At 38.3% G+C, this 60,948-nt stretch overlaps 1 protein-coding gene across 1 annotated transcript; it reads left to right on the top strand.

The window, feature by feature from the left end:
* Positions 1-12,100: 12,100 nt before the first annotated feature.
* On the top strand, positions 12,101-34,578 carry LOC140241390 (solute carrier family 49 member A3-like). The gene is made up of 9 exons (XM_072321120.1): positions 12,101-12,286; positions 20,515-20,673; positions 21,429-21,719; positions 27,935-28,075; positions 28,576-28,692; positions 29,769-29,921; positions 31,753-31,910; positions 33,251-33,434; positions 34,369-34,578. Exons 1-9 carry the CDS (start codon positions 12,101-12,103, stop codon positions 34,576-34,578), a joined length of 1,599 nt encoding a protein of 532 aa, XP_072177221.1.
* Positions 34,579-60,948: the final 26,370 nt, after the last annotated feature.

Genomic DNA, 60,948 nt, shown 5'->3' with positions numbered 1-60,948 from the left:
ATAATAAAGTTATCGATCAACTAGTATGTTACCTTCAACACTTATAGGGAGGTGACTCTTTCCGGCACCTCCCTGGTATATAGCCTAAAGAGTGAAAGATAAATCTTGTGCCCATCAGATCAAACTATATTTTATCAGCAGAGATATCCATCCAAATTTTAGCCAGTTAGAAAGTTTATAGCAAACCCACTCAGAGCGTAAGAGGTGAAGCGATGTTTTTGTTTTTGTTTTTGTTTTTGTTTTTTTTTTTGGGGGGGGGGGGTTTCAGTCAAACAGGAATTACATCACAATAGGGATTAAGGGGATTAGGTAATCTCTGTTTCATCGACGATTAGTTTCCAGGTACCTGTCAATCAGCGAGGGAAGCACACCGGCCTGTGTTGACGATCTGAACTGACGGGTCGAGAAGAAGGTGTCTGAATTAAAAGCCTAGACTAGGTTGACATCAAACCTGTGAGAAATTCAAGCCATCCCCAACCAAAATAATTTCGTCACTCGACGCACCATTACGAAGACACAAGCCACCACCACAGCACCACCACCGTCACTTTAGCCATACCGTACCAAATCCCCTGTCAAATTGGGGCTGATCTTTGATTACGTAACTAAACAGCAGAAAAAACAACTTGGGCAGTAGTGCCCATACGATCCCTCCGCTCCAACCACCGACCGGATGCGTAGTCTGAACTTTTCAAGACACATTTTGCTGTAAAACCCGCTTGCTAACCGGTTTGTTGACCCGTGTGAAGCTCCTTGACAGTACACCATCCTTTGGCCAGGGAGGTGGAAGAGAGATTATCTCCCTGCTTTGGCGAAGATCGTGTTCTGTTTACCAGGAGACTGCAACAAATTTATTGGCAAGCATATTGTACTATTGTAGACTTCAACTGACACACAAAAAAAACAAACAAACTTTGCTTTGCGTCTTGAGAGCCGATTAGTGCATGCATGGAGGTGAATCGTCTCTCCTCCCTGGTATATGGCCTACATTAATAACATCCATGTATCAAGAAAAACCCTTACAATTGGCGTTTAATATGTCGGCTCCTTATACTTCTATCTTGATAAAGCAAAGATCGTTGTCGCGTCATACACAACTTGGGACCCTGTGGCACCACCTGCCTGCACCGACTATGCTCTCTCTATTGGGATGATGAATAAGAATGTTTTCAAAATTCAGCACAAATCACAATGAACGGGGATGATGAGGCCCAAAACACTGAAATACACTGTATTTAATAAACAGGGAGGTTAGAGTCCCACCCCTGGTATAAGACTATGAATGGCTGGTAGGTCGCAGTGCAAGTTCAAGGTGACGGCTTAAGCGCCAGATATACAAGATTATTCCCTTTACCATTTACGTAGTTTCCAGTTGTTGTTGTTTTTGTTTGTTTGTTTTGTTTTGGGTTTTTTTTTTTTAAAGTAGGGAGATAGAGAATTGACCTTCATTTATTTCACTGACGACATGTTAACCGTCACGTCTATTTTCATAGACTACCGGACACAATATTATACCTAGCCAGTTATCACCAGTCAAGTAGAGAAGTGAAAGGTCGTGACCCCTGAATTGTTTTTATCACTCGAGAGCTAGATTGGCTAGAGCGGGTTGAAGAAAGAACTGAACGAAAGTACATGTATACGAATCTAAACACCAATAGTAAATGATACCGTATGATAAAGTATCCTCAAAACGCTCTGTACCGGTGTTGTTTTGCCTCGGGAGTTCACAATTAATGACGACGGGTTACGAAATGCAACCAGAGAAAAGCGTTGTATTGGGTCGATAAAAACAAAACAAAACCGTAATAACCGTTTGGCGTTTTTAAACAAGGTGATGCTGCTCAGTGATTTCGAGAAGATGATACGACATGTACTTTTATTGAAGGTCTACCGTTTGTTGCTTCATACCATTATGCTCTTTTGCGATTTTGTTGAACGTCGGACTTCCCTTCATTCAGATGAGAACACCATGGCTTATACATTTTTACAAATTCATAGATTTTAAATGCATTGTTCCAATGCAATGCATATAAAACTTATTGCTAATCTGACTGACGATGGTGAGGTATTGCCTGAGCCCATAATTTGTGAGAACCATATAGAGGCGTAAAGTTGACCTATGATTATATTTTTGCCGCCAGGAACTGCTATTTCAGTAAGAAGAGATTCAGTCGAATCAGTGTGAACTATTCATAATCATATTAGTTTGTGAAATATGAAAGGCAACGGCCCCGCCCACCCCAAGATCATAGCGAATGGAAGACTTGAATCATGGGAAAGCCAGGTTTCGGTTAGACCTATACTGCTATAACGTAAAATAATGCCGAGAATTTTTGCAGTTCTTAAAATGTTTATCAATGCTCCTAATATTAAAGTGTATAAGAGAAAAAGAGGTAATAATATCATATTCGACGGAAGCAGCAAATATGTAGGCTATAGTTGATAATATACATGTATATATATATATATATATATATATATATATATATATATATATATATATATATATATATATATATATTCTATATGTACACGTACATTTTAGGGCAAATTGAGAGCAAAAAAAAAAAAAACCCAAAAACCCCAAAACCCCCCCGAAAAACAAACAAACCGTACACACGCAATATCACATCATTGGGTGATCCGAGTATCCTCTCGGATCACCTTCTGTTTTTGTACGGATTCTTTCTTCTTCTTCTTCTTTTTGTTATTTCTCCTCAAAAGTTGTGTAGAGGTTAGCTCAGAAAGTCTTCTGCCTATCGATTTCAAACTTATACCATATACATATATGTATCATGTCCCAGAGACGACAGATCTAGTTTTTTCTTGTTGTTGTCCAACAATGTTGCTTACATGAAATCTTGTATTTCATGATTACGTAATATCCCGTTATATAGTATTAAAAAAAAATGTGCATGACTTTCATTTAGGTTTATTAGTCACTTCTCAGTTATGTAAGCATAATTTTCTACGTTGTTGATTTAAAATATGTGTGTATATGTGGTTATATGTAAACATATACAACTGTGAATGTATGTATGTATGTATGTATATACATTGTATATATATACATATACTTAAACATATAACTGTATAGGCCTATATTTATTTATATATATATATAATAATTAAACATACAACTGTATAGGCCTATATATATATATATATATATATATATATATATATATATACGTATACATAAGTGTATACACACATACACACACACACACACACACACACACACACACACACACACACACACACAGGCGCGCGTCATTAAACATTACTTCATTTTACTACCTAAACGATGTATCCATTGTTGTGTACATGTAGTCGTGTGTTTTGGTTTCTTTTGTGGGTTTTTTTTTTCCTCTGGTTGCTTACCTATAGCACAATGTCACGTTGGCTGTTCATGTCTGCTATAGTATGAGCATATGGAGCATTACTGGCATAATATTAAGTAGATAAAGCTTTTGATTTACTCCCGTGAAACTCTCCTCAAATTCCGACATCTGAATATTAATTTGTGGGCAACAACAAAAATGATTGGTTTTCACTATTCATATTGACTTAACTTGATCATCACATTCAAAATGCAACCAGGATCATCTTCGTCATCAACAACGTTTTCGTTGTCATCTCACCATCATTATTATTACAATCATCATCATCACTATCACCATTATTACAATCATCATCATCATCACCATGATCACTTTAACGACATGGCATAACCAATTAGGTAGAAAGAACTAAGTCAGTGGTGAATGAGTAATGACATATCATGTAATACATTGTACAGTATATTCTCTGTCCAAGAGTGTAAAACGTTAAAAAAAGAAAACATCCGCACACATACCCAACAACATAAGTTTGTTTCCCAGGACAATCTTAATTTCGTCAAAAACCAAATAAACAAACAAAAATCCCAAAAGCACACACACACACACACACACACACACACACAATCAAACAACACACAAACACATGAATTGCAACAATTGAAACAACAATTTCAATAGTGGGTTTGTTAGGTAAATACAGTACCATTTATTAAATACAAAATCTTATAAAGCATAAATAGGCCTTCATGATCATATCATGGGTGTGCTCTCTACGAAAAAGTATGAACTTTTTTTTTTTCAATCAAAATTGTCATGGCTACAGTATAAGAAATTATAACTCTAGAGGTAAAAATCACACCCATACTTCTATGTACAATGCCTTCTCCCGAACATACCCCCTTAAAAATAAGAACGACATGACGTGACCATGGTTTATAGACCAAAAGCTAATACGAGAACATGTACTATGAACAGCAATGTGAGAGAAAAAACCCGCAAGAAATCCATTCATTAATAAGAATGCTATATACATTTGTACAACAATTAGGTCATGATATACCTTAGCGCCATACCACAACTGGAACAATTACGTGGCAAGAGGCAATATCAATCCAAACTTTTTGGGGGGCCTTTGCGAAATATTCAACGTTCAACTTGAACTTGAAACATTGTGAGTACATTTCCAGGAATTTAGTGCGTTCCTGCATGGCAAAAAAATGCGACTCCTCGGGCGGGCTCCCATGACGGAGCTCGGAGTTACAGGGCAAGAAATGATTTAAAGGGATGAGTTTAATAGTTTTGGTTGAGATGGGGATTCAGGTTTTAATTTTTTGAGAGATTCTTATACAGGAATATTTTAATAATATATTAAATGACATACAATTCTAAGAGGAATTAGAAGCATTGATGAAAATCGGTTTTGAAATGGTGGAGATATTTTTCCCCCTGAAACCAATTCATTGTGATCGACAAAATTCCAGTTTTGTGGAAGTTTACTCAGTCGATTTCAAAGTTCATACTAACTTTCACTTTTCTGCTGTATTGTAATTAAGTCAACGTGAACATGCATGCGTGGACTGTATAACACGGAATGAAAAGAGGGCGAATAGACAACATAGTACTACGAATACCACGTTTCCCGCAGCGTTCTATGTACATGCAGAGCGGCAAACAAAACTACTAAAACACAAGTCTATCAGATACTCCCATTATTCCTTACAAGAGCAAGAATAGGCCTATCGCAAGAGATGAAGTCAAACATGTATGTTAAAGGGGATGGCTAGTAACTGATCAGTGGGAATCAGTGGGAATGCTGGGGGATGATTGTTTCAATCCTTGTGGGATTCATTTAAGAGTACATTATATATCTATTGTTGTGTGAAAATTATTTGCTTCAGAATGGTCTCATATTCAAGTAATGTGCAGTTTCCCGTTAACGATCACCCCATCACTGTAGGCATACTAACCTGGGAACATTACACATTACTTGAATATGAGACCATTCAGAAGCAAACAATTTTCACACAACAATAGATATATAATGTACTCTTAAATGAATCCAACAAGGATTGGAACAATCCCCCAGCATTCCCACTGATTCCCACTGATCAGTTACTAGCCATCCCCATCAAATTATTGCACCGCTTTCTCTAACTGTATAAAATAAGCATACTCTGATGCAGAAAACTTTCATCAGTTTGGGAAGGGAGGTGGAGATTCAGGCTGACTGATTCCGGACACAGTTTATCACCAATCTTCGCGAATGATTTAGATAGAAACAAGTAGGCAGTGCTAGACTGCTAGAGGTGAAACCACTTGGCCTGAAGATGTCCACAGGAGTGGATGAAAGCTAGCCAGCGAATTTGGGGGGCTTGATGGTAGAAACCTGAATCCCCTCCCGTATCAGCATACCTTGCAATACCAGACAGCCATGCAGAGAGCTAGTCTGATGCACCAACTATATTTACTGGAAACTTGATTTCAAAAATTCGAATAATATGAAAAAAAAGGTAAAATTGTAGATCGCTTTGTTGATATCAAAACCACCGATCACTCAAAACCATCGATCACATAAAAAAGAAAACTGTTTTATAAATTGTCAATTCAGTGCATGAAATAAAAAAAAAAATACATTGATATTCCAATCAATGGTGTCGTTAGCAAATCAGCCTAAACATGCTATGACCAGGGAGGTGAGACTCACCTCCCTGCTATGACTGAAGATTTAACATTCTCCTCTGTTAAGGATCAATATCAAATGTTTTGACACATTTTATCAAAATGTTTTCCCCTCCGTACTTTTACTTTACTTCTACCAAAGTGTTAAGTGTATAATCAATATGGGGCGAATTCGAATAACAATGACTTATAAAACTGCTACAACCTGAAATAGGCATTCATTGCAAATCTATGAATGAGCTTTTTCAACATTTTGCCAATCGAAAGTGTGAATAATACGATATGAGGATTACAAATAAAAATGTATGCAAAATCTATTCATACAGGCTACGCCCTGCGCCGGTTTTCCGGCATTCAGATAAACACAGTTTTATGACAAATTTAGATATCGAGTGTCGATTATCATAATCATAAAATACATCAGCCCTATGCATCCAGTGGCAGTGGTTCATTCATGCCACTCCCCTACCCCCCTCCCCCTTCCCAACACAAACATACCTACCCTACCCTGCATGATGCGTACCCGTGCGTGACACAACCGACAACTCTGAAACCAGGGAGCACAAAATAAGGCTACTAAGTATTATCTTGGCAACGTGGCACTATAGCTCCATGGATGAACAAAATTTGATGAAAGTATACCAACTTGTATCCTTGAATTTAAAAACGAAATTTATATTTTTCTTTGGTTCACACAGTGTAATCATGACATAAATTTGACCGAAAGAACGGTCTGTATCTGGTCGTCGGGGAAAATGTTCCGCGGAGCAGACTGCGATAACGTCAAAAAAATAAAAGACTCCTCCGGACAGACGGATCTTTCTGTCTAGACATAAAATATGACAATTTTTGTGCCCCGAAATTGAATCATTTCGTTAATACAAACTCTTGGCGTCGAAAATGATTATCTTTTACACAACGTTAACAGTTCTCAGTAACGACTTTTTAAAACCATGGACCTACTACGTTGTAGGTCCATGTTAAAACCAAACAAGGTAAAAAGTGTGTGAGGCAAATCACTCGAACAGATTTAATGCTAAAATTTGAATACTTGTAGTATCATATTGGGAGGTAAAACCTATTTATCCCCCTAGGCCCTATATCATACACAACAAACAAAACTAATAAACAAAAAATCCTCTCTTCCCTACATACTTTGTGCCCAAACACACACATAATTTCCTGGATTGTATCAAGGAGATGTGTGATTCCACCTCCTTGATTGAATCAATCGACACGACGCCTTCTCAAGCATCCACTCGTCCCCAGCGACCGGCGGTCGTGATCACGTTGGAGAGTATAGGCAGGCACACGGCGGCCGCGGCGTGGCATGGCGTGGCGTGGTGGCGGCTGAATTTGGGTTGAGGTAAAGTGGTATTATTTTGTCTGTCGGTCAACTGTCGGCAGTCTGGTCGGGTGCCGTTCTGTATCCACAGTGGGAGTAGGGAATGTGAAGACGTCACAATGCAGTCGCCTGTAGATTTAGAACAAACATAACAGTCAATTTGCAAATTGCAACCAACCATATTAAACTGAAAAGCGCAGGAAGTCTGCTTACAAGTAAGTGAACATAATCATGATAATGGTGAAAGTCAAATTTAAAGGGATGGTACAGTATTGGTGGAGATGAGAATTGGGCTTTTAACTTTTTGCGAGATACCCAAGAAAACACTAATGATATAGTACAGAGCATACCATTTTAAGAGGAATTCAAAGTTTATTTGATGAAAATCGGGTTTGGAATTACTGAAATATCCAAAAGCAAAGCAAAACAAAGTGATCGTAATGAAGTGTGGGTCGGGTCCCACACTTCATTAGAATTGCTCTTTTGTGGATATCTCAGCCATTTCAAAACCAATTTTCATCAAATAAACATTGAATTCCTCATAGAATTACATGCTCTTTCATATTTCGTAAGAGGTTTCTCATTATCTCACCAAAAAATGTTAGAAACCTGAAATTAGGTTTCAACCAAAACTATACGACCCCTTTAACTGCATGTTCTATATAGTAGTTCAACACTCGCAGTTCATTACGGATGTAATAAGAATCAGGAGAATATTAGTATTAAACCCAATGAAAAACAAAAGTGGCATCATTCCGGTGGTCAGGTGGTACGATATTCTCCATAACTCGCACATTTTCTGAAGAGAAATTCTTTTCTGATATTCATATGAATCATATCATTATTATACTGCCGCGCTTCGTATAAAATCGCAAAAATCTGAGCAGACAAGCAAAATTATGAGGAAATCACGCACACAAAAAATTCTCAAAGTCCACGTTTTAGCAGAGCATATTACACAATTGGCGATTGTATATTTTGGTGGGCAGAAAAATCCGTCTGTCCGTAGGAGTCTTTTCTTTTAATTTTATTTTTTACTTTATCGGCTACGACCAGGGAGGTGGTCACGTCTCACCTCCCTAACTGGGGCATACTAGGACCCTCTATCCCCGACAATATCCATACCGATCTTTCGGTCAAGTCGGGGATATGTTCCGCGGAGATTGCGCTGCGTCTGGTACATCACTGATTCCCCTCCGGAGGAGAGCCGTAAATATATATAAAAAAAGATAAAAAAAAAAACAACTCCTCTGAACCAACGGATTTTTCTGTCTATTGTTTCCATTCCTTTTTTCCCCTCTCTTTAAGAAGAAGCACTTTTTTTCTTCTCAGAATGAACCCGTTTTATGAGAGAGTTGCCATATGCCAGTCGACTTTGTACTATGTTCTTCTCATTCATGACACTAAGCCACTAGCACGTGACTAGGCTATAAGTTATTAAATTAAAACGTATTCATCACGTAATTGAATTGGGCGTCCGTAATTGTTTTGTACACAATTCGATTCAAATCAATTTCATTCAGTTCAATTGTTCATTTTTTTTTCCATCACCAAAGGGAAATACATAATCAACGATAGTACAAGGTGTTACATTTATCAATTCAACTTTTATACAATTTAGGAAGTACAAATCATTGAATATAATGCAAAATATTATATGCGAATAGCGACACACGGCATCCAACAATAAAGAACAATGCACACTTTGTCATTGTGACAGAAAAATCAATAAATATGACGATGGAAACGAGTGTCCCACTAAATATTACCGATTTAACATTGAAATGACACGGAGACATAGCATGAGCAATCTAGAGTATCTATTTTCTGCACAAACATTCGTCACATGGCGCAGATATCAAACTCAAAGTTTGCAATTTGCATACAGCGAGAACGAGAGATGGAGAAATTATACGCACCGCCTGCCGTTAGAATTGCCCTTGGGGCAATATTTGATCGTGTGGCTGTTGTCACCCTGAGCCCCACAAATAGGGCACTTGTAAGCCCTAAGCACTGGGCACGTCACTCGCCCGTCCTCATCCTTAAGAACGTGGGAGCTGTAGAAGCTCAAAGTCTCCTTATTATTCTTACAGAACACACAGTATGTGTTCAAATATTTCTTCTTGTTGCTCGCCGAGGTGGTGGGCATCTCGGTACTCTTTGGACGCTGACTGGTTGTTGCTGCTGCCGAACAGCCAAAGGGACAGACGGTATCGCTGGCAGGTCGGCCGAACGGCGTCGTCATAAAGAACGGTGTATAGATCTCATCAATAAGATGCAGGGACGTGTCCCACATGTCCCACGTTGGTTGGCTTGCTTGGTTGTCTTGCATTCTTTTAGCAATAAGAGGTCCACTCACATCGATAAGCGAGAGAGATAATGCGGTTGACGATGGTTGGAAGTAGTAGACACTTTGGAAGGACTTTCTACGTTACGCAATCGACAGCGCTTTGAGACGGGCACCGTACGTACACACCCCCGTCCCCCTAGCCCTCCCGACCGACGGAAAAAAAAGGAGGAAAAAAAAAAAACAAAGAAAGAAAGAGGAGAAACAAGACCCTCAACTCGCTGCTGCTAACCTCAAAACAAAAACAGATAGAAAGGTCAGTCGTCGACGAGCCTCTCGCAACTGAGCGCGATCGAATTACCCGCAGGCCATCAACAAGAAAGTGTTCACGCATGGAGCTACCAAAAGTTGGTAGCTCCATGGTTCACGTTCGGGTTTTCGAAGAATATCATGATTATGGAAGCAAAATTGCATATTGCACAAAAGGCGACCTGTCTGATAGTTGATGACCACATCATTTTTTTTTTCTCATACCGCCACAAGTGGCAATGCGCAATGTCGTGTTTTTCTTATTTCATCGCCTTACTCGTTCACATCACTGATTTCTATGTATCAGCAGATCAGCGGTTCATAAATATTTGGGAGAGATGTGCGCATGTCATGATTCGTAGAAAAGGACACACAGCGCAACAGCAAAAATGTGAATGGAAAATAATTGTATAAAGGATGGTATCACTGGAGATAAGAAACAAAGAGATAGAACCAAAAAAAAAAAAAAAAAAAAAAAAACCCACAGAGGCTCGAGAGGAGAGGGAGAGAGAGATGACAATAATCGGAAAACAAAAAGCTCTATAGAGGGCGTACTTCCTCAGTAGTTTTAGGGCCTTCTGTGATTCAGTGAAAATGGGGGAATTGCTTGCCATCAATGCTATCCGCGTACACACTGCATGTATGTCTGTCGTGATGTTTGCATTAATATACATGCAAACATATTATGTATCGAGTGAATGTGTGAGTACATGTGTGTGTGTGCGTGTATGTGTATGTTTGATGTATGTACGTACGTATGTGTGTATGAATGACTGTGCATGCAATCAAGAAAAATCAATGTAATGCTAGATGCATCGTCATTTTTTAAAGTATGAATATACAAACACAAACTAAACAAGTAAGATACCTTGTTTTCGTGTGAAATGAATGTTTGATGAATGCATCAAAGTCTGTTCAGCGCATGATTTCGATGTTTCTAAACAGAAATTCAAATTCATAATCCTCTTGACAGTCAACTACAGAGGCATCATATTAAGCTTAGTCTTTCTAGTGCGGTTTTAGCTCGTGGTTTTAATTTCTATATTATAGCAATAATTGCATAATGTGATTTATTGAGTGTCCTTTCAATTCATAAGGTAGGGGACTCGTAATTTTTATTACAATAAAATATTTTAAATATTTTCTTAAGCAAGGCAATACTGATCGAAAAAAGTACTTTTCACTGCAACAGTTGTCGATCTTCAGCAATTGATTATTTGGCCTCTTATACATGATATTATCATGGTTGATATGGGCAAACATCAGATCTCATAAAACTTGCCCCAGATTATTCAATATCAATCTTCGTCTAATTAGTTCATTTGAAAAGCAAACATTTCAAGATTTTAGGGGAATAATGACGGGGATCGGTCCCCGACGTTTTACATTTCCCTTGAAAGATTTCTACGAAAAAAAAAAGAAGAAAGATATAGGTTGCGTTTCAAAAACCATAGGCCTATATCGAAAATGATTATAAGACAATTAATTTATATTTGGGTAGTTAGCGTGTTAATGGGATTGTGCTTGAGGCGGCCTAAAATTGCCACAAATTATTATCAAATCATAATTATCAACCAAATGTGCTACCAAGTAAAAAAAAAATGGTACTCTTTTTTGCTTTGTTTTGTTTGTTTTTTGTTACGAACCTTATCATGCCTAGCATAATGTTACAATACCCATGCTGAAGCGGCAAAAATTATACCAAAAAGCATAACCATGCCAAAATTATGGCAACCTTGGATACCATGTTGACTCGATTGCTTGTCTATCCACAACCAAACTTGAGATGGCGCCATTGCAAAATTTTTTCACGTTGAGATCATTGACAGATTGGAGCCCCCGCACTTTAGGCCACACAGGCATCATATGACTCGCCGGATAGTAGTTCGGTACATGTACGTTCGTTTGTTTGCATGCTGCATCTCATCCCCCCGCGGCCGCGGCCCGTACGGACACGTACGTGCTATGATACAACACCGCTACCCTTCGTTTTTATGCACCGCGCTGGGCCAGAAAGCTGAGGACTGTCCACTCGTTTGTGACTTTACTATTAGTACAACACATGCCGTGAAAAACAATCATCTTTTGTAATCTGGTTTTTAACGTTTTTATCACCGATTGGATCGACGGAATATAATGCCACACTACAGACAGATTTATAATCAAAGTAGTGACGATGAGTACAGGCACTCCTCTCTACCTGGTGCGCGTTCCCACACTCCGCCAGCGCTCTCCCGGGATGGCACGGGAGAACGTACTGTTTACAAGCGGCGATGGCTCGTCATAGCCGTATTGGCTCTGGTGAACATATCTTCAGCGTTGGTAAATATTTGTTTAGACCGCCACTTAATACTTATATAATATTGACTGGCCCTGAGGGAGGTACCAGAAAATATTGCCCAAACTGAAAGCATATTGCCCGAGTCGAAGACGAGGGCAATATGTTTTCAGTGAGGGCAATATTTATCTGGTACCTCCCGAAAGAAAGGCCAGTCAATATCATAATTATTACCTATCCCCCTAGGTAAATTAAGAAAATATGTAAATACGGCTATACACTATATATGATACAGATCAAGCCACATTTGACTACCTGTAGACCATCAACATGTTGAATAATTGCAAAATTGTTCATCAATGTATATCATTCAACTCCAACTTCAAAGATACATGTAGGCAACCTAGTTGTAACAGGCAAACTTCAAACTTCTGAACGTTCTTACACTTTATTTTTACTTCTCTGTTAAAAGTTTGAGAGTTGTAAAACTGATGGTCACTGTGCAATTACTGATCACAAATGGACTAGTCATTGCCTAGTGCTGCTGTAAGTAGTCGACCTTGTATGAGTTGATTTATCAGCGTTCTTCTGCGGTGCGTGTAACTGACACCCTGGACGTCCTGGAATGTTTTCTTTTCGTGGTCGATCGGTGGGGAGAGAGATTCCACTCTTTCTCTTCCCACCTCCCCAAACCGGAAGATTGCACTGTTTGCACATACTGTTACTGTTACGCAGTGACGTGGCAAAAAGCATATTGACCGCTGACCTTTAACCCTGCAAAATAACAACCGGAATTGCCTCGCAAAACTCCCTCGTATAGGTAATAATGTTTAATAGTACAATGTAGTATAATAATGCAAGATAGCTGTACCTGTGCAGAATTAAATCTTCCACACTCTGTTGTTATTGTGGCAGTGTTGTCGAGCTGGTTGTGCCAAAACGAAAGGTCACACAAGACAAAGCAAGCCAAGTGAAGACCCACGTCACACCTCTGAACTTCAAGGACAAGTTCACCATATTTACACAGATACATCGTGAATTGAGTGAACGCAGCAGCAATATCAGACAGTAGTTAGACTGATGGTATCTGTCTCTTTTCGCTGGGTTTCTTATCCAATGAGTAATGGTAAAAATTTAATGCCTCTGGCCCCCACCTACAATGTACCTCTGGCCCACTGAATAGATGGGCTGACCTACTGTCACTGAGTACTGTACTGCAACAACAGCGACCCCAAGACGTACTAGTTTCAGCGCCCCGCAACAGCAGGGTTTCTGTTTATAGGGCTGACCATGGTTGTTATACTAGTACATGTAGAGTCTACAGATCACTGCAGATTGTACTTGTAGTTGTACACAGTTGTACCAACATTAGATAAGAAAGCCCCAACGAGAAGAGATGCATACGATCATGCATCAGTTTATATCAGTATGAAGGGATTTCGTAGTGGGATATTTATAGAGCGTAGAAAATATATCCTTGTATTCACCATTCGTTGTTTTGATACACACAATATCTCCCGCGTTTCCGAGCTGCGCTTGGAGTCGATGCTGTTGCAGGAAATGGTCCTCCAATTGAGAGTTCAGTTATTGCACTTTCCCGTTTATACACAAGAACATAACGCGACACAAAGTATAATTCCAGTAAATAAGGTGAAGTAGCACAATGTTGAATGCTCCACGAGACGGCGAAGTTAGAGATGGAAAATAGAGATAGATTGAGATAGACAGTGTAGAAAGGGGAATTAGTGATTGAAAGCCCAGGAAATTTTAGTTGAAATGTTTCTGTTGTGGGCCTAATTTTCGATAAAAATCTGATCATAAAAGTGTCATTGAATTTTCAGTAGACATATCATGTAGTGATAAAACGTTAAAATGTTGGTCTGTATGATCTAGATTGCAGTAACTTGGGAGAGGACTACACAAAAATGTAACACTCTTTGATGGCAAGTGCTGTTGTGTGTGCAGCTAATGTTAAAGAGCCACAAGTGCTGTGATGATAGACACAGCGTGTCAAGTTCATACACAGCACAGGCTTTTTTGAGTTAGAGTACGATTGATAGAGCATGTTTGCAAGTGTACTGTATACAGGTCAACACAATATGTACAATGTCACTTGCGCATGCTCGTAATTCCTAACAGAAGTGCATATTAACTCATTATCTAAGCAATATGTTTACATTTTCCTGTATGAAGAGTGATGTTGATAAGTCTATGTACACTGTATGTATTTCGCTACAACAACTGTGACACAAAAGTAGATAACAGTAAAGGGGCGTGGAGACAAACTACAGTAGTTTTAGTAGCATACAATGTGAGTACCGTACTGATACTCACACACCCACACATGTGTCCATTTTGTTTTTGAGTTGTTCAAATTTTGTTCAGTGTACTGTACATTACAAGGAAAAGGCCGAGACCCACAGCCAAACACACACTTTTACATTATATACACACACTGCTAGTACATGTATCGCTCTCGCACCGTTTATGCATGTAATTATACACGTACACATGGACATTAAAGGACAAGTTCACCTTCATAAACATAAGGATTGAGAGAATGCAACAATATTAGTAGAACACATCAGTGAAAGTTTGAGGAAAATTGGACAATCGATGCAAAAGTTATGAATTTTTAATATTTTTGTGTTGGAACCGCTGGATGAGGAGACTACTACAGCTTGTGAGTCATATGCGTACAACAGTATAAAGAAAATGTAAAGAAAATTCAACATATTTTCACTTTTTTCGCATAATAAAAGAGCACTTGACTTGCCTCTTTCTAAAGGCAGGGGGAATAATATTATCCATAACATTTGTCGGTAACGAGTCGGGGGAAATGTGCACTTTTTTCAAAAGATGAAATTTTGTGAAATTCTCTTTACATTTTCCTTATATTGTTGTACGCATGTGTCATCTAAGTTATTCACACACTGCAATAGTCTTCTCATCCAGCGGTTACTGCACAAAAACTTCAAAAATTCATAACTTTTGAACGGATGGTCCGATTTTCCTCAAACTTTCAATGATGTGTTCTACTAATATTGCTACATTCTCTCAATCCTTATGTTTATGAAGGTGAACTTGTCCTTTAATACCATACAAGTGTGTACGGATGCATACAGAGCACATTTCATATTAATGTTTGTTAAATTGTATCATTGCATCTCAACAGCATTGAACACTTCTTCCACAGTGCCCAAACTGTGAATGGGATTTTCACGACTTGATTGAGTGAAATCTGACAACATTTGTGTCTTTTTAACCCTGTAATTACCATAGACAAACTGTAAATGCACATGTGCTATTAAATATGAGTAACTGAACCGCCCAAAATTGCCTGCATCTTATTATTCCCTATTACCGTAAAAGCCTCGGTTACACCGGAACCGATTCAGAGCTTTGCAAATGTTCTCCTTTCCCCGAATGGCCGAAAATTTGGGAGGGATTCGGCTTGTTTTGAAATGTTCAAAACCAGCCGAATACCCTCCAAAATACTCCCGAATGTGGCTCCGACAAATTTCATTCAGGCCACATTCGGGATGTATTCGGATGGAATCCGGTTGGATTGGGGGAGGCATTCAGGGCATTCTGGGCAGATTTGAGCCTATTCGTATCATTAGGGGAGTAACAGCCCGAATCATTTAGCCAAATAGACCCAAATATCATGAATAGAGCTGAATCTGCCTAGCATGCCCCGAATACCTCCCTGAATCCATCCGAATCGTTACCTGAATACAGAGCAGAATACAGGGGAGTGAGCCGAATAGGCTAGAATATGGCCGAAGAGCTGCCGAATAGGTCGAATGACCTGTATCTGTAGCCCAATTGGCTATACACATGCAGGGAGGCCTTGTATTCGGCGCATCTGGCCATATTCGTCCCTATTCGGGTCGACATTCGGGTCGACATTCGGGTCCCTATTCCCGTCCCTATTCGGGTCGGGTCATCATTCGGCTCTATTCGGCTGTAATCAGGGCATTCAGGCCACATTCAGCTCGATTCTGGCCACTATTTGGCTTTATTCAGGATGCTCAAAATTGATTTGGGTCAATTCGTGGTGATTCTGCTATGATTCGGGACCTATTCGGAACCTACTCGTCTCTTATTTGGGAGCACCCCGAATCAGAGACGATGGAGGTTCCGAATCCACCAAATCTATCCGATTCAGGCCATATTCAGGCAGAATCGGTCCAAATTTATTTGGGAGAATTCGGTTCTGGTGTAACCCTTGCTTGCTTTACCATCTTTATTATTTTTGCATAGAATGTAATACAAATAATTATGTAATTTGAAAGCGGTCAAAGGTGGACAAGAGTACAATGTATGTCAGAATTACTTCTGACACACAAGTCTCTAGGTAAAGGTCAATAGCACAATCAGGGTACATACATGTACAAATGCGTAACAGGGGAAAAATGAGAAAACTTGGCAAAAATGTGTTTTTTGCAGTTTGTTGTAGCTGAGTGTTCAAATTTGCATTTCATGTAAAGAAGGAGTCAAAATTTTGCATTAAACTGCATAAATTAGCATTTTAATTAGGGGTGTCAAATTACATAAAAATAACTAATACAGTGTATGTTGGAAAAATTTATATAAAAAAAAGGAGAATGTTTTTTTTTTTTTCATCTGAAATTGCTTTTAGATGTTCCTGATTAATACCCCTTTCATTCATTACTAGCACATAGCCATGACATATCACGAAATATGAATTGATGTCATATTTTCACTACTCAAAATAGATTTTTCAATTTCATAGGCATTACTTTGAATTCATATAAAACCACTTTTATATATTTCATAATATTTCACTTTTGCCAAAGAGTGAAGAGGTTAAACTTTCAGGAATAAGTAACAGACATATATAATGTACTGACCATTATTACAAAGTTTTATGAAATCAGGGCTGGTATTTTGGAAGATATGATATTTTTCATCAAAAAATTATCTGTACAGTTTGACCTTGAATGTGCGCATAGTGTTTGGATCCATTCTCATATTTGTAAACACAGATAGAAGAATGAATATGAGATTTATGAGGACTTGAGTTGATATCCAAGCTGTGACACTCAAACAATGACATATTAAGCCAAAATACTTTGTTTTTGGTTATGATATTTTTAAAAATTAAAAAAAGCATTGAAATAAGAACACTGAACACTTATCATATGACCTTCATGCAGTAGAAGATGGGCATGGATCAGTCTTATTTTTCCTCAGCAATTTGTAAAATTATAAGAAAACCAGTTCTTATTGCTCAAATTTGCTCAAATTTTCACAGAATAGATTACTACATATGTACAATTTATGGCTAAAAAACCAAGGATATTCAATAAGGGGAAAAGATTCTTTTAAGTAGTCAAATTAGGATATACCTCACTGAAAATACTAAAAAAACGGCTGCACTTATTTTCCTCAGCATTTGAAAATGGCTTCAAAACTCAAAACTGGCTGAACATTCATTGGCAAACAGCACACCATATTGTAGTGTATCTTCAGTACTTAAAAGGAAAAGCAGAAAAATAAGCTGTTTCTCCATGTATAGCTGTACAACATGGGTTAAAAGGTCACAATGTCACATAAATAAGCCAGCATTACACTCCTACCACGATGTGACTTTAGACCTCATACCTTTCTCCAGCAGAGAGGACCACTGTTTTTTTATTGCACGCAAGCAATGCCAGGAAAAAATCCATTAATTTGATACCAAACACATAGGGGTAGACCTCAAATCTTGATTTTATGTAAGTTGTAAAACGCTTTTTTTGATGTATTACATGGGTTTTGGGGGACTTTTTGGTAATTAATCTTTAATAATTAACAGTAAATGAGAAGAAATTAGCTATTGTATTACCACATGTGATTATTGATGTCTCAGCATGCTGCATGTGAATTTTGAATTCAGTTGGTGCATTCTTTTAGAAGTTACAATTTTTTAAAGTGAGAAAATCATGATTGCATACCCTGATTGTGCTTATCACCTTAAGTCTTTATAGGCTTTCAAATTAACATAACTTATAATAGACTAAGATGAACATGTTATGGCTGAGCTACTTTGCACAATTTTAAAGGGGTGTATTGTATTGGTTGAGATGAGAATTCAGCTTTTAACTGTAGCTGTTGTGAGATACTGAAAAACCACTTTATAAGATGTTAAAGAGCTTACCATTAGAATAGGAATTCATATCAGTTTCTTTGATGAAAATCGAGTTTGGAATGGCTGAGATATCCAAAAAACAAAGTACATGTAAAACAAAGTGATCCTAATAAAAGGTGGGTCCCACATTTTATTAGTGTCAATTTGTTTGTATTTAAGGTACATGTATATCTCTGCCATTTCACAACCAATTTTCATCATATAAACTTTTAATTCCTCTTAGAATGATACAATGTAGGCTCTTTCATATTTCATAGGAGGTTTCTTTCTATCTCACACCCACAAAAAAGTTGGAAACCTGAAATCCCATCTCAACTGAAACTTTACCATCCCTGTAGTTGCCAAAATGAAAGTGATATTGCTGTCTACCTTCTGATCAGGGAACAATAGGCCATTATGTAGGGAATCTTCACTTGCTGAAATGGTGATGCTGAAAAGGGTGTATCACCACTCAAAGAAACATGCCACCATGCATTGTGCTGGTTTAATTCAATGTCCCATGAAAGAATACATCATACAGTATACTGCACTTGTACAGTGTAGTGATGGCAGACTTAGACTCTGACCTTCTGCTATTGTTTTTCAGTTTCTGGGAGCATCCATGACATGATAATCTTCCTGTACATGTGCAAGTGATTCTATTTTTAGTGCTTTGTTTACCTGTACTGAGCATTTCCTGTGTTTGTTACAGAATGTGAGCTTGAATATTCATTTAATACACGTGGAATACATATTTTGTGTGTACATGTACATGTAAATCTGCAATATGACTTACACAAACAGATTATAGTTTGGTGTCATGTGAGTGCCTAAGCTGTTCACGATGCTCTTTTTATTTGTGGCAAATTGTCTTGGCTGAGAACACTGTACAGGGAATATGCAGTATGTGAGCGTGCATCACAAAACCAACGAAAAGTCACACACTCTGATTTTGTGTCAGGACTCAAAATAGGAAATAATCAAGATGGGTCAACCTATTCAATCTTGAGTTTTTTCATATTTTCTGAAAGAGCAAAACTTCATCTACATTATGGTAAAGTTTAGGATCATAAAACAAATAGGAAATTGTGTTTTTAGCAGTTTTTCTAGAACACTTTTGTTGTTGTTGAGAATAGTGTGATTAGATGTATTGTAGAGTCCCCTTTTCATTCCTTAGAAATGCTTTACACACTCTTCACTTTCAACTGTAATCACTTGATGTCACTGCTCTGAAAGTTGGTATTAGAGATTAGTTGAATGTAAGTGTCAATAGAGCATGATCAATTTCAGTTTAATATGATGATTCCTTCATTGTTTATGCTGTGTGTGGTTTCACATCCTGTTTTTTTGTCTCATTAATTGCACAGCTAGCACAGCTTGGTAAGAGTAAGTGCTTGAATATAACCTATACTTTAGAAATTAGAGCCTCTTTTCTCAGTAAACTTTTTCCAGAGTATGTATTTTCTTTTCCTTTATAAGATAAGTTAGGAAAGTCCACTTGAATTGAGTTATAAAATACGTTATTTTAAAGCTTAAAATATGCTCTTTCAGAGTCTGTTCTATTCATGCCTGGTCACTTTTGTTGGCTTTGTGGTGCAGGATCACATATGTTGCAGTTAAATCTATTGTAGCATGTCTTTCTTTGGAAAAATAGCCTGCACGATACTGTTAAACAAGTAATGTTTGTGTGCATTTCAATTTTACAATTTTGCGAGAGCTGAGATTCGCAAAATTAAAATGCACACGAAAGTTCTTGTCTACTGCATTGAATGCTGGAATAATTCGTGAAAATTTCATGCTGCAAGAGAAGGCAGTCAGCTCCACTCTGCGACAATTTCATGCCACAAAAATATCATGCTTTACAGTAAGCAGTGCCAGTGGAGGGTCATCAGACCATGTGTACCAATACAGCATACAGGATCTCATTCACCCTATTGACAATCAAAGTGTGAAGAACTTGGCAGAATGGACACACACATTATGTCAACTCGTGACACAGCTGGCAAAAATCAGCACCTTTTTCGTCATGACATTCTACTCAATTGTGCCACCTTCTCTTCGATCTTCCTCGAGGTGACTTGACTCTACTGATGCACTTGAAATACTAATGAGTGTTGACGATGTTGACTTTTGCAGGCATGGATAAGCTTTGCACCCATCGCCAACTACGCAGCGACGTACATGAACACCACCGACGCGAACATCAACTGGCTGTCCACCGTGTACATGGTCACCACCATCCCGTTTGGGTTCGTAGCAGTTGGAATCCTAGACACCTGGGGTCTGGCGCCCGTGGTAAGTGAGCGACCGTTCAGTGCAGCATATCAATGTAAGATTCCCCTTTGAGAAATTACAATTTTCAGTGGGTTCATCTGCCAAAATGATGTGTCCTTAAGCCTCTATCTCCTTGAGTACTGTACACTGTATTTGCTGATATGTCAACTGCATCCAAAGTTCTGGCCAATGTGATTAAACTGAAAGAAAGGAACAGCTCTGTACCTGTGCCACCTATGGTGGTACAATTACACAATTACATACAGATGTATCACCCAAAGGAATGTCTACCTGTGCTACATTTACCAACAGTTACACCCCAAAGAATGTCTAGTTTTCAAGCGTGTTTACTGTTATGTCACCCCGTATAGGAGCCTACTGCTTGGAAGCTCAGCGGGAAGTGGAAAATTGACTTTTCTTTTATAAGTCTGTAGAACTTCAAGATATTTTATATGGACAGTTATGCTTAACATTTTCAAGAATACTAGATTATGCATGTCTAATCCCAAAACGTCATTTCCTGTACATATAAACAGTCCCTGTTTATACAGTATTAGAGCATGATTGTTACTGTACACATATAAACTGCATCATCATTTTATGGTCTCCCTGTAACAAAAAAAAAAAAAAAAATAAAATGAATAGATAAATAAATAAAAGATTAATAAATAAACATACTTGATATAAATCTATGGGCACCTCACCAGTATATCACCAGTAAATTTATCATCAAGTACAATGTACCAGTTGTTCTTTGTATCCATTCCGTTTGGCAGATCATTCTCGGAGCCTGCTGCAACATGCTGGGCCTGGTGATACGCTACCTGGCAGTCTTCAAGTTCTTCCAGGACTACCGGTACGTGGTGGTGCTGGTGGGCCAGGGCGTGGCCTCCCTGGCCCAGCCGTGCTTCCTCTTCACGCCCACCAAGGTGGCGGCCACGTGGTTCCCGGAGAGCCAGCGGGCCACTGCGAACACCCTGGGGTCCACCTCCAACCCCTTGGGGATCCTTCTTGGCATGCTCCTTTCTTCCATGCTGGTCACAGATGCCGATGGTGTAGAGTTTCTGGTATGTACTTGTGAACAAGCATACCTCAAAGATATCCCTACATACCACATTGTATATATTGAAATGTATGTATACAGAAATGGATACAAACACATGGATACACTGGAATTATAATCAGTCCCTCTCTATTTTATTTTCCTGATGTACATGTATGATAAGCTGTCCATTTCTTGCTAAAAACTTAGAAACTTAAAACTTAGAACTTCCAAATGCAATGTTGAAATGGCATACTGTATACGCCATATCTTTCGCGAGCCTAAATTTTCGTGAATCAGGACTTTCCAACAATGTCGCGAGTGGTTAAATTTGCGTCGTGGAGTCCTTGTACTGAACGGAGAAATGTACATGCGTACATCTTAGTCATATCGGCATTAGAGTCAATATTTTTGCGTGTTTTTAATTTCGCGAATAGCAGCTGACTTGCGAAATTCGCGAAAATAAAAACCTCGCAAAATATTCGGCGTATACAGTACTTTCTTTAAAACTAGATTTGCCTATTGGACCAAGGCTGTTGTGTTGAAACATGTTTGATTCTTTGTAAATCTTATTTACATTTCAGAATCTCAAGGAGATTGGGTTTATACTGGTCATGTGTGACCGTGCTTCACAAATCCAACAAAAAGTCACACCCCTTGATTTTACATGAGGACTCAAAAAATGTGAAATGGGTTCACTAGGTATATTTTGAGTTTTTCACATTTTCTGAAAGAGCTATTCTTCTACATTATTTCTGTAGTTTGGGATCATAAAATGAATGAGAAAGTGTGTTTTGAGCAGGGTTTCTGCAACTTTTTTTTTTTTGTAGATTAGTGTGATGTATGTGTTAGAGGCCCCTTTTCATTTCTTGAAAAATCCTTTTTACATTCTTCACCTTTGGCTCTAATAACTTTTGAAAGGATAATGCTACTGCTTCGAAAGGTGGCATTAGTCATGGACAGAATGTAGTAATAGACCTTGCTTATTTTCAGCTTGATCTGATAATCCCTTAAGCTGGTATCTCACTGAAGCGGCGAACGCTTGCGAACGTAGCGAATTTGAGATTCGCCAACTTTTCTGACGAATGTTTGCGAAAAATCAAGGTTCGCTTCTGCGATTAGCGACAGTTAGCGACTTTTAGCGATGTTTAGCGACAATTAGCAACACTTGAGTGGATGTTTGCAAAAGTGATTGCGAAACACAGGTGGCCACTATTAGCAACTGTGAGCAAATGTTAGCGACAGTTTTGCAAATATTAGCAACTGTTTGCAAATCCCTTGCGACAATTTGTGAATGTTTTGGGACCTGGAAAAGTACCAGGCGATTTTGTATAGTCAGACCCATAAAACGAACGTACAACCTTCCATTGCATTCAGATCTCTTGTGACCACCGTTCAAGATGGATTTCCAGAATATGGAAGTGAATTTTTGCAAAGAAGAGGCTCAACGTGCTGCTAGCCTTGAAGAGCTGCTTTTTCTGGCTACTGCTATACAGCTATAGTGCAGAAGAAGATGAAGAAAAACAAGAAAGGAAGAAGAAAAGAAAGACTGTTTGGGTCAGAGAGTGGTTGTTGCAGAGGACAGACTTTGGTAAATAGGGAGCTTTAGATTTTGACGTGCGGACGTTTGAGCCGACGCTTGCGCTGGACGTTCTCCTCTCTCTGCGTCGTGTGGAAAAGTAGCTTTAGATTACGCTGGGACGCAACGTATAAAAAATAAAATCGCGCCCCCATATGATCAGTGCATGAAGAAGCTCTCTACGTCGCAAACTGTGTGGACGTGAAAATAGCCCAGTACGCGTAGTGAAAAACTCAGGCGACGCAAGGTAAAAATAGATTGACTTTACACGCTCAGAACATGTTTTTTTCCTTTGAACGTCCGCGCGTCTAAAATCTAAAGCTCCCTAATATGAAAAGCTTTTGCAGCAATTACATGATGAAGATGTCAAGAGCTTCAAGAACTTTCTTAGAGTGGAACCTTGCCTGTTGCAGGAGCTTTTATATAGGAACCATATGGTTACTTGTTCGCTAGCAGTGGCAAATCAAATAAAAATGTTAGTGACACTGTATAACGACCGTTTGCGAATTCTTAGAGTGTTTTGCGAATGTTTGCAACTGTTAGCGAAAATACAAATTCGCAAAGAAATTTTGAACATGTTCAAAATTTCCTTGCGACAAGAAAAACTGCTTGCGACAATAAAAACCGTTTCCGAACTTTCTTGCAATCGTTAACGAACCTTTTGCAACCCTTTACGAACCCTGGCGAAATCCCAAATTCGCTGTGTTCGCAAACGTTCGTCGCTCAGTGAGATACCCCCTTAAATTGTTGTTGCTCTGATTGTTTACATCTTGTGTTTTGTCCCTCTCATCACACAGCCAGCACGGTTTGGTAAAGATTAAGCACTTGAATAGACCCTGTACCTCAGATCCTCTTTTCTCAGTTCACACTTATCCAGAGTGTGTGCTTTCTTTCCAATATTTAGATAGGTTAGGAGAGTCCATTTGAATTGAGTTATACATCATTTAAAGCTTTAATAGAGCTTTCAGAATGTGCCATGACTGGCGACTTTTTGTTGTTTTTGTGATGCAGGGTCCCATACATACTTCTCACTGAAAGTGCAAAATATGATATCTACTGTATTGCAGTATAGTATGACTGATTTTCCTTCTGCTTATTCCTGATGTTATAGTTTTGCTTTTTTTCCTGATTTTTCTACATAGATACAGAGTTGAGAATAACTTGATAACCTGATAATTGTTTTATTGTGTCAATCACTTCATTGGGGTGATATTTTTCTACAACATGGGCATTTCATTTTATGCTGGGCATAAAAGATCCTATTCTTTACGAGCTAGTTTTTATCCATTTATTTTTATGCCTCCGCCACGAAGTGTTTCCGGAGGCATTATGTTTTCGGGTTGTCCGTCCTTCCGTCCGTCCGTCCGTCCTTCCGTCCGTCCGTAATGAATTTTGTGGAGAGCGTAACTAAAAAACCTTTTGAGGTATACTAATGAAACTTGGCATGTACAGTATGTGTATTAGGGGGTGAAGTTGTGTCTGTCAACTTTTTGGTGCACATGCTCAAGGTCAAAGGTCAAAAGGTCAAGGTCAAATACGCAAAATTTTTACTATTTCCACGATATCTATGCAATGCCTGAAGATATTTTCTTGAAACTTAGTGTATACATGTATTACCCAATTAAGATTCGCTGGTGAAAGTTTGGGGTCATGAGGTCAAAGGTCAAAAGGTCAAGTAAAAATATTAAAACTTCACTTTTTTCTCCGTACCTTGGAAATTGTTCAAGGTATCTTCATGGAACATAGTATATATCCATGTACTGACTGGCAGTGATTATCTAGAGAATTTAGGGTTCATGGGGTCAAAGGACAGGGGTCAAAGGTCAAGGGCAACACTTCAAAATTTTACTATTTCCCTCATGTTTATGCAATTCCAGCAGGATTATTTGTATCCCCCGAACAGAGTTCGGAGGATACTATGGATTTGGCCTCGTTGTGCCGCGTCCGCCGCTGCTGCCGCAGAGATTTCCTTGTGAGCACTCTACCAGCTGCGTTTCTGTTCCGATCATCTTCAAATTTGGCATGAAGGTGTATTATGGTTAGACGAAGACGCCTATTGTTTTTGGTGATGGCGCCCTCGCTTGTTTTGTCTTTATACATGAAAAGGTAAATCCAATAGGGTCTGCTTGTGAGCGCTCTACTGGCTGCAGTCCTTCTTTGATCATCTTCAAATTTGGCATGAAAGTGTATTATGGTAAGATGAAGAGGCCTATTGTTTTTGGTGATGGCGCCCTCGCTTGTTCCGTCTTTATACATGAAAAGGTAAATCCAATAGGGTCTGCTTGTTGGCGCTCTACTGGATGCAGGTCTTCTTCGATCATCTTCAAATTTGGCATGAAGGTGTATTATGGTAAGACGAAGACGCATAATTGTTTTTGGTGTGGGCGGAGACATCGTTGCCATGGCAACAAGAATTTTTGTGGAAATAGCAGAGATTTCCTTGTGAGCACTCTTCCGGCTGCGTTTTTTCTCCAATCATCTTCAAATTTGGCATGAAGGTCCATTATGGTAAAGACACCTATTGTTTTTGGTGATGGCGCCCTCGCTTGTTCCGTCTTTATACATGAAAAGGTAAATTCAATAGGGTCTGCTTGTGAGCGCTCTACTGGCTGCAGTTCTTCTTTGATCATCTTCAAATTTGGCATGAAGGTGTATTATGGTAAGATGAAGAGGCCTATTGTTTTTGGTGATGGCGCCCTCGCTTGTTCCGTCTTTATACATGAAAAGGTAAATTCAATAGGGTCTGCTTGTGAGCGCTCTACTGGCTGCAGTTCTTCTTTGATCATCTTCAAATTTGGCATGAAGGTGTATTATGGTAAGATGAAGAGGCCTATTGTTTTTGGTGATGGCGCCCTCGCTTGTTCCGTCTTTATACATGAAAAGGTAAATTCAATAGGGTCTGCTTGTGAGCGCTCTACTGGCTGCAGTCCTTCTTAGATCATCTTCAAATTTGGCATGAAGGTGTATTATGGTAAGACGAAGACGCATAACGTTTTTGGTGTGGGCGGAGACATCGTTGCCATGGTAACAAGAATTTTTGTGGAAATAGCAGAGATTTCCTTGTGAGCGCTCTACCGGCTTCGTTTCTTCTCCATGGGTATGATTGGGTGTTAGGTTCAAGGCAGACTAAAGATTTGGATTAGGGTAAGCGTTAAGCTTTATGTGCGCTTCAACACTATGACTCCTTGCCGGAGCATTTGTCATCACAGCATTTGTCATGGAACCCGCTTTGTCAGTTAACAAAATGATAAAATATCAGAAGTGGAAACAAAACCCCCCCCAAAAAGCAATTGTCTGCATTGATACCTGTTGTCACCTATTGCCATATTATACATTTTTATCCCAAATTCATCCAAATCACAGACTGGAAGAGGGTTAGGTTTACAGTGCATCCAGATTACTCTATCATTGTATTCCCTCACAGGTACTACCAGAGGATACTTTAGATTCTGCAGAGTTACACCGCTGCATCATATTATTGTCATCAAATTTGGTACCCAGAGGCAAAATGTGGACAGGATCATTGTTGCCATGATAACTGTATTTATTTATGGGATTTCTGTGTGAGCTCTATATATTGCGATGATGTATGATGCTGTGGGTTCGGGGGATACATGTGCTCGGCTGCGCGACCCGCCTAGCACCAATCTCTATTTTTTTTTTTACACTCGGCGTATGCATGTATAACCTAATAGAGATTCTCAGGAAAGTTTTTTTTTTCTTTTTTTTTGCCTCAAAGGTTAAAAGGTCAAAGATCAAGTGGAAGTGCTGAACTAACTTTTTCCTCCATATCTTGGAAGTGGCTCAAGTTATCTTGAAACTTTCTACATATTTATGCATGTTCTGCCTGACAGTGATTATCTTATGAATTTTAGGGTCAAAGGCCAGAGGAAAATGGTAACAATTTACTGTTCAATACAGAAATTGCACTTTTTCCTCCATACCTTGAATATTACTCAATGCATAAACTAATGAATGGGTCAAAGTCAAGTTAAAGTCCTTAACCCGTTGAGGACGAGTCCCGAGTATACTCGGGCAGGTGTCTATGGGAAATGAGTGTTGCAGCAAAATCAGTCCGTCCTCAACGGGTTAAATCCCCAAAGACATGCTCTCCTATTCATCCCATTAAACCTAGGTCAAGGAAGGTGAACATTCAACACATTTGTGACAAACTTGTCATTTTAATATTTTGCCAATTTTGTGAAAATGTAAGCACACATTGTTCACATGTACTATAGACCGATTAGGAGAATCATGCATTATGGCGGAGGCATACTAGTCGCCATAGCGACATTTCTAGTTGTCTTTTAGTTTCCTTGCATGAAAATTCACTGCATGATAATTCATGGCATTTTTTGGCAGTTCAAAATCAAATAAGTATTGTTTATGTGTCTTTCTTAATTTCTAAATTAATCATGATCATTATGGAGTAATAAATCAGATCAGATTGGATCAAATTCTGCTCAAGTTGCCTGAAATGATGAGTTAGAAAACTCCCCCCCCCCCCCCACCTGTAGCAACAATTTAAGATCATTCTCTGGACAATGGTCGAAAAAAAAGGGGGGGGAAAAAAAGAAGAAGAAAAAGAAGGTAGACAGGCAAAGAGTGAGTGAATGAGGCTTCATCTGTGCCCTTTTTCTTCAACTTTATTCCCTATACAGCTGCTCCTGTACATGATACCTGGTGTGGTGAGCGGGATACTCGCTGTTGTGGTCATGTGCTACTGCAAGAACGCCCCACCTAGACCGCCTAGTGCCAGTGCAGCTTTCCACCACGAGTCCTTCATTGCCGGCCTCAAGAAGGTTTGTGTCTCTGCTGTGATATTGCTTTTGTGTTTTTTGATGAACAGTCAAATACATTTTTATGAACCACAAATAGATCAAACAAAAGCTAAAGAACGACAACCATAAACAAAACAAAACATAAAAATATTTGCTTGTGGTAACTGTGGAGAAATTATTCATGTGTAGTGCTGCTTATGCATTCTTTCATAGGATTCCATATGAAATGTTGATACGTATGATTTTAGGAGCTTCTAAATCCAGTGAAATGCTAGTGTGTACGTTTGGCTAGCCCCCCGGACAAGCTTAAATATTGTCACCAAGAATCTTCAATGCAGAAATACACTGTAGGCATGAGATCTAAATGCAAAATGAAAGAGGTCTATGGCTGTAATACCAATAAAACAGTTTAGCAGGTTACAGGATTGTTCAAGGGTACATGAGGGGTCAAAAATGTCAGTCTTGTTATTCATGTATTATTATTACTATTTTTTGGTGATGTCTCGCATCGCGTGGACCAGCTCATCACCATCAGAGCCTTCTGGGTCTTGTTCCTCGTGTTCGGCGCTGGACTCGCTGTCTTCAACGCCATCACCTCCATCATGGAAGAAGTGCTCTGCCCGCAAGGCTACAGTGATGTGAGTTCTTGTCTCCCCCCCCCCCCTTTTTTTTCTCAATCCTCCAAGGGGACGTTTCACATTGGATTTAAGATGATCATAAAGTTAAAATCAACTGCCATGTTATGAAATATACTTAGTTTTCTTCTTGAGTTGTAATGAATATTTTTAGGATAGACTTCCAGTGCTCTCTTCAGGAGAGAGAGAAAAAAAACAAAAACAGGAAAATTTTTCGGCAATAATTCAATCATGTTGGAAGTACCTGTACATGTAAGACTTGCATTCTGGTGTGATTTAAGAGGCAAGTCATGCAAAAAAGAAAAAGAAAAACGAACTTGTGAATGCATGCAGCAGACTACATCTGTGAATGATACTGACATGAGCATACAGAGTGTGGGACAAAATGATTGACTTGAGGAATGGTATTCACATTTTATAACGAGAAAGATGCTGGAAAATATCTGTCTGTACGTTGTGTGTGTGTGTGTGTTTGTAATTTGCTGTGACTATTTTAGGTGGTAGATTATGTAAATAGTTGTGATCTTCCTATCCCAGTAATTGCCACAGTAGGCCTTACTGCTTGCAGCTTTTGAGAATTTCTCCACTTTGGAAAAAAAAATTTAGCTGCTGATATCACTATTCTGAGAGGAAAATCTAAATACTCTGTGACTCATTGGTAGATCTTAGCTTTTTATCTTTTTTGTCTCAGCGAGTTGTCTATGTCTATTGTATTAGAATTGAAACGAGTTGGTGAAGGCAGTGTACTGTGAGTTATTTCTTCAGGAGTAATATCTGTCTTGATTCATACAACGTATGTCAGTAGCTTTATTATGGATCTGACACATTTTTGTTTCATCTTGGACAATCTATGATAGAAATCAAGGGGTCTAGCAAGAAAGGATGATTACTTTCAGCAAGTAAGACAGTTATTTGGCTACACCAGATGTACAAAGAGAACTTCAGTGCGATATTTTCTTTCCCTGCTCTGTGTTTGCAAGATCTACAATGTGTGGGTTTGTTTATTCAGGAATACACTGAGCAACCACATTCGTCCTCCCTTTTTTTATCTGCCCCCCCCCCCCCCCCCATCCATGCAGAACTTTTCTGGCATCTGCGGGGCCGTAATGATTGGCAGCGGCATCGTTGGGGCGTTTTTGTCCGGACTCTACGTGGACAGGACGAAGAAGTTTGGCCTGGTGGCCAAGGTGGCTTTTGCGCTGTCTGCTGTGTGTGCTGTTGCCTTGTCCATTGTAAGTTTCTTTGCTCAATTCCTTTCTACCAAAAAAAAAAAAAAAAAAAAAAAATGAAAGAAAAAGAAAACAATTAAAAAGGATACCCCTGGTATATTGTTGCTCAGTCCCATGACAGGAAGGAGTGTTGTTTAGATGACTGGCCATAATTACCTTTTTACTGACATGTGCCAAACACAAAGAAAAAAACAACATATTAAATCCATACAAATTGGTCCTTGATATATGAATACTTATTATTATATGTCTTTTTTTCAATGTGATATGTGATGTGGAAAGTATTGCAATATGAACTCTTTTTTTTTCTTATTTCATTGGTGAAGATGAGAAGGGTGAGATAGAATGCAGTATATTTCTTTCAGAAATTATTTTTTATTTTCTTTTGGCATAGTTTCTAGGCAGATTTGTGATATATCATGCACATGACACATTATACAGTTTTACTGCTTCACTGTAATATGTGTTATGCCAATTTGTACCAATACTCCAGTGAATATATGCTGTGGTGTGTATGTGCATTTTTTTCCCCTCAAGAATTGAGAAAAAAACTATCAAAACAAAAAAGAAAAACAATTGCAAGGACTTTCCCTTTGGTCATGTGACATGTGACACTGAGCAGGAAACATTCCCATTGTAGTGTTGGTAATGCATTCGTCCAACATAGCTCATTCTCACATGAGGCAAAAAGAAAAAAATAACCAGAAATGAAATGATACATGTAATATTGCAAATGAAGGTTGAACATTACAACACATGCTAGAAATCTACACCAAATGATAGTGAAAGAGTGATGAAAAAAAAAATAAGTGAAAAGCGCACAGTCCAGTATGAAAATGATAAAAGCACACAAAATCTGTTGAACGAAATTTGAAGGTTTCCTTAAACGGAGATGCTTAAAATGTACAAATATTATAACGATATCCATGAATGAATGAATGAATGAATGAATGAATGAATGAATGAGTGAATGAAAGTATGTATGAATGAATCTACACATAGTGTCCAATGCAGTAGTAATCATTGTTCATGTTTAAGTTACATTCACTAACATAGGAAAGCAAGGAAGGATATTAGGAACCAGAAAATAATGTGAATGAGAGTCAATTCTGACCCCTCGCAATTTAGGCAGTTTCTTAATTTGTTACTGTTCATTAATGTATTACTGGTTAAGTAGTGACAGTGCACTCCCATTATAACGAATACGGTTATAACGAAATTCCAGTTACAATGAAGTAAGAATTTCAGGCCGCAACACTATCCACTTTATGTATTTTATTGTTCATTTGTTTGGCTATAACGAAATTTCAGTGAAACGAAAGAAAACTGCGGTCCCAAGGACTTTGCTATAATGGGAGTCCACTGTATCAGTAAGATATTCTAATGCTGAAAAAGAACACATACACACACACAAAAATGATTAAATGAACAATTCAGCATAATGTCTACGTACAAATGTACAACAAAAACAAAAAGTATCTACATTTATAAAGGACAGTACCGAAGGTCACAGTGGTCATTTTAGGAACATTAATTTGTCTATTGTTTTCATTCATAAAAATGTCTGTAAGTAGGTGTATGCTCGAAGCTCATCATGGTGATCTTTTTTTTTGTTCTTTTTGCAAGCAAACAGCATCTTTCATAAAATGATCCATGCTAAAACATCAAAAACAGAAGTCACTAGTGTGGGTTTCATGTCCAGTAGAGCTTCTTAGCTTATGTTTGCAAGTTAGCGGTGGAAAGACATAATAGTGGAATGACTTGTAAAGCATTGCCCCAAAAACGTTGACGCAAGAAAGCGTTCAGGATCAAGATCCCATTTCTCTTTACACAGCTGTCCAGGTATCCTCATATGCCCGCCGCCATCGTTGGCACCTGCGCTGCTGTTGGTTTCTTCGGCTTTGCCCAGTTCCCCGTCTCGCTGGAGCTTGGCGTCGAAGCCACGTACCCGGTGTCTGAAGGGACAAGTGCTGGTTTCCTGATTATGTCTGGGTAAGACTCTTCCTATATTTCTTTTTTCTTTTTCTTTTTTTTCATCCTAATGGAGCTGTCACACTGGGCATGCATAGAGTTGCATAGTGTTGCGTACCGACTATGCCGAGCTTACGCTACCTCATGCTGTGCCTATGCTGGCGTGCGTAACAATACATTGAGCGATATAATGAGTACATGGGGTACATCAAAAAAGATTAAACATGTTTGATTTTTTTTTTTTTTGCACATACTTTTGGCATAGATGCAAAAATAGGCAGTTCACGTGCAAGTTGACACAACACTACACTACTGTATGCCAGTGCCTAAGCAATAGCACGCTACCATACCCCAGTCCAAAGAAAAATCCCTTGAGGCTGGATCCACGGGTTAACCCAAATACTTTTCTCATACTTGCAATTGCTTGCTTCCGTAGAAAATTGTTCATGAGTGTGCGGCGTATTTTGGCTTTACACTACACAACTCTATACAGGTCCGATGTGAAAGCCCCTTAATCATTAATGATTCAAGTTAATCTGATGTAAAGTGATTCAATTCTTTATGTTGGGGCGAGAGGATGAGGGGGAGGTTTTATGTTAAATTACCAAAATCTTTAAAGTTATACCCACTCTCCACGAAGGTTAGATGGTTAACAAGCAACTAAATGTCCACAGAAAAAAGAAAAAAGAAAAAGGAAGCTGTGTTGTTCACCATTCCTGCTACGTGCTAGAAGTGCAGTATGTATGGTTGTGCAGACAAGCACACTTGAGGGTATTTTACAATTGTGAAACATGCATGAGGTGAAGCCGAGTGCATGTTTTGACCTTTATGGGTCAATGCCAGTCAGCTACAAACATGTAGAACTTGCTCAAATGTCAATATGTCTGAAGAGGTTCGTTCCAAACATTTACGAACTCGGAAATCCAGCCAGCACACATCACAGTATGTGCGTACAAGATGCACAAAAAAAAAAAAGGCAGGCAGGCGGCCCAAATTGGGAGTTGTTTACAGGATTGAGAGCGCATACAATAGTAGCTGCCATGCATGTTAGTAAGAAAATCATGAGCTCACCGTGACTCATTTCAGCGCTTCTAATTGGCTACATTCTTGAAGGTCCAATTTTATAAGTGGTCCTACATCACAAACATATATGCATCCACTGCAAGTTTCAGTGTTTGGAAGGCAAACACTGATGAAGCAGTCACAGTTGGTTGGTTGTTGACAAGGCTCTTCTCACAGTAGCCGAGGTATTGTGGCTTGCCACTGATGCAAAGTGTTGTAGAAAATGGGATATGCCTGAGCTGTTTACTCTGGGCTTTATAATATTGTCCCCTACTACCCCTCCTCCTCTTCATCTGCAGGCAAATACAAGGGATCCTACTCATGCTCGCGGCCCAGTGGCTATCCAAGCCGCTCTCTCCAACTCAGCAAGCCAGCAGTACCTGTCAAGTCACCTCGGCCACGATACCCGGGAACGCATCCTCCCACCACCTCTCCTGGTGGGGGGATGAGCATGAGGAGATTGGGTTCAACAGCAGCAGTGGCGTTTCAAACGACATGTCATGTGAGCTGAAAAAACAAACAAACAAACAAACAGACAGAAGAAGGAAGCAAACAAAAAGCAATAATGAGTCAGTCAATGATGTTTTGTGGTAGAATTGTGGCAATTGCTGTTGTTAGCGTTAACGATGTGTAAACTTTTCTGTTGTTTCTGTCACTTAGCTTCTGTCAGTATCCTTCTCAAGTTTGTGCTGGTGTCATAGTTTTACTGCCAACAGAGCAGCGCAGAACTTTTTAACTAAATTTTTCATGTACCAAAAAGCAGCAAAAAGTGTATATGATTGATATGTAGATGCAACTTGCATACTAGATTTCAGTTATATTGAATTCACCCCTGACTCAAAAAAAAAGAAAAGAAAAAGAAAAAGCAGTGCAGGTATACATTCTTCTGAAGCCTTATTCTCTTGTTTTAGAAATCACCTACTGTTACCTCTTCTTAGCAAACAATTAATCAGTACAGGTCAAACTTCACTTTCAGAGAGTTATGAAAAAGTAAAACTCAGACCCTTAATTTTTCTGCATGTAGGGAAGTTTCAATATGCTTTCTACATTAGTAAAAATTCTCTATCAGTTTTGTACATGCAACATGGTTTTAGATGTACAGCAATATAGTTTCAATATCAATTTTTGTGAGCAAATGTAACAGTATTTCACATGAAGTGAGGAAAATTTATGTCCTCTTCTAGTGCAGAGAATGATATTCCTTCTCATAATTGAATAGCAATTTTAGTTGATTGATATGTAAAAAAAAAAAAGGTACAATTCTATGTAATGTAGTTTGCTGCACAAATGACATTTTGTATAGCAGTCATACCAAAATGCATATCAACCAGGAAAATAATTCTCTGCAGTGCCTGGTGTAAGATGATGTGACAATGATAACAGGATGATTTGAAGATGTGATACCAGACATGTATAGATTTGGCAAACATTTTTTCGTTGTTATCTTGCCCCTCTCACAGTAACGATGCTCTTTTATGGGGGATACGCAGCTGTTGCAGCGATCATCTACATCCTTGGATTCCATACAAAGTACAAGCGGATCCGCGCCGAGCACTGCAACGCAGCTGACCACATCCTGAACTTCAGCCGCAGGTCTGTGGGCGAGGGGGGGAATGTCATCTACTGATGCTTGCTGTTGCCATGGAGACAGGTGGGATGATGGAGGCCAGTAAACTGACATGCAGCGTGGTTGGAGAGATCTGACAGGGGTGTAAGGGACACTGTGGAGCTTCCTTTATGTGTCTTTCCTGCGTGTTTGTTGTATTATTACTTTGTGTGACGTCTCTCAAGAGTACAGAGATTCTCTGTTCGAGTGGACAGCTTCCATGAAAGAAGACTTCGACAGCATTCTTTGTAAAAGAAGATTACGACCGCATTCGTAATTTGTTCATTATATCAATCAGGGTGCGCCTTTTACGTATGCCTCCCCCGCTTAACAAGTTCTGTTAAAGTGTCGTCAGCATGCTAGAGTAGAGCGTGAGCATGCCGTAGAATATACCCTTCATTTGAATGTTGTGTCCTGAGTAGAGGTCCACTGGTGTGTAAGGAATACCTGCATTCTGAGAGCATAGGGGGAGGGCACCCCATGTGACTTGAGGTAGTCAAATTCTGTTGGCATATTTCTGAGCAAGTTTCCTTCCTCCCCTTTCCTCCTTCCCCTCCCACCTCTCTCCTCCCCCTGCTCTTCCCCTCCCCCTCCCCTTCCCACTCCCCCTCCCACTCCCCCTCCCCCTCCCCTCCCCACTCCCCCTCCCACTCCCCATCCTGTTGTTGAGATACGTTGGAAACCTGCTGTGACCTCACTTCAGCTTGCATCAATCAGTTTAACCTCGTGAAACCCACAGTGCAGCAATGACTTTTAATGTGAAACAGCACTCAGCTCAACCTTGAAGGGCTGTCAAGGCCCAAAAGATTTATGCGATGAGATGGATGTATAGCAAAGTTATCACGACCTACCAAATGGCATGAAATATGAAGTGCATCGCAAGCGGCAATTAAGAGGGGTCCATTCATGTGGACATTGCTTACAACCGTGAGTGTGCACTCTCTATCGTGTGCTACAGACAATCATTTTAATTTGTGGCTTTGTGAATTTCTGTCTTCTTTGAAAATTCATGATTATGATTTTAAAGGTTTGAAGGGATACCATTTTCAAATCATGCCTAGAAAAAAAAAAATATATATATATATTACAGTGATGTGGTAAAGGAAAATATGTTTGCATGTGTGTGAAAAACAATGATTGTTGTATTACTTGATACTGTAATCCCTCATGCAGCTTCAAGAAGCTATACTGGGATGAACTACACTTTTGTGTCATTGGGAGGTGCCACAATGATGATCTCTATTTTATACCTCTATCTCTGCATTGGTTGCTCCACAGAAGAATAACAGGTATAACTCGGATCAAACTGCACAAGAAGGGAATGGGAGGCTGCTGACGCTCTGCCTAATTAGTTGTAGGAAGTAACAAGTAAAGAACGTCCTCCAAACCGGAGGGCATTTGTGCTGTGCACAGCAAAGTGATTCCATAGAATGGCTGCCGAAGATGGAGGACATGGATAATATGTCTTCTAATGGGGATACCTGATATGGAATTGTTCTGGGTTGGGTTGTGTGTATGTTGTGGGTGTGTGAGCGTGTGTGTGTGTGTGTGTGTGTGGTTGTGTGTGCATGGGTATGTAAATATTCAGAAAACTTAACTGTCCAGGCAGCATAGTGTGTGTGTGTGTGTTTATTTAGATAGTACTTCTGCCCAATGTACTTGACTTTGTGAACTGACATGTATATTTTGACTCTAACTTGTGTGCCAGACACTAGACTAGTTTGCCAAAACTCTTGAGCTGTTTCTACAGCGATTAAGTCTTCTGGAATTGTACTTTAAAGATAATATAAAGTTTTGGTACTTCAAAAGTTTCCCTGAATTTCCTTGTCTTAGTGTGTGTTTCAGGTTAAAGTACCTTTCATATAACTAACACTGAGACTTACTCGCTCCAAAGTGCTCTCATGTCTGAGTAATCATGCAATAATGGCTTCGTACCAGAGCCGCCGCTGTACGGCGGCGAGGTAGTACACGTATTGTACGAAACCATTATTGCATAATAACTGCGACCAGCAGCGTGCAGCCCCATACGCATAGCTAACTGCGACCAGCAGCCCCATACGCATAGCGTGATGGGGCTTCGCATTGTAGCATTCAGGATCATGACAGATTTAGTATCGCGGGTAAATATCAACTTAAAATCAAAAAATCTCTTCAATTTGAAGACTTACCAGTTAAGTTGAAGTATTGAAAACAGGTAACGTACAACGTTTGGTTCTGCCAATAGTCCCTTTCTGTTCGAATTGATGACTGAATGTGACTCGGTCGAGAGGACCTTGGGAGAGCTACATTTGTACACACACTGAATAATACAGCCAGCGCATGCGCACACAAACATCTTATCTGTTCATGGATTTGAAATTTGTGCGCATGTGATGTGCATGCGCTGTATGTATGATCCAAGAAGAGAGGATTTTCCCCACCAATCACAAAGCTTGTTCTGTGTTTGCCCTATGTAGCAGGAAGTAATGAATAGAAATTTAAATGAAACATAAATTTATTTTTTGACATTTTTGATGTCATGATCTTTCTTAGTTACCCAGCTCCCCTAACTGTCAATGTAGACCGACTCACTCAGGTAAAAATATGCAATTCGGGAGCTTTTTTATTCAATAGGAACCATGATGATGATGATGATGATGGAATAGAAACCATTATGATCAGGTAATATGTAATAGGTAATAGAAACCATGATCTGGTAATGCTCACTTGTCATCTTTCTGTGCTGGTGAGTGACGGAAGGGCAAGGACGAAAGTGATAAAGTTTATAGTATGCACACTGAGGTCTGAATCTCACATACATTTTAGTGAGTGATAAAGTTTAGAGTGTGCACACTGAGATACGAATCTCACATACCTTTATGGGCTTGGATTTGAGTAATTATGTGATTGGCTGAATTATTATTTGATATGAAAGTGCAATGAACTCCGTAAACAAACTCAAAACAGCCACACACACGTGGCAATGCCATTACTGTGCAACTCCACTCATTGTTCAAGAATGCATTCAGAAATAGAGTAAACGTAGACAAAAATAAAAGCACAGGGTTCTTCAGAATCTGACCAAAAATTATTTTTGAAAGTTATGGAATTTGTAAAATTTTGATGTGCTTTATCAGAATGGTGATCTTAGATGGAGTTAATGTTGCGATCATTTCACCAAGTCTTCCATTGACCTGTACAGAAATCTTCATCTTTTTTTGTTTTGCGTACATGAAGTCGATGTTTCACGGTTAGGACATAAAATGGAGGTCCTGTGTGTGTGAGAGAGTCACAACCCATGCATGTACGTGTAAAAGACCCTGCTTCATTCATTCATTGCAAAGAGCAGGTTTCATAACCCGGTGAAGTGATCTATCCCAAGTACGTAAAACTAGACCCCATCAGGAAGATCAGCGGGTGCAGCTGAATATGGGCTATCCAGCGTGTTGTTAGATGGAAAATGAAAACAAACAAACAGATGAATGAATTTTTGACCCCGTTTACAGTGCGGGGCCGGGCTCGACCACGGCTCGGCCTCAATTGCGCGGCCGAGCCTCACAATTTTTTCTGTTTACACTGCTGGGCTCGGCCGCGCTTTTTATTTCAAACCTTTCAATATTTTGTCGTAGTGGCGCTCTGCTTGTAAACAAACGCAATTTGGTATAGCCTGGTTTTCAGACCCTTTGCCAACTGGATTCCGTGGCGACAAAGTCGCCGTTCGGGCAAAGGCCTTTGCCGAAGGAAAAATCCTTTGCAGGACAAAACCACCTTAAGCTATACTAGTTTTCCACGTTGAGGGGGTTAATATCGTGAATAGCGAAATAGTACGGGCAGAGGGTCTGGGAGCCAGACTAAAATTGGCTGCGCATTCGGCCCAGTTTGCGTTTACACCAAGAAGAGGCCGAGACCACCTCAGAGCGAGGCCAAATGCGAGGCCAATTTTGGCCTCGCATTTGGCCTTTTGCGCGTTTACACTGAAGCGGGGCTGGGCTCGGGCGGAGGTAAAAGGATCGAGTTGCTGAATTACCCCCCCCCCCCCCCCGTACATTATTTTTATATTTGTGTATGCAGGAGAGAGGAAGAGTTTTGAGGAGATGACAGTGTAGCCTCTACAAATTTGCATGTGGGATTGAAAGCGACATCGCTACTTGGTGATGGTGTAAAACTTCTGTATACGTGGCATTATTTCATGCGGTTTTTATTTGTGAATATGACATATATGATAGGTCGACTGATCCTTGCATAATTAACAATTTTGCGAAAATATTGCCTCCCCTAAGGCAAATACACTGTATTCTGTATCCAAGGTGGGAAATCACAAACTTTTCTCACAAAGAAAGATGAAACTTACATCTCATTCCTCCACTGTGTTTCTTGATTACAAAGTCAAGCACTTGTGTTCGATCTTCGGAAAGTTCAACTGGCAAAATCTGAGGTGTATACAGCATGCGATAGACTGCAGCTTTTCAAAATTCTATGTCTGATTTTAATGAAACTTGTACCATGCTATGTATTGGATTTTACTCTATTTATCGAAGCTATGAGTTCTGCTTGTTGTGGTATTGCACATCACATGGCAGCTTCGCGTTTCCACGACATGGGAATCTCATTATCTCGAAGACCTAAAAGCCTAGTTATATCAGGTTTGTCTCTGTATCAGGATATTACAAGGGAGAACTACAAAGTGTTTGGACGTGCAAAATCACATTTGTAAAGAGGGTTTTGTCATATCTGACCTCTTATAGTGAGTTTCCACTGTCTCATATTACTGCTTTACTTGATTATTGAAGTATGGTGCGTGAGACTGTCAGTGCAATAACGAAATAATTTATTGGCAAAAAATGTACTCACTGTTGGTTTCTGAGCTCATACTAGATGAGAGATGTAATTGGAAAGATGGTTTACTGACACATGCTGATTGGTAAATAAAGTATGCACGCACAGTTTTGCACACATTAATACAAACAGATTTTTTTTTTTTACCTCTTTTTTTGGCAGGATGTTGGAAATATGAGTTTGAATATCACACATTTCCTTTTGACAAGCCTTTTTAAAAAAAAGTTTATTTGGCATTTTAAAGCGACCTGTGTCAGGGAGGAAGCAAACTCGTCAGGAATGTATGCTCACCTTTTTGAAAGAAAAAAACAACAAATCATCGTCAGCCAAGAAGTGTTCATAGTTTGGTACAGGAGCATGTTTTTCAGTCGGCAATATTCTGCATGTTGATTCAGAGAGCATGCCATGATTTCTGTAGCGGGAATCTCACAGGCACTATCATGTCATCAAATTCAATCTAACATAAAAGTTACAGACTCCAAGTTTAGTTGTTATCCATATGTGCAACAGGACAGTGCAATTTGCTTTTGCGTCCACATCATAATTATGAGCTTGTTATTGCTTAACTGAAACCAATGACCAATACTGCATTATTGACAATGAAAAAGCCCAGGATGAATGGTAGCAGGATAGCACTGTAAAAGTGGAGATTTTCGCGCATTTCGCGCAACCCAAAACTAGCGTGAAAATAAAAGCACGTGAATATTTTTGCTTGCCATATGTTCCAGTAGTTGATGCCTTGATTCCGCGGAATTAAAAACAGGCAAAACTCTTCTTACCCCGCCGAGCGCGAAAAATTTAGTCGCGCAGAAATATCCACTTTTACAGTATCAGAAAGTGGCACAGGAAACTCTGCAAGCAGCATTTCCATGGATAGATCTGACGTGAAGACAGTCATGGTGCACATTTTTGTTTGGTTTGAAGGAAGCAGGAAAGAATTCAAAATGAATGACACTTTTGTTACTGTTTATTGTAATATGCGTAATTGTGACGAAGTAGAATTGTGACCGTACGTAGCGTGACTGGGCTGAATTCTGATTTTATTGAGTGTGCAAATGCAAAATTGCTGAATTCGTTTTTGATGCATTCCAGGTGAGAAAATGGGCTCTATAATATGATGCCTTCCTGTTTGAGATTAATCAATGGGAGAGAACGAAAAAACAACAACAACAAAAAACCACACAAACAAACATACCTTGTAAATGCATGGTGGTGCTAGTGTATGTGTCAGTTTGTGGATATTATGTAATGATCATGACAAATACCCTCACATTCTCTGATCTCATACGTAGATTTTGCTGGTTTTCTTGAACGGATAATGATTAGAGTAGATGATTTTCATGAAGTGTATGTATGCGTATTAGAGTTTGAAGGTTGTCATCACTCGGTTAATGTAGCTGTATAATTCTGTCTTTCTTACTTTTTTTTTCCACCTGCTCACATTTGATACAGGGGAAAGCAGTAAATACCAGTGGTTAAAAGGAATGAGAGTAGCAGCAATGATTTTTTTTGAGAGTGACAAGGGGTTATTGTACAATATCTACATCTGAAGCATTAATACCTCTATGGTTTTCAAGATGTAAAGGCTCCTATCACGATAGATTGATTATAGGTTATACCGTGTAATCTGTCGCATGTTGGTATGGCCACAGCAAGACAGACCGCTGATTTCTGGTAATTTATCAATATGTATATGATTATATATATGTTTATACACATATATTTATTTATATAATTTTGATGAATTCCTCACGTTTCCTCATAAAAACCTAAAATTTGATGAATTCTAACTACTTTTTCTTTTAAAAAAGCTCAATTCAGATTAATTTTAGCTTTAATTCTTGATTTTATGTTATTTTTTTTTCTTTGTGCTACAGTCACCAAGTATGTGCATGGTACAGACTATGAGGTCACATTTTCTCTTGCAAATGTTAATTTCAACTGTGATTTCATAGATATGTTAAAGCATACCCACAGATATGCATGCAAGTGTACACACAGATCCACACACTTACACTGTCAATCATGAACAGGAAGTTGTAGCCAGCATGTCACGAATCAACAATTGTGTAAGACAAGAGAAAAATGAGAGTTTTCTCCCATTTTTTGGCTTTCATGGTATTTTGTCTGAATCAGTGCCTCACTGTTTCTCCCAGCTATGTGATGGATTATTCAGTTCTTTACTGGATGAAGAGTAACATTTTATCTTGAATGAGCAGAGGTACAATGTAGCATTGTTCATGGTGATTTGATTAGACAATTAAGATATGCGTACTGAAGGTACAGTTGTGGAAAATACTTCTATGCTTTACCTTTCACCTCAGTTTCAGAATTAATGTGCAGGGCAGTGTTTAGCCATCAGAAATAGTTGGTTTCACTGTATTTATATAAGCATGTACATTCTGTTATTACAGGGATTTTATTATTCTTCATCTCATTGGTGTTTGTGAAAAGAGGAGAGCTTTAACATGCGTGTCGCAAATGATGTGCTAGTTAGCTACTGTATCTTGTGTGCATTTGGATGTATAACCCACAAAGGAAAAGGCTTTCCGGAAAGTGTTTGTATGTCTTTTTTCATGTAGTACTGTTGAATGATAATCATTTCATCTGTCCATCACAGAGTGTGCTTGTCCCCCCCCCCCCCCCCCAAAAAAAAAAACCAAACAAACAAAAAAACAAACAAACAAACAAACAAACAAAGAAAAATGATTTGAAAATAACGAATATTATGCATTTTCAATGCATGTGATATCTAGATATTGAATAAAATTACTCAAGTAATCATTAATTCTGCCCCATATAATCAGTTTTGGATACTATTTACAGGGAAACTCATCATCAAAATGAATTTTACAACACATGATAAATACAAAGAAGAAAGAGAGACCTGCATGAACATCACTTTGAAGTAAACTAGAATTTTTTTTTTTAACCCCAGAGGCTGATGATATGCAGAGACGATGACTGTATCACACGGAATAGAATTTGTTTTTGTTTTAAAAAAAAGAAAAGAAAAAAGAAGATTTTTCATATAAAAAAGAATTAATTTTGGAATCATACAGGTTAAGGTGTTTTCATGAACCAGTGATAGTGGTAGCCACCTTGTTATCAAGATCAGGTGATGATGTCACCTCACATTTCTTCCAATAGATTTGCATACAAGAATATTACTGAAACCCATGTTCTCTGCAAGAAAGTTCTCCCATTATTCTTGAAAAGTCATTATCACATGCTTAAGTGCAACTCCTGAATATTTTGATGAAAAGGATGTGATGTATTTTTTACCACTAAAAAAAAGAGAAAGAAATAAAAAAGGAAATGTGAAGATTGGTGGTCGGGTAAATTAGAGATTTTTGCAAGGTGATGACATCATCGCTCAGTATTGTACAGTGGACTCCCGTCGCAACGAAGTCCTCAGGACCGGCAATTTTTTTTTTTCGTCATATCGAAATTTCGTTATAACCAAATAAATAAACACTAAAAAACAGAGAGCAGATAACTTTGCGGCCTGAATTTTTGCTTAGTTGTGACCGGAATTTTGTTATAATCATGTTCATTATAATGGGAGCGCACTGCATCTACATGACGGTATCAAGTATTCATGATTGTATCTTCATTTACATACATGTTTTCCATTTTTTTTTTTTTTTTTATAATTTCAGGTGCAAGTAGAGTGAAACGGCAACAATGATTGTGTTTTATTTTGACTGTTGGCAGAGTTTCACTTTCTGTAGATGTATCAACCCTCTGCCCTGGGGTGCACTTGGTGCAACAGGAATCATGAGAGCAGACAAAGTTATTCTGATGGCCACCATTAAATCTGTTCATGCAACTACAGTATTAAAGCTTTACTGCCAATTGACATTGTGGAATAAAATAGATAATTTACTTCATTTATTTGTTTATTTTTCTTGGATTGAGACACCTGCTGAGCATTTTTTTTTTCTCAGTGTGAATATGATGAGCATTTACTTGTTTGTCTTCCTTGTATATGTAAAAAGAAAAACCAGCTACATTTAGATTATTGAAGAAATCATGCGTATTGTTTGTATAGTAATCAGCCACAAAGTACCACTGCATGTTTACAGGCATTAGTGCAGCATTACTTGAATTATATGTGATTGTGGACACCTGATTGGTGATATCAGTGTAATATATGGTATATACCTCATATATATTGTATTATAGTATCCCATTGTGTGACTAGTACTTAGATGTGTTGTATACAAACTACTCTATTTTATACATTGTACTTGGGGGAGAGAATTATTCCTTTGCCCTTAAAAGATACTAGGAGCATTATGTTCTTAGGTTATCCCTCTGAATGTTTAGCTTACACTGTTAGTGTTCTAAGCAAATCTTGAGTAAAGACAGTGCAGAGGTAACAACATTTGATGAAAATGATAAATGTGGAGAGTTGATTACGAGTACAGCTGTACTAGGATGAAATTATAGGACCAAAAGGTCATAAGTTTATGCCAAGGTACGAGTTCATTGGACATGTGTCAAAGGCTCTACTTGTGGCTGAAAATAGTGATTGCTGTAGAATATGGGGGTGTCCCACTGAAGAGCTTATGGCTGTCAACTGGCTCTATTATATCCATTGAGATCCCTGCTGTGAAGAACTGAATGTAATATCAAGGAAGGGAACATTTTATGAGACACATTTTATTACAGTGTATCACCCTTTTTTTTTTTTTTTTTGGGGGGGGGGGGAGGATATACAAAAATGTTTACACAGCTACTATTAAGAATAAAGAGGACTTTCATTATGTGAAAAGTTTGTGATGTTACCGCCTCCCTTGTTCTCAACTGACCCTTGTGTGTATGTTTGTGTGTGTGTGTGTGTTTATTTGTCTGTGTGTTTGTGTGTGTGTCTTCATTGCTTTACTGTTGTCCCTGTTAGTGCAAACACACACACACACACACACACTCACACACACACACACATACACACAAATTGTATGTATGTATGTATGTATGTATGTATGTATGTATGTATGTAATATGTAAACGCTATTTCCAGCCTCAGGGCGATAGCCTAATAAATTTCGGAATTTGGTTTGGGAACTTTGTTTACAAAAAATTTCATGTTTTTGTCGGATGTTCCAAATATAATTCCTTTTACATCATTGTTATGTACAGGGAGGGAAACCTCGTTACCGATATGAGATATTGGAAGATACGTGATAATATAACGAGGTTATTTTGAAGGCCTTATACCTTAAATATTTTATTGCTTTTATCCCCGATATACAGAAATGCCCGATATAACGAGGAAATTTCAGTGGTCCCAAGCAGCTTATTATAATGAAGTTTCCCTGTACATCTTTAAATGTTTATTTCATCTGTTTTAAACTAAAGCTAGATCAAAGTTCACACCCAAATCTGCTCAAAAATGCATGTTTTACCACTACATGTAGACCTAGTTTCTAAGCTTGAACGATCCAAAATTCTTTAGGAATCAAAATAAGGAAAACCTACAGTCCCTCTAATACGTGTATGTCCCAGTTTTCGATCACACCCAAAATAATCATGCACATCAAATTTGTTTGTTTGTTGACCTGTTATTGCATCTCGGTAAATTTTTTGTCGCTCCTATTATAGGGCTTAGTCTAATTATTGACACTGTGCTTTGGCTATGGATATGAATACATGTATGTCTCTTTATCATTCTTATGCATTTCTTTCATCTCTTCATTAAACAGGCATTTGATACATGAGACTCTTAGGAATGCGTGACAAAATCGCAGATTTTAGTGACTAAAACTTGCAATTTACATCCTCACAACAGAATGTCACCGTTCATAGGTGTATAATCACATCTATATCATACATGATACACACACAATGCTAAACACACCTATGCGTTTGTGTGTTGAAGAGAGAAAAAGATGTTTAGATAGATAAATAGAGGGGGGGGGGGTGGAGTTAACAGGGGCGGATCCGGGAATTCCGTAAAGGGGAGGCTCCTTTACAAAAAAAAAAAAAAAAAGATAAAAAATAAAGGGGGGGGGGGGGGCACGCACGCACGCGCCCCCATTTTTTTCTTTTTATTTTCTTACGATGTTTTAACAAAAAATAAAGAGGGGCGCGCCTGGTGCGCCCCCCTCCCCCGGATCCGCCACTGGGTTTGGGATGAATTTAAGTAGAAGGGACGGGAATTTTAAGGCAAAGAGGTGGAAAAAAAAAAAAAAGTGCGCAGAGCATTGTCGAGTACTGCACCTGGATTGACGCATCTAGCGATAGAAACTTGCGACATTGTATCACTCCAGACGATGAAACAGCTCGTGGACCTACCAATACGTCATAATTCGAAGCCAATAGATGAGTTTAAGGGGGCGGGGGGGGGGGGGGGGGGATTGGCTAGTGTCAATACGTGAAATAAAATTGCCAATAAACTGACTGCTCAATAGAGCGACCTCTACCCGTTTTTCGATGTCATGTCATGACATTGTGACGCAGATGAAATGGCTTATTCCGGAAATGGGGTTATAAACGGCTCGTTACAAAAATACAACTCCCGGCAGGGCCAACCAAATTATTTCCCCTGACTTTCTTACAGGATGTTGACAGTGCTCGGAACATTCACTGGCAGTGAAATATGATCATCGATTATCAGCGCAAGGAAATGGACTGTCAAATGTGCGCGACACCCCACCTACTCATCATAATATTCTCCGATTTAACTGTCTTTGTTTTGAACTCATTTGAGACATTCGTAAAGGCCAGCTCTAGCTTCCTGACCAAGTGGTTAAACTTCGTCCGCGTGATGCAGGATTAGTCGCAAGAGCGCCCTCGTGTGGCCTGTCTAGGTGTGAAAAACAATCACAAGGCGGTGTTCCATATCCTCTTCCCCGGTCATCATGGTCACGTAGGCGTGATTGATCTGATGAAATCGCGTTAAAAGTTGCAGACGACTTCGTAAATGGCTCTTGGTTAATTTCCCGCCAAATCGATATCATCGCTTTTGCATAACAAAAGTGTGACTTTCCTCCATAGCCGCCACTTCTTTTTTTTTCTCTCTTGCATTCTCTCTCTTCTTGATAGCAAGATAGTAATAAGTGATGAAAAGTGCGAACACGACTAGTGAACCTAAAACTAAGAATGTTACGAGATATCTATTCACCGACCATCATCACCATGCTAGTACAAAACAAAACATGTACCTGCAGAAATACCTACCCAACATCGAGTAAGTTTTCTTTAAAGGTAAAACTTCTCACGTTTGAAATAACAGAAAGATGCTTTACTCTTTCCATCATAAACTTGTGAACTAATCATTAATGCAACGCCTAGTTAAACCAAATTCCTTATCATTGGGAATCTCTTGGACACGGTGAGTAGAGAAGGGGCAAACTCTTTCAGATGTTTTTTCTGACGTAAGTTCTGACGTTTGCATTGATCGAATGTCCTTTAACTTTAATTGCACTGGCAAAGCATGTCTGTCTGTTGCCACGTGGTGGGACAACACGGATAGCCCCTGTGTCTTTCGTGATATGTATGGTTTCATTTCTGGCGTGATCGGAACGGATCAGGTGTAGAGACTTCGGGCCTTTATCTTTAATTAATTCTTGGTTTCTTTCAAACAGTAAACAATGGACATTGTTGAACAGCTCGTCATGTTCAAACAACTGAAATTCCAGCCGATTGATCCGTGTCTTGTGTTTATTACTATGATTTGCTCAGTTTTCCCCTTCCTCCACATCTCTAGAATATACCGCCTGAGTTTGGTCTCTATACAGAAATATGATGTAGGTCTTGCGTGGTCTCAAGAACTTGAAAACACACTATATGGTTGGTATGGTACTCCTGGACCTCGCACTTCCACAAAATATTGTGATCGTACTTTTTCCAAAGCCGATTTTCATCTGATAAACTTTGAATTCCCCATAGAATGCTATGCTCGGTATTATTTCATAAGTGGTGTCTTGGTATCTCGCAAAAAGTTAAAAGTCCAATCCACATCTCCTCCAATATTATACCATCCCTTTTTGTTCTGGACAAGTTGACTTACTATTAAGACAGAACATTCTAACTCGTCATGACTTAGGTTTAACTAATCGTCATGACTTACTGAATCTTTAACTAACGTGAGCACGGACTGATATATTCTGTCTTGAGGGAATACAGCTTGATTTAATACATGTAGAAGAAAAAGACCACAAAAATGTCTATTTCCGTAGGCTAACTTAGATTAATGTACATCGCCAAAGAAGAAATCCAACCCAAAAATTGATAAACTTCAAAGAGAGAGAGAGAGAGAGAGAAAAAAAATCCCTCCAGAACGATACATAAATGACAAAAATCGGATAAGGAAGATATGAAAATTTGAATTGTAACTTTTTTTCGGAAAACATTTCTTGACTAGTCCTTAATAATATCCATATGAGCGTGTTGATGACGTCATACCTCACAATTTTTCATATATCTTATGTATGAAATTTGACAAAATTGTTATTTCTAGCTAATGCAAGTAAACGCATGTTCTCATACCAAGGTATTCAGAATTAACATTTGTTCTTTTTTTATTTTGGATGGTTTTAAGGCAAGTTGTATAGTTATACAGCTGAAATATAAGATTTTTTTTTTTTCATTTCTGAATATGAAATGAATAAAAAAATGTGAGAGCATGACATCGTCGGCTTTGCTAATTTGAATATTTATAAGGACTGCTCAATAAATGTTTTGCAAAATGATGTGGAATTTAAAATTTTATACCTCCCTAATTTTTTATCCGATTTTTGTCATTTTTGGATCGTTCTGTATGGAATATTCTTCTCTTTTTTTTCTTTGGAAGATTATTTATCTTTGGTGTGGATTTCCTCTATAACTGGGAGTTTCCACGACAACTTCAAATCTCGCCCCTCCCAGTTTTTGCAATGCTTGTGGCAAATTACAGCCTTCAAAAATCAGAAAAAAAAAATTCACGTACACATACACAAATACATACCGTATGTCCTAAAAAAATACAGCCGGACTTTCTGCAACGATAACCTTAAAAATAGTGAATTAATCAAAATGCAATTTCAGGGTAAGAAACTATAACTTATCACCTTGCTTCCCGCCGAAAACCAAATTCGGTTCACTTCAGTGGTCAAAGAGAAAGGGGGTCTTTGTAAAGCATATCAGAAGTCGCTTTCTTCCAAGTTTTGTAAGGAGACTCGTGGTCCAGTGTCTTCATGATGTCGCCATACAAATATTGTTCGTTGTGTTCTCTCCCAGAAATCTCATTTGAAAAAGCGACTGCTTGGTTAAAGAGGTATATGAAAAATTGTAACTCATTGAAGACTGGATGGAGGTCTTCTTCCTTTTTGGTTTTCTATTTCTTTTCCCTCTTTTTTTTTCCCATCAAGATGATCATGACAGCAATATTTACATATTATTTACAAATCTGTATACTCACATATTGATGTAATATCATGTAGAAACTTTGAATTCATTCGTTAGTTGCCCTGTCAGTTGTGAGCAAAATATTTTCATTCATATTTAAGTATGCCAAGAGCATCCAAGTGCTAAACTTTGGAGAAATGGACCCATGGCATGCAATATACGCAAATCCATATTATATTTCTCCATGACCACTGAACCAAACTGAATGGGGTCTTCTGGAAGATGTTGTTAACAAGTTATATTTTGGTACCGTGAAATCGCACTTAGATTGTTTTATTTCTTTGAAAGTTGTCTTTGAGAAAAGTCCGATTGTATTTTTTTTTTTTTGGGGGGGGGGACGTAATAATATATTCATCTCCATCTTAATGCACACACATACAGACACGGACACATATCTAGCAATATATCCTGTATCGAGCTTGTATGAATTTAGTGACAACTCAGTCGATTGATTCTTTCTCTTCTGTTCAGTTCAGTTCAGTTTGATTTTATTTCTGCATTTTTATTATGAAAATCTTACATATTGCGATGGTACGAGTACAGTGTATTTTGAGAGAAAATGTACATAATAACTTTACAATAAATAATCACAATAATCCTTAGGATATTTTAATAGGGCCTACAATAAAATCAAAGAAATAAACAATCCACATACACTTAATTCCAGTTGCAGAGAGAGATAGAAAAAAAATATCTATGAAGTAACGTTTCGTAATCATGATGCCATGTATACTGAGGCTACAGATGACGTTCAACATATTATATGATAACGGTATTTAGATCGGTGTCGCGATGTCCTCATTTTTACGGCACGAGTCAAAATTTTGACGTCAATATGATATCAACATGCTGGTGCTTGCGGCAAGTGGTTCTTTACCTTGCAAGCGAATAGCAGCTCCAAACCTTTGACGTCGGGGTTGAACCGTTTAGGCTCGACGCTCGTTCGGCGGGCTCCAGCCTATAAGAACTTCTCAATAGTGGCGTCCTCTGGCTGTCTGCTATTAAAATGAGAGATTGCGTTGCTACTCGAGAGCGCATGAGAGGGTGATTTTCAGCATGGCATGCAGTTAAAAAAAATAGATATTGCCATGTATATATTGCAGCTGCACGTACTTTAAAGGGATCATATAGTTTTGGTTGAAACTTAACTTCAGGTTTTTATCGTTTTTTTGTGAGATATTTAGTGAGAACCCTCTTCTGACATATGAAAGAGCATTAATTTCCAAGAGGGATTCAATGTTTATTTGATGAAAATTGGTTTTGAAATGGCCGAGATATCCAAAATAGAGCGATCCTAATAAAGTGTGGGACCCACATTTTTTTTTTTTTTACGATCGTTTGGTTTACTTAGTTTTTGGATGTTTCAGCTATTCCAAACTTTGAATTCCTCTTAAAATGGTGTGCTCTACTACTATTTCATAAGTGTTTTCTTGGTATCTCGCAAAAAGTTAAGGCCCAATTTTCATCTCCACCAATACTGTACCATCCCTCTAATTTTGCTACATTTAGTGTGAGAATGTAAGAGAAGTAAAAGAGGAAATTGTATATGCATTTTTTTTCTGGCTGTATATATGCATGCATGTATGTATGCATGTATGTATATGTATATATATATATATATAGTGACAGCAAAGGACTTAACCACAACATGGCGGGGCGGTGCAAGGACAGTTAATATAATTGGCAGCAAAACTTGCACATAGACGTGGCTGATGTTGGGTTGCACCCCACCCCTTTATTCAAGCTTTCGGGCGAAATGCCCTTCTTCAGGATCTACACAGTCAATGACAACACAACAATGTGTTTTAATTATGTATGTTTCGTATTTATTGATATGCCACGTCTATGTGCAAGTTTTGCTGCCAATATGTATATATATATATATATACATATACACTCTAAAAAAATCCGGGTCAGAAGTGACCCGGAACTGGGTCCGTTGGGGTCACACACCGTTCCGGGTCAGAAAGGACAATTAGGAATGGGGTCAGATATGACCCCATCCAGAGTCTTGACTTGGGTCAGGGTGACCAAATTCCCAGTCATTTTTGACCCGGAACGGAGTGTGACCCCAACGGACCCAGTTCCGGGTCTGTTCTGACCCGGATTTTTTTAGAGTGTATATTCATATAATATATATATATATATATATATATATATATATATATATATATATATTTATTTATTTATTCATGTGTGTGTGTGTGTGTGTGTGTGTGTGTGTATTTAATGATTCTTATACATGGTATGATTTGCAACCCTCCCCAGCCCCCCCCCCCAAAAAGTATTATACTGTATGTTGAAAAAATATTTAGCAGAAAAAGAGAGAGGAATACAGATGCTCATTTTTGTTCATAATCAATTCCATTGTTAACACGGGCCTGATATCGAATAAAATTCACTAAGAGAATATCATAAAACAGCAAAAAAAAAATATGTATGCATGTGTGTACTAATGCACATATTCAAACATTATATGCCAACTTGTATAGAAACATGAAGTTGAACTTAACCAAAGTTTTGGAAATGGGCTGCAAATAATTTAGATACCAATGTATAATGAAGCAAATAATACATGGAATGCCACAACATCTCATTCCATTAACCTTGTCTCACAATGCTCGATGACAAGTCAAGAAGTAAGCTTCACTTTGTGCCCTTAAAGGAAACCCAAACCGAAAGAGAAATGTGGATTTAGTGGAAGTGGCAACATTGGTAGAACACATCAGTCAAAGTTTGAGGAAAATCGGACAATATCAACGCAAAAGTTATGAATTTTTAAAGTTTTAGTGTTGGAACTGCTGGATGAGGAGACTAGGCCCCTACTAGAGATTATGACGTATGTGTGGACAACAATATAAATGAAATATAAAGAATATTCCGCAAAAATTCACTTTGCTAGCACAATGAAAGAGCACTTGACTAGATGCTTTGAGAAAGCAAGTTGAATAATTGCTACCCTTAACATATACCAGTATCAAGTTGATGGAATGTGTAGTTTTCATGAAAAATGAGTTTTGTGGAATTCTCTTTGTATTTTCTTTATATCGTTGTCCACACATACGTCATAATCTCTAGTAGTCTCCTCATCCATCGGTTCCAACATCAAAACTTTAAAAATTCATAACTTTTGCGTACTGTCCGATATTCTTCAAATTTTCACTGATGTGTTCTTCTAATGTTGATGCTTTCACTCAATCCACATTTCTCTTTGGGTTTGGGTTTCCTTTAAAGTCAACATCCACACTCTATACTTTCTTTGGGTGATCCGTGTGAGATTACTGATCGCCTTCTGTATTTGAAAGAGGTCTATTTTTTTCTCACTCTCTCTTTCTGTACAAATCTTTCCTAAACCATGGAGCTATCGTTTGTAGCTCCATGCCTAAACGTTATCTCAAAAATTACAACGGCTAATGACTTGAAACTTATTTCACTGAAATACGTCATATGTCTCAAGAATGGAAAGTCTATGTGATCACTCAACCGTGACATCAGGATGGCGGCATTTTCTAAAATTTGCACCCATGAGTGTCCCTAAGATAAAAACAATTAGACTTTTTTTTTTTCGCGAAATCGGTTTGTAATATCATGAAGTATGTTCACCAAATTTCAGGTCTCTTAAGTCTAGCTAACTTGACATGACGTCACATGGACTCGTCAAAGTTGAAATTCCGCGCGTGCGTCAAAGGCGATATATAGCGCAAATGTGTGAAAAATGCATATTTTAAATCTGTTATAGCTTTATCGGGTGACGGATGACTTATGTTTATGTTATTCTGATGCTTATGAGTTGTAGATTTGATTTGAAGGGTCACTTAGGCTGGAAAAAAATAATTTGATTTTATTAAATTCCTGCGTAAAATAAAAAAGTGAAAGTTCAAAATGACATGATCAAAATAAAAATATCGATGTCCGTTTAATGTAACGTTAATTTTTTAATGTCTTTTGTCCTTTTGACTCATCGTCCTTTGTCCGTTTGACGTAATGTTAATTTTGGCCCTTTTTGCCGCCCATATACTACACACCCACTACAGAACAGGGAGGGCGCTTCCGGGATAAAAGTCGGTATGCCGACTTTTATTATAGTATTTCACACGTTTGAACTCAAAATATTACAAAAATAACTCATTATCCCGGCAAATCGCGTCGTCCAGACAAGTTTCTTGGTAGAACTTTCCGATATATTGCAAGCGAATTCGAATTGGCGAAAGATGCATTTGGAACCCTTATGAGTATACTACATTTTAGCTTTAAAATTGAAACCTATGCTTCGATTTCGGGAGATTTCGCGCAATGTAATTATGTATCGTGTGTAGGCAGAACCCGTAGGTTATCTTCCGCAAGGTATCAGGTTCGAATCCCTGATGTCATCTGATGAACATCCAAAAACATGACACGGCCAATCGTCTCCAGTCACAGATTGAACGGAGCACCTAATTTGTCAGTCTCGACAAATTTCCAGGTCTGTAGTTATTACTGAATGTCCTATTGTTTGTTTCTCTAAAGATTTTGTTTCTGTTTGGCAGTTGATTATGTTTTTAGTTAACTACTTTGCTGTTTGTCTCATCAAAATGCTCATTATCTGCATACTGCGTGATCTCTCGAAACTTCATTTCTTTCTTTGAACACCTCGCCTCCTCACATACCCGGCACAGCACCCTTTTTGGGCCAGGAGGACATAGCAACCTGCCCGCCGTATCATGGGATAGACGTTTTATGCTAGACGTTGAAATGTTTATGGCACTTCGCTTTGCCCGGGAGCTCAGCTTGATGGATCACCGGTTACCATTCGAGTCGTTAAACTTTCAAAACGGCAACGCGGCTGGGGTGATGGTTTTCGTCAACTTTAAGATGTTTGTAATTTCACGAGGACCGTTTAAACTAAAGTGCTGCGAACATCAATCTTACTTGGAGATGCCTTTGTGATATTCAGTCATAGCAAATTGCCCACACACGAATCACAGTCTATGGGACCGGTGAAATATGTTGGCAGGGCTGCAACGACGTAGGACCCTCGTCTTGGTTGCGTGCAGTCATAATATTACAAAATGGCAACAATAAAAACAAAACAAAACAAAACTTTGACTTCGTTTTTTTTAAATCGATTTTATATAATCCAGTGGGTGAAAAAAATCACATGTTTGTTGTTTTGACTACCGACCGTTGCCCGGACAACAGAATTGAACTGTGTCAATCGCTTTGTCAACAAGTGTGATGAATGTTTGTGATACCATGGCTGCCAACCACGGCGCGGCTAATGGTATTGATGGTCAACTTCTCCACGATAAACCTGTCTTCATCACAGGCATCTTCACCACTGCCATCGTAACCCTTCGTAAAGACCTTACGTTACCATTTACAGATGAAACAAAAACCCAGCATCAGTGCTTTAAAATAGTTCTAAAATGTGAGTTAGGGATAGAAACAACCAATGTAAAAATTTGAATCAGTAAAATCGATGTTGAATATTGTTAGATATACAAAATGTGCACAATAGTTATGATAAAAATGTTTACAGACTAAACCGTCTACAGCTATGGTTTATTGAGAAAAGCAGTGATATCTCCTTATAGTTTAGGCTTTATTACAAAATTTTTATATGGTAAGATGTTTTGTGATACAACTGACCTGCACATATGCACAAAATGTGATATCTTGAACATTTTTATTAATCACTGGTCCCAAAGGAAAACAGGACTTTTAAAGGGAACGGGCTGGCTATCCGTGCTCTGTCAGTATTGTTGAAATAAAACTGTAGATCAGATTTCTAACGAGAAGATATTGACAACGGAGACCGCCCCCCCCCAAACATAATGTGTAAAATTCCACATCGCATTCACATTAAATCCAATGAATACAATAAAATGAAAAAAAAAGATGAAAAGATTAAAAGGGTTTTCATAAAAATTATGGACCTTTAATGAAAATGTTGACAGTTTTAGGGCTTAACACTTCCCCTCCCTATAATGCTTATAGATATTTGAACCGACGCCATTACCATGCCAGCGGTATGATTGCGTCGTCTATATACCACTCATTATAGCATGCCATTATCATGGCAAATGCCGGTGAGAAGAGCAATCAACAGATGGCCGAATGCAAATTCTTCAGAATCTGCCACAGCGGTCATCTGTCTATAGCGGCCACCTGTCTACAATGGCCCCTATTCTCGTCTCCCTTGGATGGCCGCTATACGGACAGGTTTTGTGTGTTAAACAAGATGCACCCAATGCCTACCATACATCATAACGCTGGAGGACCAGTATAATGTATGGAGTCTGAGAACGTTGAAATATCAATCGAAAAGTGAAGTGTGACGAAAGTCGCACAATCTAATCCAAATTTCACCCCAGATTTTAGATATTTTAAATCATGTAGCGTAACGAGAGAACACTTGACCTGCCTCTTTCAGAAGGCAGGAAAATTATATTATCCTTGATATAATATATCTGTAAGAAGAATGCAAAATGTGTACTTTCCATCAAAGAGAGCGGTAGTAAATACATCTTGTCCCGATGTTTCTTTTCCTATTCTTTTCTTTTTTTCCCACCAACATCCCTCACGGTGGTGAGCCGGAGTTACCTAATGTTCCAGTTGATATTTTGACATTCTAAAAATCAGTTCGATGCAGAAGAGGATTCCATGGAACTATAATTCCATTCGGGCTAATCAACGCCGACTATAAAGGTCAGTGCTTCACAGAGTCACAAAATGAGTAAACACCCATAATCGAGGGAGCTTTAAACACTGAAAAGGGGGAAGCAACAGTACTTACAGGTTGGTCTCAGCTACGTTTGTGCATTTTGAGTTTGTTTAAGATTAGATAGATTAGAAATTTAATAAATTTTGTTGTTGTATGGACGTCCAGAATTAGTTCATTTAACCCGCTGCTTTCAAGACGCGGGAAATAATGCAAAGATTTTATACATGAAATAATCTTTTCCCGTGAGCAATGACTTCAAAACAATGGCAACAAACGTACAACCATAAAGAACATTTGCTATTTACATCAATAGCTTTGAAGATCGCATGTGTTCCATCAAAAAGAGAGAGAGGCGTTTTAGTGATACCAGTATGATGTTATTATATTCATTGGGCTGTAAAACCTTATCAAAATCTAATTTCTCTTCTCGGACTGGTTATCTTTTTTGGTAGTTTATATATTCATTAAATTCATTAATTGATTTTCTCCTTTCCTCAGTCCCCACCTCTCACTTATGAAAGAAAGCAAGATGACCAATTAAATTAATAAGCCGTATTCGCATATGAGACTACAGAAGACTTCAGTGACGAGTTCATCCTCCCAACAGAAATTAGGACACGCATGCTATCCATGTAGGTACAGTACTATACCTACTTTCGCTTGGATGGCGTGTCCCTCTCGTCTACTTTTTCTTCCAGTTACCTATCCTATATTTCAATACTGCCTGTCATAATAACAAGCGTCAGCGTTTGGGTTTTATGGCGTTCGAGTTCAGGGGGGTTAGAACAACTGTATAACGTTGTTTTTGTGAAACGTCATACCCTTAAACGATGCTATTTGGATATTTATGGAGATCAGGCGGGGGCGATTGGTGTTTGTGGTAAAGCGACAGGGTGATGTAGTGCAGGGGCGCTCGCCATCCCCGGCTTATTCAAAATAAAGTTAAGATACAATCTTCAAGATGGCGACAAACACACCGATGATTTTGTCATTCACGCGTCCACGATTTGTTTATGTTGTTGTAGTTGTGTTTGTTTTCTCATAAAGAAATACAATAGGTGATCATTTTTGTCGAGGACATACCAAACGCGACGCTTCAGCTCTCCAGGCACCATAAATTTGAAATCAAAGAAAGAAACATCATATCAAAATGCGTCCAAGACTTGCTTTCTTTCAAACTGCGATCGATTAACCGTAAGAATAATTTGTATTGTGTTGATAAAATTAAACGCACTCAGCAATCTCACCATAAATATACTTCATAGAATGTTCTCACGGAAGTAATACGGTGCGAGAAACGTAAATATTCTATTAATCAGTTATCTTTGTTTAAACATGATATTCGAAATACGTGGAAAATTATCAATACAGCTATTAATAAAAATACGGAGAAACCACGTATTACCACAATCAAACATAATAATTTGATTATCAATGATGCTACATCCATTTCAAATATTTTTAATCAGTATTTCTCACAAATTGGCAATAATCTTGCTCGCAATATTTCTGATAGTCAAAAGAATTTTTCTGATTTTTTACAAACTCGTAATCCTAACTCATTGTTTTTTGTTCCCCTAGAGAGAAATGAATTGTTAGATATTGCTCAGAATTTGAAAAACAAGAAAAGTGCCGGGCACGACAGTATTGATAATGTTCTTTTGAAAAATATTATCAATTTTATTATTGGTCCATTGGTACACGTTTTTAATTTGTCTTTGTGTAACGGAGTTGTCCCTGAGGATATGAAAATTTCTTAAGTAATTCCCATTTATAAAAAGGGGGATAGGGAATATGTTTGTAATCATCGAACTACATTGTATATCTTCGTTGACTTCTATTTCGAAATTATTTGAAAAAGTTGTTCATTCTAGATTATTAAAATTTTTGGATATTCATAAAATAATTTCTGATTGTCAGTTTGGTTTCCGGCAAAACTACAACACATCCCATGCAATACTTACCTTTTTAGATAAAGTTTCAAAAGCTATTGATCAAATTCATCATACAATCGGCGTTTTCCTGGACTACTACAAGGCCTTTGATACCATTTACCACAATATGATTCTTTACAAATTATCACATTATGGTATCCGAGGAAAGGCCTTGGAGTGGTTCAGGAGTTACCTTTCTAACCGTAAGCAATTTGTTTATGTTAATGGACATACATCAGTTATGCAAAATGTCAATTGTGGAGTGCCACAAGGAAGTTTGCTTGGACCTCTTTTATTTATCCTTTACATCAACGACATGCCGAATTCATCAAATATTCTTTCCTTTCTATTATTTGCTGATGATTCTGATGTTTTTTTGTCACATTCTGATCCTAATATGTTAATTGATGTTTTAAATGTTGAATTGGATAAATTACTTCAAAGGATAAGAGCAAATTAATTGTCAATAAACATAATAAAAAAAAATAAATGTATGATTTTTAGTAACACCTTGGAAAATGTACCAAGGAATGTCTATCTGAATGACACAGTTATTGAAGAAGTCTCTTCAATCAAATTTTTAGGTTTGATTATTGACCGTAAACTCACTTGGAATTTACATATTGATTTCATAAGCCGTATTATTTCAAGAAATATAGGTGTTATAAATAAAGTTAAATTTTGTCTACCCAAAAACGCTCTTTTCATGTTATATTCATCTCTGATTTTACCTTATTTGAATTATGGTATACTCGCCTGGGGAAACACACATTCTTCTCATTTGGAAAGACTACTTTTGTTACAGAAAAAAGCTCTTCGTATTATTTGCAATGAATCGTGGAGAAGTCACACTGATGTATCATTTAATGAAAACAAAATCTTAAAGGTAAAGGATTTGTATTTTCTACACCTGCGACAATTCATGTACACACTTACCAATAATTCTCTCCCATTTGTGTTTGAGTTCATGTTCACTAAAAATAGATCTGTTCATCTTTATCCTACCCGGCAATCCAACTCATTTCATTTGCCATTAACCAGGACTATGTTTGCTAAATCTATATTTTCTTTTACTGGCTCCAAATTTTGGAACTCTCTCGATAATAGTATGAGACAAGTTCTAAGTTTAAACACATTCACATTCAAACTGAAGAAGTTGTTCATAAATTCCTATATAGTTGAATGAGTTATATTTTAGTTAGCCTTAATTTTTAGCTTTCTTTTTCATTCGTTATACTCATTCTTTTCTGTTATCTATTCCTTTCCTACATTATGTACATATACCTCGGTGATCCATCGCACCATGTGCCTCGCGTGTGCTGGTATAGACCCTTCATCTCTTCTCCTTTCTCTACTTTTTCCTGTCCTCTTGTCTCTTTCTGTTTCTTCTTTCAAAATAATTTCCTCTTTTCCTCTTTTTCCTTCACTGTGTTTTGTTTTTCTCTCGCATCTTTCTCTTTACAAGAGAGATTGCTAGTGTTTGTCCGTCTGTTTGTTTGTTTGTATAGGTCTGTATGTGTTGTGCACCTTTTATATTATGTCTGGCTAATTGCTTTTTGATGTTATTTTGTCTTTTTGTCCGCGAGGAGACTGCAAAATACAAGCTTAGCTTTTTAGCATGTCTCCTCCATTTCCTGCAACTTTAGTTTTAATTGAATTTTCATTTGCTTTTGTGATGCGCAGTATTGTTAACTTCACGTATTTTCCTTTGTTACTACATTGTGTTGATGTTGTGTTATGTTGTGTATGAAAATGTTGTTGGAAATGAAATAAATGAAATGAGATGAAATTAGCTCAAACGTCGAAAATCGGTAAGAGTGCAGCTGGAAGAACTTGAATGAAGTATGTTGTAGAAGTGATGTCTAATGGTGATGATATGGTAGTGAAACAATGGTATTAGCTCAAATTATTTCTTTTAACGATTTCTTTGAATTCATATTTTACTTTTTCGGCTAGGAGGATGTTCCTTAACATAATATTACTGATATTAGAATTAAGAATATGCATGACATTTGCGAAGAAAGTTTGTTTGTTTGTTTTTCAGTCAGCTGCAAGTTGCCACTCCATCGAATACTATTTCCTGATCAAATGTAAAAAGAAAATCTACCTCATATAAACAAGCAATGCAATTACTCACTCAGTCAAGCCGGCAAGCAAACATAGTTAATAAAAGAAAACAAGAAAATAAAAATGGGCAAGTCCCCCACTAGAGCAATGCCATTTCCTAAAGGAAGGCTAATCAGAGGATGTCATGAAAATTATGGCATTATTACCTGTATTTGTGTCCAAAACAAAACAAAACAAAACAAAACAAAACAAAACATGTGAATCTTTAAAATGCATGGCCACCATGATAGCAGTGTGTTAATTTACATCTTCCGAACTCGAGATGGTGCCATACAACGCGGTGCCCTGGGTTATGACATTACCTTAATCATATCATTATAATCATATATAATCATATATACATTATGTTTTAATGAGGATTTTTCTGCTCTGGAAAATGTGTCAAATTCAACAATTTCCGAACTTTCTCAAGCTTGGTGCGATGTTGATGAAATCTTCATACCTGTATAGTCTGATTTTATCGAATTTTTCAGACTCAACTAAAGACAGGAAGTAGATTTTCACTTTGATGTGGCCTTGCATCAAAAGTGAATAACAAGTGATGGTAAGATAAATTTTAATCATTACTCGATGTCCTGACGAATTAAAAACAAAATAACACGTATAATCACGCAAAAACCCGCAACTGACCACTTTCATTAAAGCAGTGTTAAGACACTGTATTGGTATCCAATATACTCAGAAGAAATCAGGCCGGTGTAGCACCGGAAGAAAAAACAACAACAACAACTAAACTAACAACTTCATCAATTGGGCTATTCAGAGAAATAGGGTGACATTAAATTACGATGTGTGTACTTCATCTGGTGGGATGTGAAATCTCAAAACACGCTGACGTGTTGGTCTCATGCCAGTGGGTTTTATCTCTTATTTTCTTTTTTTTTTTAAGGAAACCAGAAAAAAAAAATGATATGAGAAAGAAATGACTTCGTCATCACCATGGTGAGTGAACGAAAGGAAACGCATTTGTCCGAAAGAAATAGCTTTTTAATAACGGGGCGTCACGTCCTCTTGAGATACACCAATTGCCTTTCGCAAGTGAAAGGGCGGGCGTTTATTAGCCCGTAATAACTTGAGGGAATTTGGGGCTCCCCGCGAGAAGTGTGTGTGTGTGTGTGTGTGTATGTGTGTGCTTGGGGTGGGAATGAGGTTTTGGTGGGGTTGGGGATGGTGGGGGAATGAATTGAAAAACAAAGAGGATACCATACAATGAATTTTAGTGAGTCGCAATTCAGCTACCATCACAGTAATCGATTCGACGGCAGCAGTGCATTTTTTTTTCTTGGAGAACTGTTAAGTTCATTTCAGTTTAGTTTATTTCTGCATTCCGTTTTCATAACATTGTATAACAAAATCTGACGATGTGTCATAAATCATACGAATTGTTAAAACGCATTAATACAGTTTGTGGGGTACGAT

This window comes from Diadema setosum, chromosome 18 (assembly GCF_964275005.1).
Source record: "Diadema setosum chromosome 18, eeDiaSeto1, whole genome shotgun sequence".
Lineage (NCBI taxonomy): Eukaryota > Metazoa > Echinodermata > Echinoidea > Diadematoida > Diadematidae > Diadema > Diadema setosum.
This window is presented reverse-complemented; position numbering and strand designations above follow the sequence as displayed.

Coding starts and splice junctions, on each gene's coding strand:
- LOC140241390 (XM_072321120.1), top strand. CDS start 12,101: ATGCCACACTACAGACAGATTTATAATCAAAGTAGTGACGATGAGTAC. Junction 20,674..21,428: donor CCTGGGGTCTGGCGCCCGTG/GTAAGTGAGCGA, acceptor TCCGTTTGGCAG/ATCATTCTCGGAGCCTGCTG. Junction 29,922..31,752: donor GTGCTGTTGCCTTGTCCATT/GTAAGTTTCTTT, acceptor CTCTTTACACAG/CTGTCCAGGTATCCTCATAT.